Raw genomic sequence first — 72,089 nt, forward strand, 5'->3', positions numbered from 1 at the left:
CTCCATCCCCGGTTCAAACGGGGATGAGGCAGGGCGGGGCGGGATATTGCGGGGAAAAGTGGTCGAGGCGGGCAGGGAAAAGTGCACGTCCATCCCCGCCTCCACCCCCGGGGATGGATTTTAACCTTCGTCCCCGCCTCCATCCCCGTTTCATACCCTTCATCCCCGGTCCAAACGGGGCGAGGCGGGGCCCCGCTTTCCCCCGGTCCACTGCCATCCCTATTTGTCGCAATCCTCATTGGTACTTTGTTTGGCGTTGTTGAAAGAGAGAAACGGGCACACTTTCAATGAAGTTTTCACTGCCACAAATCTTTCAGGCACTCTCTTAGTAGACATCTTCCACCTTGTTAGGATACATAAGTATCCTAGGATGTGAACCGGTTATGACCTCTGTTTCTGCTTTTTTTCAAGCTTTATTGGTTGAGTTTTTCTCAGCCTAAGACTGCATTATCTATTTTACTATTAATAAAAAATTTCATTCCCTCAAAAAAAATATGTGCAGTAAATTGAAAATATCTGTTTTTTGGTCAGCTTTTGAGATGACCTGCTATTTTTTTAAAATACCACCGATATTTGTGACTATGATTTCAGTGATCTTCAACTACTCAACTATTGGACGAAACACAATCAACCTTGAAAGCATGTATAAAGTACCAACTACACGGGCTCGCTCTGTTCATTCGATAGGCCCGACTTATGAAAGTCACTAAGCTGAAGTAACATCAACAGTTTGAAACCCATGGGTGTATGTCCCTTGCTGCTGAACAGGGTGTACTGCCTAATGAGCAAGGGAGATTTTTACACCAATTGAGCTTGTGATCGAGTGAGGTGGTTTTTCCCAGTGTTAACCTGTTTTTTTTATGATGCATAAATCTAGAGAAATTTTTAATCATGAAAAACACTAGAGCAAAACAAAACACTAGAGCAAAACAAGTTGGTTCCCATGGATCATTAGTCATAAGCTCATAGTATCATGGCTAAATTCAAAACAAACAAACAAACTGCCTTTCATTTGGTGGGCTCAAAAAGGGCAGGTGTCGGTGTCCCCACCCATATATATATATATATATATATATATATATATATATATATATATATATATATATATATATATATGGTGCTACTGAAGTCACCAAATTATATGAAACTATTTAGCTGAAATTTGTAGGTTCAAGCTTTTTTCAACTCAAGCTCACCACATAGATGTGTTCGGAAAGGTTTGTTTGCTAAGAATCAAACCTTAGATTGTGTTATTTTGATTCAAAAGTATGATTTTTTGAGTCATGATTTTTTTTATAGGCAAGCTAGGATTAGTCCAATCCCCACCAGTTATATATACAACATACCATTTGGTTTTGAATTTACAAGAACCCAACCCATCTACCAAACATGCGGAGCCCCCATTTGTTTGTCATAAAAAATTGAAGCCCTTAAAAAACTTGCTTATGGGTCACAATCATATGATTCAAAACTCATTTCTCACTAAACAAACATGGTATCTCATATCCATAAGATTTAATTTATAAAAAAAATCTAAAACATATGATTTTCAACTCAATAGTTTCATGTAATTTGGTGCCTATAGCACCAAATATTAACCCATATATATATATATATATATATATATATATATATATATATATATATATATATATATATAAGGATCCCTTTGAATTTTGGACCATTTTAAAAACCTAATTATCGGTCATAATCACATGATTCAAAACAAGCTTTCTACTAAACAAACCTATGTAAATCACATCTGAAACATTTCATCTAAAAAAATTTTTTGAAGAAAAAAGTGATTTCTACTCATTAGTTTCTTCCCTTCATTAGTGGCCAATGTTTTACCCATACAAGAAAAATATTTGCAAATAATGAAGGTAAGGAACTAATGAGCGAAAAATCATGTGTGCAGCATGGTTTTGTTTGCTAAGGATCAAGCCTTGAATGGTGTTTTTTTTTATGTAAAAATGTGATCTTTTGAATTATGAAATTTTGGCACATTGTGGGTTGTTGATTTTTGGACCTCTTTAAAAGATAATTATTGGTCATAATCACATGATTCAAAATAAGTTTCCTTAAATCACATCTCTAACATTTGATTTACAAAAAACATAAAAAATTTGATTTTTTAATCATTAGTTTTTTACCTTCATTAGTAGCCAATATATATATATATATATATATATGTGGTAATGTTTGCTACCCTCGTGGTCAAGGAACCCTTAGTGAAAACATGTAATATCTTTTTTTTAGTGTTTTTACACATCTAACTATTCATATGTGATTTATAGGTTAAATTTAGTAGAAACTGACCTTTGGATAATGTTTTTCTTGACTTACGATGTTAGATTTTAAGAGGGTTGAAAGATCAACAGCCTACGATGTAGTAAATTTTAAACCTCAAAAATACATATGTTTATGTCCAAAAACTATAATCCAATATTGGACTCCTACAACCATGCTGAACCCATCCATGAGGTCAAATTTTGTCAAAATAATCTCCCGTCCTATAGGTTCCAAGTAGCAGGTTCCTTGCCCACGAGGGAATAGGTTCCAAGTAGCAGGTTCCTTGCCCACTAGTAGGGATGGCAGTGGACTGGGGGACATTGGGGCCCACCCCGCCTCACCCCGTTTGGACCGGGGATGAAGGGCATGAAACGGGGGATGGAGGCGGGGATGAAGGTTAAAATCTATCCCTGTGCGGGAATGGAGGCAGGGATATATGGACTTAGGCTTTCCCCTTCCCTGCCCCGTCCCCGTCTCAATCCTCGTCTTGCCCCGCCCCGCCCCGTCCCCAATCCTTCGAGGGATGACTATAGACCAAGGGAAAATGGCCCCCTGCCCCGCCTCACCCCCGTTTGGACCAGGGATGGAGGACATGAAACAGGGATGGAGGTTAAAATCCATCCCCATACGGGGATGGAGGTTCGAATTTTGAAACCGGGTGGGGCCGGAGACCTTGTCCCCCACCCCCGCCCCGGTCCACTGCCATCCCTACCCACCAGGGAAATCAGACACCAGTAAAGTTTATGCTTTTAGTACCACGGGGTGGTATCCCATGTGGTAAGCGGAGTCCTGTGTCAAGCTGAAGGCCCAGGATCGAAACCCTCTGGGGTGGCTGTTCTGGTAGGGGTCCGCCTAACCCAGCTTGCCTTTAAAAAAAAAAAGTTTCATGCTTTTAGAAGCAAGGTGGTACTAGCCTTGACATCATGTGAAACAAGACCATGTTTATGAATTGTCGAAAACATTTCCGGCTCTCAAAAGTTACAGATGTAAATCAACAGAGCAATTATCGACTTCACATTATTGAAGTGACAAAATTCATGAACTCTAATGTTTGTACTTCTTACAGAAGACAAGTATTGTACATTGGTGTAGTGTACCACAAATGGTTCAAGCGTTTTAATGTTTTTTATCACCTACAAATTAGAAAGCCTGCTGCTTTAACCTTTTTTCCATTTATAACCCAAAGAAACTATACCAGGCTTGAAGACCTGACCGTGTTGACTCAGCCTGCCATACTTACAGTCCTCGTGCCAGCGGCACAAAACTCTGAAACTAGGACCCTTGTCCCTAACACCTATGCTGGGTGTTGGCTTGCACAGAAGGGTGGCACCCATGTGAATCGAACCTTAACCACATGTCTAGCAACAAAGGCCCCAGCCCCTTGCAGCATCTGCCACTTCAACCTTGTAACGAAGGACATTCACATTAAGTACTTAACTCAAACTAGATAATTGGCTCACCCATATGGCTGGGCCCTACAAGATAAATGGTAAAAAAAAAGTTTTAAACCATACATATTTATCAATATTAAAAGGGAAAATAATGGAATCATAAACATATTGATAAAATTTAAAACATTATAAAAATATTTTCATTTTATGACCATTAAAAAGAGGCAGAAAGTCATTTTCGATATATATATATATATATATATATATATATATATATAGAGAGAGAGAGAGAGAGAGAGAGAGAGAGAGAGAGAGAGAGAGAGAGAGAGAGTCCTCAGTTTATATCTATTAAGAAGGGGGGGAGGGGATTTGGAGAGAGAGAAAGAGGCGGTAGAGCAGTTATAAATAGTAATTAATTTTTGAAAAATAATAATGTGCCATGTAAGTAACACCTTTTTTTTATCAAAGCTCTCTACAAATGCCCATACAAAATTTTCATTACATAATCCAAGAATGTCAATTGATAAAAAGTCATAAAGCATCCATTTTTCCTTGATGCCCTTGATTCTGCTTTTATAATATTTAAGATTTAAAAAAAGTTCCCCCCCTAAAAAAAACTTTTGATGCTCTTTAGCTTAAATAGGTTTAGAGTTCAAAATCTCACAGAGGTTGAACGAGGTAGACATGGTCACACTATCACAACCAAAGGGTTTCAGGTTCAAATCTATAGGGGTTTATCACCCAACTTGCACAAGGAGGCATTTGTTTCATGCCCTTTCTTGTGAAAGAAGGACTCTTTTTTAGAAAATCGGGCTTCTTTGGTGGAAATGATGAAATAAACATGTTCATGAGAAATTTGGTAAGACACATAATAAATGCAAAAAGTAACTTTTCTGTCAAAATTGGTTCATACCTCTCCCATGGGGAAGCACTTTCCCTCCAAAATAGCCCTTATAAAGTAAAGGGCTTCCCTTGAGAGAGAATGATCATGTCAAATCATGAAGAAACCAAATATAACATGAGAGTATTCCTCACACTAAAAAACAAATAACTGCACAACTTGACAAACTTGGTGTCAAAGAACAGGTCTAACAAACTCTTGAGACCAAGACAGAGAAAGTCATGATTGAAAGTTGAGGGTCTTGAGACTAGAAATCTTTTGGATCTAGGGCTCACACAAGGGCTCGGTTTAATACCAGCTTGCTAATAAAAAAAGGCTCGGTTTAATCCCAAACCATTTTGGTCGTTGACTGCTTCTAGTGTTCAACCAAGTCAAAGGATGAAATTAATAAAACTTTTCCGCAGCAAACACTACAAATTCACAAATATATTATGGAAACCCATATAATGTTTTGTAAATTGCAGTTCACACCAACCCCGTTGCATTAATAGAGTTTTTCTCAAAGACTTTTTTGGTTTTTGCCTTTTCTTCTCTCTAAGCGCTACACTGCAGCTCCCATCATTCTGTCTCCCAATTGTGATGAAAAAGCACACTTCCAGCAAGCATTTCTGAATTCGGCAGTTCGACTAACCCCCATCAAATTCCCGTCTTGAATCTATAGCAGCCTCTCTCTCTGTGGCTCCTACTACTTATAGTTGCCCTCTTTTTTAGCCCCTCTTTTCTTCGATTCTAGAGTCTCGGCCACCAAACAGTAGGAGGAAAGCGGGAAGATCGATCTGAGAGAGGAGGCAGAACCAGTCTATCCTTCTCGTCGTGAGAAATAGTCACAAGATGTAGGGAAAGATGAGACCTTTGTGGGTTCTGAAGTTGGTGGCGTGTAGATGACGACCCAGGTGGTGAAAGTCCGGAGGGTGACCCTTGCTGCTTGCATGACATGCCTTCTCTGCAAGAAACTGCTCAGGGAGGCCACCACCATATCGGAGTGCCTTCATACTTGTAAGATTCGGGGTCTCTCTGGCTTCTTGCATGAATATGTTGGTGGCACTCATTCTTTCGAAATCATGCATCTATTTCCATGCTTGTGATTTGGGGATTGCCTTACTCTTTTAATAAGAGGTAACAATATCTGAACGTATCCATGCTTTTAAGATGTGGATCTCTCTCTCTCTCTCTCTCTCTCTCTCTCTCCATGTACACACGCACACACACAGAAGGTAAGAGCTTTTATTAGTTGACTGCGTGTATGTTAAAGCTAGGCATATGCATATTTGGATAGGATTCATGGCATGCACTCGTGAGCCATAGGTATGCATTCTTTGCATGGCAATGGGGAAATGCCACTTTGATGTGTTCATGGGGCATGCACATTTGAAGGCTCTTAATAATAAGCACCAAGAAAATTGGTTTTTTCCCGCAGACGGAAGAAAACAGTGTAAAATTGTTGCAGATTACTTTTCTTTTTCCGATTTCTCAGGTTCCATAAGTGACCAAATTGATGGGGATCATTCCTAAAAAGGCTTGGTGAGTGAATATTATAAAATAAAAAGAAGGGTGTCAGTTTGAGGATTTAGCCATTATGTGGAAAGAAATTATATCTATAATTTGCTCAGTTTTAGGATGTATAAAAGCATTTTAGGCGCATTTATAGAAGGTTGGCATTCTACAGACGTTGCCATAAGCCTGCGCGTAATAAGAAAAAACATGAGGATGACTTGTTATCCTACAAAACGTACTTGGGCACAATGATTTTTGATATCCAGTTTCGTATTCTGTCCATCTTAGGATCTGACTGATGACTTGGAAAAGATACTTTTTTGAAAAGTCTAGGCTCTAAATTTCAATAACATAGTGTCCACCAAGATGTATTTTAACTTCTTCACTTGTTATCTCTTACTCATCTTGGATCTCAAAGATCATATACCATGGTGCCAATCTACTTTTTATTAAAACAATTGACGAACTTGCAGTTGAATGTGAAAATCATCAAATTGGATATGTGAGTGTGCATGTACTTTCTTACATTGGTCATTTATAGTCGTGGTTTTTTCATCATGCTTATTATTACTTTGTCTTGGATTGGATAATGAACCTTCTTTGTTCATTATGCTTATTAGTAGTATGGCTTGGATTAGATAATGAAGCTGTGTTGTTTCCATGAACCTTATGTTCTTTATTATGTAATTGCAACAATAGAGATGGTACCAATGCTGATTCTGACATGCTTTTGCTTTCAATTTGAACTAGTCTGTAGGAGGTGCATTTATGAAAAGCTTACCGATGAGGAGGTAGACTGTTGTCCTATTTGCAATATTGATCTGGGTTGTGTTCCTGTGGAGAAGCTCAGGTAGCTCTTCCTCATCTTGCTTCTTCTGTTTTACTTGTGTTTTTTATGCCTTTCTTTTTAACGGGTGTTACTGTTTCATTCCTAAGTATTTCTTGGCACTGTGGTATGTGATCCAAATTCTTCATGTAATATAAGTGAAATAATTATATATTGGTAACTCGCTTTTAAGGAACATCCTGCTTAGGGAGATCTATTACAAAGACAGGACCTTGCATGGCATTTTCTTAAAGGATTTCATGTTCAGCAGACATTTCCCCTCAAAATGTGACCTTTAGAAGCTACCATTCTCCATGCTATTAATTAGAAATTCAGGTATTTCATTTTTGAAGATAGTGTGACTCTAACTGGTCCAGCTATCTTATTCAACTTACCTTAGAAGTGCAGTTGATATGGAATATTTATCTTCATGAAGTCATAACATGTTAAAAGTATTTTGACTTGAATAACTTCTGATATTGGTATTGTATGTCCATTTTAGCTAACAATTGTTAGGAATAAAAAATTGTAGCTTGTTGATTTTGTATCTTAAAGAAGATGAACCATTGAATGATCTTTCTTTCTCTTCCAATCGCTTCAAAGATTGTTGTATAAGGTATTCACATTTTAGTCAATGGTGCATTTTGACCAACTTACTTTACATAGGTTTTCAGTTCAATGTTGTATATCTTTTGCTAATCATGTGCAATTACATGTTTAGAAGCCATAATAGATAGTGCTCTATGTCACATACGTGCGGGTGCGGCGATGCGGCACTTTAAAAAAAACTAGGGTGCGGGAGGGTATATATATAATTTTTAATTGTTAACAATAACACTAATGAAATAAAAAACAATCATCATAATATCATCAAATCAATTCATCATCATGCATGCAATAAATCAAATTAACAATCTACAATTCTATTCTTCATCATAAAAGTTAAAAACTAACACCACAATTAAATCAACCTAAATATATTATAGAAACAATTAAATAAGTAAAGCAGAAAAAGAAGTAAATTATACAACATACTAATAAAAGAAGCAAACAATACATAATTACATACCAAAAGTTTATCCTACACAATGTATATGACAATGAGTTAATGAATCCTAATAATTTTCTGCTTCATCATCAAATGTATCATAGGAAGGAAGACTGCTCAGATAAGTCCATGTTTGTAATGTTGAAATTATGCTCTCCCTCTAAGTCACACACTTTTGGATTTACATCCCAAAATTTGTATGATCCTTGTCTGCAAACCCAATTTAAAATGTTAAATATAAGTATATTTAAATAAAAAAACTAAAAAATATTCAAATAACTGAGAGAGCAATTAGTACCTGTATTCATCATTGGTTCGCGAAAGTAGTCGAAGATTAGAATGAACATATACTAAATCCTCTGCACGCTTGCTAGTAAGTTTGTTTCTCTTCGTGTTGTAGATTTGAGAATATGTGCTCCAATTTCTTTCACAACAGGATGAACTAGCAGGTTGAGATAACAATCTCAATGCAAGATGTTGGAGAAGAGGTGTTTCTGATCCAAATGTTGACCACCATGTGATAGGATCTATATTCTTCTCCTCTCTCGCTATTATTGTTTGTCCATATAATCTCGAAGATGAAAAATTTTCAAACTCTTGTGTGACTTGTTTTAGAATATGTGATTCTCGATAGTCTTGTCATACACATATTTCAATGCCTTAATAGCTCTGGGTCTAAATTTGGAGGGACACGACCAACACCACATTTCTGCCACTTCTTTGCATAATATTTTGGATTGAGAGAATGTGTCGTGCAATGCAAAAGAGTGTTGCTCTTATCCCATCTTCTGACTAAAATTGAATGAATATGATTAAAAAATCATGAATCATCCAATGCAGGATTTTTTCTCTCATGCTTTAAAACTACAACTTGTATTTTTTTAATCATATTATCCCACATTTCATAAACTTTGTGAAGCATGAGCTCATCCTTATCAACTTTTCTCAATATTTTCTAAATAGGTCGCGTAAACTGAATGAAGTATACAACTCTATCTCAAAACTCACCATCAACAATGATTTTTTTTTTTAATTTCTTGAGCCTTGACAACATCATCAACACGATAGAATGTCCAATTCTTATCAGTCACCATATTAACCAAAATATTATTCACTTTCTTAATCCTTTTCACCGTCACAATGATGGACACAAAACATGTTTTAGCAATCTTCAACAATTTCAGGTCAGAATGCCTATTAAACATAACATTAGCACGATGGTAGTTAATAACAATTTTTTTTTCTAATTTTTCAACCCACGAACATATAGCATATGCTGGTAATTTTTCTTCTTCTTTGGAGTTGCAGATGCTCTTGAGGGCTAGATTCAAGCCCAGTGCTATACAAGGAGTCCGAAAAATAAGAGGATACTCACTCTTCAAACTCATTACTGCACTTTTACAAACTGAAACTTTTTCTGTAATGATTTTCTCTACTTTCTGATCACCCACTTTTTTTATTACTTCTATAAACAATCCCTTCAAATACTCAATATTTTTATATTTTCCAGATGCATCAACTGCTTTCAAGAATACTAAACCACTAAGCGAAGAAGCAATGAAATTAATCAGTGGATGCCTTTGAATATCTATCCACCCATCAGAAACAATGGAAAGTCCATTTTGTTCCCATGAATATTTCTTAATCTCTAGCAATTTCTCAACATTTGCCCTCTCTTCTACAAAAATTATCGTTCGTAGTTTTTCTGAGCTTGGAGGTACATAGCTACTCAAATTACAATTTGTCAGTGAAGTAACTAAATCCTTCCAATAAGGATTTCTAGCTGCATTAAATTGAAGTAAACTAGAATAAAAATACCTCCTTACTATTCTATCTATCTCCTTCATTCCATATGTATTGAATTATGCTTGTATCATTCCTCTTCCTCTACCACCTATACTCACTTTTCTTTTCTTTTGAGCATTTTCTTAGTGACTTAAAAATGGTACACTAATTGTACAAGAATCACTCATTGTCTTCCTCTTCTAATATTCATCTTGTATTTTTTTGTATTGTCTTCGCATTGCCTCATCAACTCTTTTGTATCCTAAAATGTCATATCCTGATATCTTCAACCTATGTCACATGGGTGCGGGTGCGGGTGCGGGTGCGGGTGCGGGTGCGGGTGCAGGTGCGGGTGCGGGGTGTGACACTTTCAAAAAACTTGGGTGCAGGGGTGCGGCAAAAATAGTATATATATATATATATAATTTTTAAGTTTTAAGAGTTAACAATAGTAACACTAATGAAATAAAAAATAATTATCATAATATCATTCATCATGCATGCAATAAATCAAATTAACAATGTACAATTCTATTCTACATCATAAAAACTAACACCATAATTAAATCAACCTAAATATTTTATAGAAACAATCAAATAAGTAAAGCAGAAAAGAATTAAATTACATACCAAAAGTATATCCTACAATGTATATGACGATGAAGTAATTGATCTTAATAATTTTCTGCTTCATCATCAAATGCATCATAAGAAGGAAGACTGGGCTCAGATAAATACATGTTTGCAATGTTGAAATCATGCTCTCCCTCTAAGTCACACTCTTCTAGGTTTACATCCCAAAATTTAGATGTTTCTTGTCTGCATTACAAACCCAATTTGAAAATGTTAAATACAATACAAGTATATTTAAATGAAAAACTAAGAAATAGTCAAATAACTAAGAGAGCAAATTAGTACATGTATTTATCATTGGTTCGCAAAAGTAGTCGAAGATTTGAATGAACATATACTAAATCCTCTGCACGCTTGCTGGTGAGTTTGTTTCTCTTCATGTTGTGAATTTGAAAATATGTACTCCAATTTCTTTCATAACAAGATGAACTAGCAGACTGAGATAACAATCTCAATGCAAGACGTTGGAGAAGAGGTGTTTCTGATCCAAATGTTGACCACCATGTGATAGAATCTATATTATCTTCCTCTCTCGCGAGTAATGCTTGTCTATATAATCTCGAAGATGCAATTTTTTCAAACTCTTGTGTGACTTGATTTAGAATATGTGCATCTGGATAAAGTCTTGTCATACACATATTCTATGTCTTGATAGCTCCGAGTCTAAATTTGGAGGGACACGTCCAATACCACCTTTCTATCACTTTTTTGCATAATATTTTGGATTAAGAGAATGTGCCATGCAATGCAAAGGAGTGTTGCTCTTATCTCATCTTCTGACTAAAATTGAATGAATATGGTTAAAAAATTCTGAATCATCAAATGCGAGATTTTTTTCTTCATGATTGAAAGCTACAACTTGTATTTTTTCAATCATATTATCCTACATTTCCTAAACTTTGTAAAGCATTGACTCATCCTTATCAACTTCTCTCAACATTTCTCAAATAGGTTGTGTAAATTGAAGGAAGTATACGACTCTGTCCCAAAACTCATCATCAATAATGGATTTCTTAATTTCTTGAGCTTTGACATCATCATCAACACGATAGAATGTCCAATTTTCATAAGTTATCATGCTAACCAAAGCATTCATCACTTTCTTAATCCTCTTCACCATTACAATGATGGACAAAAAATGTGTTTCAGCGACCTTCTATAATTTCAGGTCAGAATGCCTATTAAATATAGCATTAGCATGATGGTGGTTAACAATAAAATTCCTAATGTTTTTGACATTTCTTTCTAAATCTTCAATCCATGAACATAAAACATATGCTGATCAATTTTCTTCTTCTTTGGGATTGCAGATGCTCTTGAGGGCCATATTCAAGCTGTGTGCTACACAGAGAGTCCAAAAAATATGAGGGTATTCACTCTCCAAACTCAATGTTGTACTTTACAAACTGGAGCGTTGTCTGTAATGATTTGTACTACTTTCTGATCATCCACTTCTTTTATGACTTCTATAAACAACCCCTTCAAATACTCCACATTTTTATATTCGCCAGATGCATCAACTGCTTTCAAGAATACTGAGTCACTAAGCGAAGAAACAATGAAATTGATTAGTAGACGCCTTTGAATATCTGTCCACCCATCAGAAATAATGGAAACTCAATTTTGCTCTCATGAATATTTTAATATCTAGCAACCTCTCCACATTTGCCTTCTCTTCTGCAAGAAGTGTGGTTCGTGGTTTTTCTGAGCTTAGAGCTACATAACCACTCAAATTACAATTTGCCAAAGAAGTGACTAAATCCTTCCAATAAGGATTTCTAGTTGCATTAAATGGGAGTGAACTAGAATAAAAATACCTCTCTACTTTTCTATTAATCTCGTCCATTCCATATGTATTGAACGATGCTGCTATTGTTCCTCTTCCTCCTACATCCACTTTTCTTTTTTTTTTAGCATCTTCTTGGTGGCTTCCAAATGACACACTAATTGCACAAGAATCACTCATTGTCTTTCTCTTCTCGTATTTTCTTGTATTGTCTTCGCATTGCCTCATCAACTTTTCTGCATCCTGAAATTCCATGTCCTGGTATCTTTAATAAATGAGCTTTAACTCTTGTATAAGACCCAACAAAATCTCTTTCACAGAGCTTGCATCGAAATATCTTGTTTTCACTACCTCTTTCAGTTTTTGCAAGCTTATCTATATGTACCCATAGTGGCCCCGCATCATCACTTTCGCTACAACTATCAGCAACACTAGCAACATAACTCACATGTGGGGATGAGGATGGCGCAAGTCATTTCTCTTTATCCATCATTTTTGTCCTAAAAACATAAAAAAAGTTATAACTTATATTAAAATCAATCAATTATGCACACAATCAAGATTTATAATATTGAATGCAAAGCAGGAAAGCCAAAGAAGTAATTCCATTCCTCCATCTCCTCCTGTAAAAATGTTTTCTATCAAAAGTGTACTTTTTAAAAAATCTCTCTAAAAAAAAGTCTCTCATTTGGAAAGGTCGAAAACAGTATGGTTATATATGTATGACTCAACTGAGTCATGGGCTGACTTGGCGAGTCATTCTAAAACTCAGCTGACTCGGCCGAGTGAGCCCATGATTCAGCAAAGTTTTGTTCATTTCTGGGTTGACCCAGTAAATGCCTGAGTGAAACCGAGTCACTAGGTTAACTCGGCCAGTTTTTAAACCATGCAATTAGGACCTGTCCCTAAGTGGTTAAAACCCCTTGGCCGCCAAATCAGTTCCACTCATACTCTATATCATCTCTATCTTCATATCCCTCATTGGGATTTCATTGTTGCAAGTTGTTTTTATCAAATCAGACTCCACAAATGTGATCTTACATCATTTGAGTGAAAATCAACATTTAAATCACCAAAATCTGACACTTGTGTTCAAGATTTTTTGATAACTCAAGAATCAACAATTGACAAAACACAAGATTTTGTGATTTAAAAAATCATATTTTGTCGCTCAAAATATATGATCCAAGGGTTGTTTCTCATTAAATCGACTATGTTGGATTCATCTGTGGGGTCGGATTTGATCAAAACAACTTGCATCATAAGATTTAAAAGGGGAATGAAGATGGGGGATGACATAAGTGATGACTGAAACTGAACTTGGCTCCCCTCCTTGTTCACCAGGGAGACTCCTGCTTTGGCTCTAGGCAAGGGATACACATCTCTGGTATCAAACTTATACTACAACAACAACAACAACTACGCCTTCATCCCAAAACAATTGGGGTCGGCGATATGAACCAAAAAAGAAAATCATTCTGGGTCTTCCACATGAATCCTTCTCCTCTAATCATTTCTATCCAATGCCATGTCCTCGGTGAGGTTCAAAGCATTCATATCCTTTCCTATCATCTCCATCCATGTCTTCCTAGGCCTACCCCGTCCTCTTTTAACTAATATATTTTCCCATTTCTCCATCCTTCTAACTGGAGCATCATTAGGCCTTCGCCGAATATGTCCAAACCATCGTAAACGATTCTCTCTCATCTTATTTTCAATGGGTGCAATGCCTACATTCTTACGTATCTCCTCGTTCTGAATCTTATCTTTTATTGTATTTCCGTATATCCATCTAAGCATACGCATCTCAGCTACACTCATTTTTTGAATATGGTGTCTCTTGGCAACCCAACATTCTGTACCATATAGTAAAGGGGGCCTAATAGTCGTCCTATAAAACTTTCCCTTCGATTGTAATGGCATTCTACGATCGCACAACACTCCAGTTGCACTTTTCCATTTTATCCACCCAACCTTTATCCTATGATTTACATCTCCATCAATTTCTCCATACTTTTGAATGATAGATCCCAAATATTTGAAACAATCATCCATCGGTATTTCTTGCTCACCAAGCTTCACTACACTCACATGACTACTTCGTTGCTTACTAAACCTACAATCCATATATTCTGTCTTACTCTTACTCAACTTAAGACCTCTTGCTTCCAATGTCTGTCTCCATAATTCTAACTTAGCATTAACCCCAGCTATATACTCATCAATCAAAACAATATCATCAGCAAACAACATACACCACGACACATTTTCTTGAATTGATCTCGTAAGCTCATCCATCACTATAACAAATAGGAAAGGGCTTAAAGCAGATCCTTGATGTAACCCAACCGTTATAGGAAAATTTGTTGTCATCCCTCCACAAGTGCGGACATTGGTTACTACTCCTTCATACATATCTTTAATTATACTAATGACATCTTTTAGTATAATTATGACATCTTTTAATTCGAATGCCTTAAAGGTCGCTTCCCAACAACATATTCATCATATCAACACTAACTCAATGCATATAAAGAAAATCTCAATTTCATTAGACAACGTATCATGGAGACAATAAAAAACAACCCACTGCGTCATGTAGAATGAATAAAAAAAACTACTGCGAGAATGAATCAGAAACTAAAAAAACTGCTGACGGCGGAGCTCATAGAGAGATAGAGAGAGAGGCCTCGAGAGAGCGAGAGAGCTCCGGAAAGAGGGAGAGGCACACCTGAGACGCAATGAAGGTTCGATGGAGGTCGACGATGCAGTGAAGGTCCGGCGACGGTGTCGACAGCGGTGGCCGACGACGCGACGAAGGTCCGGCGACGTGTCGACAACACGATGACGGTGGTTGCAGGTCGTCAGCCAGATTCAGGCCGACAGAAGGCCCTCGTAGAGAGACAGAGAGAGGAGTCAGCGTCGGCGAAGGCATCGACTTCAGGAGGAAAACTCGGGAGGATTAGGGCAAAAAAAATTTGCCCTAATCCTCCTCCCCCCAACCCTTTTCATCAGACATTTTTTTGTCCAAAAAATGAACATAAATGACCCTGGGTGCATTGACCACACCCAGGGTCCCATTGACCGTACCGGGTGCCACACCCGCACCCGCGTCGCATCTATGCCGGTGCGGCACCCAGTTTGTCGAGTCCTTGTGACTTAGTCTTCAACAAATAAGCCTTAACTTCTGTGGAAGACCCAATAAAATCTCTTTTACAAAGCTTGCATCGAAATCTCTTATTTCTACCACCTTCTTTAGTTTTTACAAGCTTATGTATATGTGCTCATAGTAGCCTCTCATCATCACACGTTGCAATAACACTCCAAGTACCACTACCAGCAACACTAACAGTAGAACTTGCATGTGGGGATGAGGATAACACAAGTCCTTTCCCTTTATCCATCATTTTTGTCCTGAAAACAAAAAATTTATTATATTAAAATCAATTAGGCACACAATCAAGATTGATAATATTGAGTGCAAGGTCAATAAGTTATACATTTGGATGCATTCACAAGACTTTTCTTCTAAAAAATATAGTACGTAAAATTGTGTTTTAGCAATAATAAAAATATAATAAATAAAAACTAAAAAAGGATCTTTCACTCGTGTTCACAAGAATAATTAAAAAATTTGACAAAATCAGTACCCAGAAAAAGCACAATCAATTGAAACCCCTCTATTGAGTGAACCAATTAATCATAAAGATTTATATTTTTCTTAGAGGGCATTTTTTTTTATGAAATCCCTCTATTTATCTTTATTGAAGAATTAACTTTGCAAATTCATTAATTAAAAAAAGATGTGTTTACAAGGGGATTTGAAACCCTAACCAAATTAAGACGCATATAGGGCGCTAACCAAGGTACCTTTGTTGCCATTGTTGTGAAAAAAAAAACACATCCACACAACCGTGCAACTTGTAGACACACGAACTAACTAAAATCTCTTGACATTCCTAACTTACAAAAAACATAGTTGCAGTGGATTTGGGCTATTCTGAAACTGGAGATGTGTTTATCATCACTTATTTACTGGAAACTAAGCTTCAGATTAAATTGATTTAAACGAAAAAACCTCGATCTTTTATCATCTTCTAGTGCGGTATGAGTGGCTGACTTTTTGTAAAAATAAAAATACCTCATTAAGTACATATTTTCCACTAGGTAAGTTATAGATAATACATTTGTAGATTCAGATTAAGCAAACACCTGCAACTGAAGTTTTTGGAGCTGTTGAGGACCGTTAGATAGAAGTAATACAAGCCTCTGATTTACGTTACATTTCAAAACAATTAGAAGCAACTGAGATCTGAAAGCACAGACTTATAAAACAAGGAAAGAAACAATCTACATGAACATCAAATTCCCATCAATGAAGTTAGCAAAAATGCTCAAACATAAAAAAGAAATGTTTGTTTCATTGACGAGGGAAAAAAGATTGAGAGAGGGAGAGGTACACAGAGATAGGGGGGCGGGGGTTTAGCTGAGAAGAGCGAGAGAGACGAGGGGAGAGAGAGGGAGGTACACAGAGAGAGGGGGCGTGTATTTAGCCGAGAAGGGAAAGAGATTGAGAGAAAGAGAGAGGTACACAGAGAGGGGGTGGGGGTTTAACCGACAAGAGCGAGATAGACGAGGGGAGAGAGATTGAGAGAGAGAGGTACACAGAGTGGGGGGGGGGGTTAGCCGAGAAGAGCGAGAGAGACGAGGGGAAAGAGATTGAGAGAGAGAGAATGGAGACATACCTCCTGGCTGTGCCGAAATCACCACGTTAGACTGGAGTTGCCTTGCCTTTGCTGGGTTGGAGATGGAGAAGAGGAGGATGCGTCGGGGTCGGAAGGGGGGGGGCAAATTTTTTTTGCCCTAATCCCCCCCCCCACATTTCATCGGGATTTTTTTAAGTCCAAAAATTGGACACTTAAGACCCAGGGTGCGTTGACCGCACCCAGGGTCGGTTTGACCTCACCGGGTGCCGCACCAGCACCTGCGTCGCATCGCGTTGACGCGGGTGCGGCACCCGGTTGGCCGAATCCTTGTGACATAGATAGTGCTACTTTCTCGGGTTTCAGACGATTTGTCTCGTCTTGCTGCGTAGCATTAATTTGACCAACATTCTTATGTCCTCTTTTACATGGAACTCCTATGATATCATCCATAACTATAACAAAACCCAACAGCTTCACTGCCATCAAAAGATTTTGCCAGTATTCAGTATGTATGTCACTGTTTGCGAGCCTGTTTCAGTTAAGTCAGTTCATTGATTTGTAAAATGCCATTATGGGATTTACATTTTCATTACCATGACCAGAAGTCAATCACATGATTCCCAGGTTTTTAGCACACATGATTAGCCAAAAAATGAATCTGGTTGGGCTTTTGCATCATTTTCTTCTCTTCCCGCTGGATATGGTTTTCCTGTTGGAGTCTCTGGGTTTATTCATGAATTGCTTCTGGGATATGATCATCCTGTTTCTTATCTTTGAGCACTAGTGTTTCCGTGTTTCAGGCCAGATCATAATTTAGAAGATGTGAGAAACAAAATATTTCCTCTCAAAATGAGCAAGGCTAATGCAGCAGATACTATGCCTTCCATTACATTACCTATTAGGAGAAAAGAGAGGTCTCTTTCTTCATTGGTTATTAGCACCCCTCGTGTAACAACACAAACTGGCTTAACTGGGAGAAGAACTAAATCTGTTGCTAGAAGAGCTGCTTCTTTGCGTGGATCCAACTTTGTTAAGGATGAATCCATGAAACCCAAAGCAGAGAATGCAGAAGACCATCACGATAGCTCATGTTCTCATGAGACCCCTGATGAGATCACGCGAAAGCAGGTACGTAATGAACTATGGCATATTTTAGTTGGTAAGCAAGTTGTATAGACTTCATATGCACTATTTTTTTGCTTAGTTACATTTGAACTATGTTGAATGACACATTGGTTCCATCCTTTCTCACATTTCTGTGCTCCAAGATTCACCATTTCTGTAGTACAATGGTTCCTCAAATGCGACATCTTTGTGCAATATAAAATGAAGTGGATAAGGTTTCCTCTAGTTATGTTTCTCCAAGAAAGCTTTCTGTAGGTTGAACGAAAAAACCTTCATTAAAAAATGTGGCTTACATAGCAAAGAATTGGATCTATTGGAAGCTGAGACTTTACGCTTTTTGCTTACTGTGTATTCATTAAATTGTCAAAAACTATACATAACTGTTCACTTATGAAATTTTGGCAGAATCCATCTTATGGAGAGCCATCAAATTACAATTGTAATAGCAATACAGAGAATGAAACAGAACAACATCTTGGAAAAGCTGGCCTTTGGAAACCTTTGAATTGTCTATTTGAAGCTGCAACTAGGCCAAAGTCTTTTAAGTCAAACTTTCAGGCTTCTGCTGTCAAGACAGAGCGACCTGATGATCCTGATACTGCTCTGAGTATTCATAAGGCAAAGTTTAAGGAGCATGCACGTAAATCAAAACTCCAGGATGATAAGAAAGGCACTACTGCCCGTTCAGGGTTGGGTAAAGCTAGAAGACTTCATGTAATTAGCCGGAAGCGGCCAGCTATGTCAAGGGAGATGGGCATTTCATCTCAAACCATGCTTAGTGCTGCCCGCATAAAACGCGAAAGAAGAATCAGTCCTGTTTGGTTCTCCCTTGTGGCATCTGATAACCAGTGAGGAAGTTCTCTAATCACTCAAATAGTGATGACTCTATTAGGAAATAATATTGAGAAAATTGTGTTGGCATTATGGTTTTAGCATTTTTCTATTGAGTCTGTTTTTTTCCCTCTAATGCTTGGTAAATTTAATGCAGGGAAGGTGATGAAGCTTTGCCACAGATCTCTGCATGTTACTTGAGGATAAAGTAAGTTGGTTAGATTCATCATCTCTGAGCTCTAAAATGCCTCATCAAAATTGTTTTGTTCCATATATATATATAGGGTTAGTATTTGCTGCCCTCATGGGTAAGGAACCCTCTCGTAAAAAACTGTAATATTTTTAACTTTTTAATGTTTTTTGCACATCTTACCCTCCAGATGTGATCTACATGTTTGGGTTAGTAGAAATGAGTGCTTGGATCATGTTATTCCAATACGTATGTAAGATTTTGCAGGGATTGAAAAATCTATGACCTATAATGTACCAATATTTCAACCCTCATAAATGTTAAAAAATGTAAATGTATATATAATGTAACTAGGAATTTTGTTAAGTTTTTTCTTTCTTTTTGTTGCATTTGAACTAGTCAACACATGATGACTAGTCAACATAAGGAACCCTTGGGGTCCCAAAGACTCCCTATGGCCCTCTTCTCTTTATATATATATATATATATATATATATATATATATATATATATATATATATATATATATATACATTGGGCCAAGCCCCACATCAAATGTATGCTACTTGCATGTGTTGAGATCAATAAAAACATTTATTTTTTAACTTTTGTTTTTGTCCTCCTTTGTGGGTGTTCATTTTGATATTTTGGTGAAACTCTTTTGAGTGTCCACTTTTGGTGATTTAGTGAACATCTCCGTGAAATGAAATGGGGATCTTCGAAACACGAGCTTTGATTAACAAGAGCAAGTGTCAAGAATGACACTAAAGCATAACCCTTAAAAAGGGTATAACTGGAAACAAAATAAAAATAAAAATGTATTCTTTATTGATATGAAAAACCAATTGCTTAAGAAGCATTGGAGTTAAATACAAGAGGGGCTGCACCCCTTTATATACACAGCTGAAAGAGGACTCAATAGAGCTGTTGGGCACAGTCCAACAGCTCTATTTAGAGCTGTTGGAATGTGTCAGTCCAACAGCTCTATTAAGAGCTGTTGGACTGTGTCAGTCCAACAGCTCTATTGCTAGTCAAGTTTGGACAGGACTTGACTAGCAACAGTCATTCTAGTTCAAACTGAACTAGATGACATAAAGACAAAAAATAAAAATAAAGGAAAAAAAAACAGAAAAGAAAGAAATTAAAAATGTATTTATATATATAATAATATAATATTATTATATATACATATATGTACAGTTTTACATTTTAACACTCCCCCTCAAACTTACGGTACAATGAGCGAAAGTTTGTCTAAGAGAAAGTGAAATCGGGGAGCAGCGAGAGGCTTTGTAAAGAGGTCTGCTAACTGATATTCTGAAGTGACATATGGCAGATCAATTATCCCGTGTAGATATTCCTCTCTGACGTAGTGACAATCCATTTCGATGTGTTTGGTGCGTTCGTGGAATGTTCTGTTACTGGCAATGTAGATCGCACTTTTGTTGTCACAACACATTTGTGAAGCCTTTGTTGCTTCAACTCCCATGTCAGCAAGCAGTCGTCGGAGCCAAACTACTTCCATGGTCGTGGTTGCCATGGCTCTGTATTCAGCTTCGGTGGATGAGAGAGATACCTTCTGCTGCTTTTTACACCTCCACGAGATTAATGATTCCCCTAAAAAGACACAAAAGCCAGTGGTTGAGTGTCTGTTATTGGGATCACCTCCCCAATCAGCATCAGTATATGCAATTAAATCAAGAGAAGAGGAGGAAGATAAGAAAAGTCCTCGTGAAAGAGAGGACTTGATGTATCTGATAATACGCATGACTGCTCCCATATGAACAGAAGTAGGAGCATGTTGAAATTGACTTGCTGTATGAACAGCATGTGCTATATCTGGTCTGGTAATGGATAGATAGGAAAGTGCCCCGACAAGCTGTCTGTAAGGAGTAGGGTCTGCAAGAAGTTCTCCATCATCAATCTTCATTTTAACATTAACAACTTCTGGAGTGTCAACTTTCTTATCATCAGTAATACCAGACCTGAAAACAATATCAAAAGCAAATTTAGTCTGAGATAATAAATATCCTCTAGGAGAATAAGCAACTTCAATGCCTAAAAAATATCTCAACAAGCCCAAATCAGTCATTTCAAAATGAGATTTAAGAAGTGTTTTGATTGTTTCAACTCCCTGTTTATCGCTTCCGGTGATGATCATATCATCCACATAAAGAAGAAGCACAATGATTCCTGCATCAGAATTCTTAATAAACAAAGCAGTGTCAGTTAAACAGAATTGAAAACCAATATCAATCATAACACGACTAAACCTATCATACCAAGCTTTTGGTGCTTGTTTAAGTCCATAAAGAGCTTTTTCTAAGCGAAGGACTTTACCCTTAGGAATACTTAGACCAGGAGGGGGTTCCATATATACTGCTTCAACTAGCTTTCCATTTAAAAAAGCATTTTTGACATCCATTTGAAAAATAGACCATTTTTTGATAGAAGCTAAGGCAATTAAGGTTCGGACAGTAGTCATACGAGCCACCGGAGCAAAGGTTTCTTCATAATCAATCCCATATTCTTGGGCATAACCTTTGGCTACTAAACGGGCTTTATATCTTTCAAGAGTACCATCACTCTTGGTTTTAATTTTATAAACCCATCGACATCCTATAGTTTTCTTCCCTGGAGGAAGATCCTGAATATTCCATGTAGAAGCCTTTTCAAGTGCATCTAATTCAACTTTCATGGCTTCTATCCATTTGATATCATTTTTTGCTTGAAAATATGTGGATGGTTCTTCATATGAGTGAATTAATGCAATAACTGCCCTATATGTGGGTGAGAAAGACTCGTATGATACAAACTTTTCTGGAGGCCTCGAGATTCGGGATGATTGTCTAGTTGGAATGTTAGAATATTTCTCAAGTGCACATGGAGTATTAGACTCTTGTCGCCTGGAATATTGAATACTAGTATCTCTATGAACTTCTTCATTTTCAACATTAAGATCAATAATTCTTGGATCATCATCAAAGTTACAATCAAGGTCATATTCATCAGATCTTGATGTTAGATCTAGCAAAAAGGAGTACTCAGTGACGTCTTTTAATTTTCTAAAATCAAAGAAGCTCTCCTTTTCAAGAAAGGAAACATTTCTAGACACATATAGTTTATTATTTTTGAAGTCAAAACATCTATAACTTTTCTGGTTTTCAGCATATCCTAAAAAGGCACAGGGAATCGCACGAGGGGAAAGTTTATCATTTTTGTCAGTAAATATGAAACATTTGCACCCAAATATTCTTAATCTAGAGTAGTCTGGAGAAATGTTCATAAGTTTTTCAATGGGAGTGATATTTTGTAACGAAGAAGATGGCATCCTATTAATGAGATAGGTGGCAGTTAAGGCAGCTTCTGCCCAAAAGTCTTTAGGGACTTGATTTGCTATTAATAAAGTTCTAGTGGTTTCTATAATATGACGATGTTTTCGTTCTGCCAGTCCATTTTGTTGAGGTGTATAAGGACAAGATCTTTGATGTGTGATGCCATGCAATTTAAGATAATTTTGAAAATCTGTGGATAAAAACTCTCCCCCTGAATCTGTGCGAAAAATAATAATATCATTTTGAAATTTGTTTTTAACCATATTATGAAAAGTTTGAAAGTATGAAAATACTTCAGACTTATGTTTGAGAAAGTACATCCACGTATGTCGGGAGAAATCATCGACACAAATAACATAGTAAACAAATCCTCCTTTAGAAATTACTGGTGCAGGACCCCAAACATCCGAGTGTATTAATTCAAGTGGTCTTGAAGAGAAAAAGGTTCTGTTCTGAAATGGTAATCTTTTCATTTTGCCGAGAATACAATCTTTACAATCAAATGATTCAGAGTTACAAAATTTCCCTAGATTTGGAAAATGTTGGATTTTGGCTATATGTGGGTGACCAAGTCTCTTATGCCACAGTTCCAACTCTATTTTTTGAATATTATAACAAAAAGCTTTCTTCGGCATTTCCAAAAAATCCATGTAATAGAGTCCTCCTTCTCTATGGCCTTCCCCAATCAGCTTGCCTGACTGGCGATCCTGTACCCAACAACCATGAGAAGAAAAAGAAATATTACACCCATAATCAGAAATTTGAGATACAGATAAAAGATTTAAATTTAATTTGGGAACATGTCTAATTTCTGGAATAAAAAAATTTTTTGTTTTATAAATTTTTTCAAAATCTCCTATTCCTTCTATTTCAAGAGAAGTCCCATCAGCAGTAAAGACCTTTGACACACTTGTTTTATTTTTAACACATTTGGATAGACTTTGATTATTTGGGGTCATATGAAAAGATGCACCAGAGTCAAGAAGCCAAGAAATTTTACCTAAATCAGAAAAAGATGAGGCTGCTGCGCCGGTTGAAGCTTCAGATGAGGAAGAGGCACCTTTGATGAGAGGCTGAAGGATCTCCATTAGTTGGGTCAGGGAAACTGGTGCATCCTGATCTTTAGGCTCCGATCCAGCAATTGCAGCTCTTTTTTCTCTCAGCTCCTTAAGTTTGGGACATTGTGGCCTGTAGTGTCCCGGTTCATGACAGTGATGACAAATAACTTTCTTCTTATCATAGTCACCATTTTGTCGGTTAAAGTGAGGAGGCCTATATGATCGAACATGATTCCCTGGTCTAGACACGGCTAAAACGGAATCATCTTCAATTTTTAAAGAACCTTTCCGGAGACGATTTTCTTCCATTGTTAACTCTTCAATAGTTTCCACAATAGAAGGAATTTTTCCCCGGTGAAGTAGGGCCGATTTAGTGGTTTCAAATTCCGGCCTTAATCCAGTGATAAACTGGTAAAAATGTTCAACATCGAGTTGTTTCTGACGAAGCTCGATGTCTTCGGCACAATGCCACTTTGGTTCTAAAAGGGAAAGTTCTTCTCAAAGTTCGGACAACCCATTGTAATATTCACGAATAGTTTTGTCTCCTTGTGTCATCATTCAAACTTTTTCTTGGAGGTTGCACACGTGTGCAATATCTTTAAGGGAATACATATTCTTAAGGTATTCCCATGCCTTATCGGCATGATCAAATTTGGCAAGACTTGAGCATTTTTTAATGTCAACGCTATTGATAAGCCATGACATTATCTTCGCATGAGATATTCTCCATTCTTTCCATTTCTTCTCGTATGAGGCAATAGCCTTGATTTTCTCTTCTTCCGATAGAGGGACGTTTTTATCTCCCTCCTTTTTAGTAAGAGATAGCTTAGGTTCCGAATCGGAACCATCCACAATCCCCCATAAGCCTTTTCCCCATATATGGTGCTTCATGATTGAAGCCCATGTTACATAGTTCGTATCGCTTAGTTTCATAGGCATGATGGTGACTTTATCATTGTCATCCATCGATTACAAGGAGAGAAAGAATAGGGATAGAAGAGAAACAAGAAGGAAAATGAGAAAGAAAGAAAAAAAAAAAACAATACAACAAGATGTGAAATCTTCTCCAATGAAGTGATAAAACACTTCTCTTCAAGTGGCGAACACTTTTGCAAACGGGCACGGAAACCGAGGCAGCTTTTCCTCAAGATTTAGTACTTCCGCGGCTCTGATACCATGAAATGAAATGGGGATCTTCGAAACACGAGCTTTGATTAACAAGAGCAAGTGTCAAGAATGACACTAAAGCATAACCCTTAAAAAGGGTATAACTGGAAACAAAATAAAAATAAAAATGTATTCTTTATTGATATGAAAAACCAATTGCTTAAGAAGCATTGGAGTTAAATACAAGAGGGGCTGCACCCCTTTATATACACAGCTGAAAGAGGACTCAATAGAGCTGTTGGGCACAGTCCAACAGCTCTATTTAGAGCTGTTGGAATGTGTCAGTCCAACAGCTCTATTAAGAGCTGTTGGACTGTGTCAGTCCAACAACTCTATTGCTAGTCAAGTCTGGACAGGACTTGACTAGCAACAGTCATTCTAGTTCAAACTGAACTAGATGACATAAAGACAAAAAATAAAAATAAAGGAAAAAAAAAACAGAAAAGAAAGAAATTAAAAATGTATTTATATATATAATAATATAGTATTATTATATATACATATATGTACAGTTTTACATTTTAACACTCCGGAGGAACTCATTTCCTTATATGGTATCAGAGCATGGTGATCAAGCTGAAATTGTTTTCGAAACATTGGGAAGCGTGCCACTCCAAATTTGAAAGTGTTGAAGAGCTCTTGCAATTTCTATTCGAAGTGCTCGTGATTGATGGCATTTGCTTGGTGGTAGAGTACTCGTGGCTTCCACCGTTACTCCCGTTCTTTTCTCTCCTCTTTCTCTATTCTTTTTTTTTTACCTTTGTAAAACTGGATGACAATGAAAATGTCACCGTAAAACCCATTAAGCTCAATGATTCAAACTATGTAATATGGGCTTCAATTATGAAGCACCTTATATGGAGAAAAGGGTTGTGGAGATTAGTGGATGGGACCGATCCGAAATCCAAACTAATCCTTACCAAAGTAGAAGGTGAGAAAGATGTACATCTTACGGAGATTGAAAAAAATAAGGCAATGACCACTTATGAGAAAAAGTTGATGGAATAAAGAATGAGATATGCCAAGATTATGCCTTGGCTCATTAGTAGTGTCGACATCAAGAAATGTTCAAGTCTTGCTAAATTCGAACATGTAAACAATGCATGAGATTATCTTAAGAGAATGTATTCTCTTAAAGATATTGCACATGTGTGCAACTTACAAGATAAGATACAAAATATGGTTAAGGGGACAAAAGCATTAGAGAATAATATAATAGTTTGTTTGAATTATGGGAAGAGTTGGCTTTTCTTGAATCAAAGTGGCATTGTTCGGAAGACATAGAACTCCGTCAAAATCAAATAGATGTGAAACACTTTTATCAATTTATTAATGGATTGAGATCGGAGTTTGAATCCATCAAATTCGCTCTTCTCCATCGAAGAAAAGTCTTTTCGATAGAAGACACGATATAAGAATTAAGTATGGAGAAAAATAGGCTTAAAAAAATAATCTATAAGAGTGATGATGACTCAGTTCTAGCCGTGTCTAGACCGGAAAACTATATTCATACCTACAAACCCCACACTATGGAAGGCCAAATGATGAGAAACAAGGCAATGAGCATGAAAGAAAGAAAGTTATTTATTACTATTGTCGTGAACCGAGACATGTAAAAACATATTGTCCTAAATTGAAGAAACCTTATGAGAAGAAGGTTGTCTTTGTTGAACCTCCACAAGAGTCGAGTGAACCATCTATTGGAAACATGTCCTTAATATAATTAGTGGAGGCTCTTCAACCTCTACTCAAAGGAGCATCTTCATCCACCAAAGCCGTGGTCTCTTCTTTCGGCTTCTCCGATCTCGTTAAATCTCTTTGGCTTCTTGACTCAGGTGATTCTTTTCATATGACACCAAATAATGATATGTTATCCGAATGTCATAACTCAAGTGGGTCAAATGTTTTCACCGCCGATGGAACATCTCTTGAGATAAAAGAAAAAAAAATTGAAAACATTTCTCAAAAAAATTTTGTATTCCAAAAATTAGATATATTCATAATCTAAACTTAAATATTTTATCTATTTCTCAATTATCTGACCATGGATGTAATGTTTCCTTCTTCTTTCGTGGTTGTCGAGTGCAGGATCGCCAATTAGGGAAGGCCATAGCGAAGGTGACTTGTAATACATGATTTTTTTGAAAATACCCAATAATACATTTTGTTGCAATGTTTAGAAATTAGATTTGGATCTATGGCATAAGAGACTTGGTCATCCTGGTGTATCCAAGATTCAGTTTTTTTCAAAGATTTTTTTTTGTAATTTTGAAAAATTTATATTGTGAAAATTGTATTCTTGGTAAAAATGAAGAGATTATCATTTAAAGAAAGAACCTTTTGTTTCTTCTCGATCACTTGAGTTGATACATTCAGATGTGTGGGGACATGCACCTATTATATCAAATGATGGTTTTATGTATTATGTAATTTTTGTAGATGATTTTATGAGACACACTTGGATTTATTTCCTTAAACATAAGTATGAAGTTTTTTTACATTTTCAAATATTTCACAATTTAGTCAAAAATCAATTTAAGAATGATATTTTCATCTTTAGCACGGATTGATGGAGAGAGTTTTTATGAAAAGAATTTAAAGATTACCTAGACTTATACAATATCACACATAAAAAATCATGTCTTTATATCCCTCAACAAAATGCTTTAGCTGAAAGGAAGCATAGGCATATTATAGAAACAACAAGGACTTTACTTGTTACAAACCAAGTACCTAAAGATTTTTGGGCTGAAGCTACATTAGCTGCAGTTTATCTTATTAACAGAATGCAATCCTCTTCTTTAAAAAATGCATCCCTTATTGAAAAACTTAAAAAAAAATCTCAGATTACTTTTGGTTAAGGGTTTTTGGGTACAAGTATTTTGTTTTTACTGACAAAAATGATAAACTCTCTCATAAGGCTATGTTTTGACTTTAAAACTAAAAGGCTATATGTCTAAAGGAATGTATCATTTTTAGAAAAAGAAAGTTTTTTTAAAACTGAGAAAACTAAGAAAATAAATGAGTATTTTTTTCTGTTGGATTTAATTCAAAAGATTGATGATTGTGATATTGATGAAGACCAAGAAGTTAAAAATGATGTGATAAGTGAAGAACAATCTCATAAAGATCAAGATTGTATCCAATATTCCAGCCATGGTAATTTAGAACATCCATGTGCCCTTGAAAAGTATACCAATAATGAAAAACAGGGAGAGATACAAAAATCCTTAAAAATTTTGTGTCCTATGAATCATTTTCACCTAAGTATTAAGCCTACATTGCATTAATACATTCCTATATAGAACCTTCCAACTATGCTGATACAAATGAACATCCTGAGTGGGTAGAAGCTATGAGAGTAGAATTAGATGCCTTAGAAAAAATGAATACTTGGACTATTCAAGACATTTCCCCAGGAAAGAAGCTTATAGGTTGTCGATGGGTGTATAAAGTTAAAACCAAGAGTGATAAATTTTTTGAAATATACAAAGCCAGATTAGTTGCCAAGAGATATTCCCAAGAGTATGGAATAGATTATGATGAAACCTTTGCTCCAGTTGCTAGAATGACCACACTTAGGACTTTAGTAGCTCTTGCCTCTGTGAAAAAAATGATGCAGCGTGGGGATCAACTTCTTGACGCACGTGGGTGCCGGAAATGAAACACGATTCCCACGATCATACGATGAGCAAAATGACGAAATACACAAGTGCAATAATGAACAAAACTTGAATTTATTTCATAGGCATAATTAAAGAACACATAAAAGTTTTATAATTGAAGGAAAAAGAAAGCAATAGGAAACAAGAGAATAACAGAATAAAAAAAACTGCAGGCAAAAGAATGTCCGAGAAAGGCTTGGTTGGAAATTTAATCACGTCTCTCCACGCAACCCTAAAACAGGGTATTTATAGATTACAAGTGGATCTGGGTCTTGGGTCTGTGGCCCCTGTACCCGAGACAACTTCAATCTGCTGATGGATCTGGGACACCTCAGACCTTCGCTCGCCTAGAGTAGGTGCGTAGGGCCACGTCCCTGCATCGAGGTACCTTGCTTGCGATCGAATCCAACTCCTGGGTTCAATTGTCCATCCCATTTGGGTCGGGTTTCCTGGTCGTGCCTGAGTCACGCTGTACAGGTCGGATCCTGCTCTGCATCATTCTCCTCTGGTTGGGAAGAAGTCGGCTCTGACGACTTGTTGTCACCACAGTAAGCATATAGATCAGACACATTGAAGATAGGTGAAATATGCCAATCTTCGGACAGTTCAAGGAGGTAGGCATTTAGACCCAATCGCTGGAGGATCTTGAAAGGGCCATATTTCTTAGGACTTAACTTGCCATAAGTATCCACTGGGAAACACTCAGGACGCAGGTAAACCCATACTAACTGACCAACGTGAAACTGGACATCTCGACGACCTTGGTCTACGAAAGCTTCGTAACTTTCAACAAGTTTGGCTCAGACTTGTCTGTGAATATCATTCTTGTATTCAACAACATCAAATGCGTCTGGGGCTAGGTTTGGGAGACTAGACACAAGTGCTAGATCTACTACATGGGTTGATGAGCGCCCATAATCCACTTGAAAAGGAGACTTGCCTGTGGACCGGTTGATGAAACTGTTATGTGCGAACTCGGCTTGCGGCAAGACTAGGTCCCATGTTTTGACATTCTCCCCAACTAGACTCCTTAGTAGGTTCCCTAAGGTGCGGTTCACGACTTCGGTTTGGCCATCAGTTTGTGGGTGGTATGCACTGTTGAACTGGAGCTTGGTTTTCAATAAGGTCCATAATGATTTCCAAAAATGGCTCATAAAGCGAGTGTCACGATCTGAGGTGATCGTGTGAGGCAATCCATGAAAGCGGGCCACGCCCTTGAAGTAGTACGAGGCTACTAACGAGGCGTTAGTGGTTCGCTTACACAGGACAAAGATGGCCATTTTGGAAAATCGGTCAACTACAACTAAGATGGAATCAAAACGACGCGAGGTTTTGGGAAGACCCACAATAAAATCCATGGAGACGTGTTCCCAAGGCCGCTCAGGGATGGGCAAAGGAGTATACAAACCACTATTCTGACGTCGACCCTTGGACACTTGACATACTCGACAGCTTTGGACAAACTTGACAATATTTTTGCGCATTTTGGGCCAAAAGTATCGTTTATGTAACAGTGCAAACATCTTATCATATCCAAAATGCCCAGCTAGTCCCCCTTCATGTAACTCGAAAATCAATTGTAGCCTAAGAGAGAATGCTGGCACACATAACTTATTACCTCGAAAGAGGTAACCGTTATGTATAACGAACCGTGGGTCTATCATGCTAGAAGAGGAGAGGCACCCTTCCCAGACCTGCTGAAAATCAGGGTTTGTCGGGTATAATTCCTTGCATTGCTCTAACCCAATGACCCGCACGGACATAGTCATCAAAAGACTATTCTTCCTGCTAAGTGTGTCAGCTACCTTGTTTAGAGTACCAGATTGATGACGAATCATGAAAGTGTATTCTTGCAAGAAACTGACCCACTTGGCATGTCTAGCACTCAACTTCTTTTGGCTATTTAAATACTTCAACGCCTCATGATCCGTGTATAAGACAAACTTCTTATAAATGAGATAATGCCTTCAATAACGAAGGGCTTGCACAACGGCATAGAACTCAACATCATAAGTGGAGTACTGACACCTCGCCTGAGTAAGCTTTTCACTAAAGAAAGCAATGTGCTTGCGGTTCTGACTTAAGACGGCACCAATTCCCACTTTAGAGGCGTCACAATCAACCTCAAAGACTGCGTTAAAATCAGGAAGGGATAGGACGGGGGCACTAGTAATTTTCTCTTTGATGAGCATGAAAGCTTTGCCCGCGGCTGAAGTCCAATGGAAACTAGTACCCTTTAGGCATTCCGTGATAGGGGTCATGAGGGTGCTAAAGTTTCTCACAAAACGATGGTAGAAAGTGGCTAGCTCGTAGAAACTACGGATCTCTCCTATAGTCCTTGGGGTAGGCCATTCTATAATCGCACAGGCTTTGGCGGGATCCGCCTTAACTTCATCAGACGATACAATAAAACTCAAAAATACTACACTTGACGTCATAAACTCACACGTTTTGACATTGTCATACAACTTCTCCTTAAAATCTCTAGGACTTGACGCAAATGACTCAAATGATCAGACAACGAAGAACTATAAACCAAAATATCATCAAAAGATACAACAACAAACTTCTCTATACAAGGACGCAACACTTGGGTCATCATGTTCATGAAAGTACTCGGGGCATTTGATAACCCAAATAGCATGACTAACCACTCATACAATCCATCACGTGTCTTGAATACCGTTTTTCACTTGTCCCCCTCTTGGATACGGATTTGGTGGTACCCACTTTTTAAATCGATTTTGGAGAAAATAGAGGCACCGGCCAACATATCAAACATGTCATCCAACCGAGGAATGGGAAAATGGTATTTGACAGTGATGCAATTGATCGCTTTACTGTCGACACACATGTGCATGGACCCATCTTTCTTAGGAGTGAGCAGGGCGGGTACTGCGCAAGGGCTCACACTCTCACGAATAAAACCCTTTTGCAATAACTCTTGAACCTGTCTCAACAACTCGGCATGCTCAGGTGAATTCATGCGATATGCGGGGAGGTTAGGTAGACTCAACCCCGAGACAAAATCAATGGCATGCTGCACCACCCTCATCGAAGGCAAATCATCAGGAAGGTCGTCTGGTATAATGTCGCGAAACTCCTCAACAAGGGGCGCGATGTCCGCGGGAACAAGCAACGATGTAATCATAGACAACTTAACCACCAGGGCCGTCCTTCCTACAATGGCTCAAGAAAGTCCGGTATGATAGGCCCGCGAGCCGGGGAACTCGCTCAGGCTTATCCACAGTGGGAAAACTGGTCTCCTTGATGAGAGAAGGATTATTTTATGACCCTTAAAAATAAAATAGTACGTGTTCCTACGGCCATCGTGAATGGTCTTGCGATCAAACTGCCAAGGACGTCTCAAAAGAATATAACACACTCATAGGGGCTACATCACACCACAGCTCATCGTGGTAATGCTTCCCCATAGAGAACCGAATTAGACAACGCTGGGTAATGGGAACCTCGTTTCCTCTTTTGAACCACGCCATCTTGTATGGTTGGGACAATTTTTTCGTTTTCAGATTCAGGGTGGACACAACACTCTCGGAAACCATGTTCTCATAAGCCCTAATGTCAATGATAACATCACGCACATGACCCTCACAGTTGCACCGGGTCCTAAAAATGTTGTTCCGCAAGTATCCTGCAGGGGTTGACTCTCGGGGTGCTATCAAAACATGACGGATGGACAACAAATTTTCGATGTTATCGTCGAACTCTACGACTTCCCTCTCATTCACTCCCTCAACCGACGACTCACCCTCACTCTCACTACCGGATGTTGACTCAACAATACCCTCGATGAAATGGGCGTTCTTGTTCACGATGGGGCACTTGGACGTTACGTGTCCTAACTCCTGACACCTAAAACAACGGATGATAGACTCACTATGCTTGGCCTTGGATCTGGTATGGCATGTTGGTTCAGACTAGTCAGGCTTGCTAGGGTCTACTCTTGGGGTGGACCTTGAGTCTTCCTTCATAAGGGAGCTCGCTCCCCTGGTTGGGAAACTCGACTTGGGTCGATTGGACTGGTCACTCCGGGAGACTCTATACTCCTGCCTCCTTTTCAATTTTTCCTCCACATTTATTGCATAACTGTTGGCCTGATCCAATAACTCGACTGTGACACAACTGAAATCATAAAAAATAGCACGACAAAGACCAGAAATGTACCTCGTGACCTGCTGGCAGGCGGTCTCCTCGATCTGCACTTGCAGGGATAGACGATGGAACTTAGCAGTGTATTCCGCCACAGTACGGGTGCCTTGACCCTGCGTAGCTGAAGGGCGTGGCCTCTGCTCTTCCTCATTCCCTCACGCTCCTGTAGGTGTCAACCTGGAGCTGGACTCACCCCGTGAGTAGCTGAAGGGCGTGGCTCTCTCTTCAGTCGGCCGACTGTCGCGTGGTTCTCGACATCGGATTTCTGGGACTCGCTCAGCGAGTAGCCAAGGGGACGTGGTTCTTCCCCCTGGCTGGCCGAGGTCGCGTAGGACGCAACCCCGGATCTGCCTTCCTCATTGGCGGCAGCAGCAGGTCAGGGCGTGGGACGCCTGCCTGCCTCATCAACTCCCTTCCACCTTCGCCAGTGGCGCGCCAGCCTCCGCAGCGTGGCACTCCACCCCTCCATCCGCAAGGCCCTCGCGCGCGCCCAAAGCAACACACCGCGTGGAGGGTATCCCTTGCCCGCAGGCCTTCACCGCGTCTGGCCTCCCGCCCGCGGCTCTCTTCGCGCGCCTCTCACAAGGAGCTTCCGCCCGGCGCACGGCCCCCTCCCGCGCACACGCGCCCTCAGCGCGTGACGCGCCCGGCGCACAGGGGTTCCGAGCGGAGAACCTCCCCAGAAACGCACATAGCGCGTCGTGCGCGCGGCGGCCTTCCCTGCCGAGAAACCTCCCTTCGCTCGCGCGCCCTCGCCATCGCTGAGCCGCACTCCGCGCATCTCCCTGTCACCACAGGGTGCCTTACCGGGTACTTCTTGTAGGCTCTCTCGGCGTGGTCTGAAGGCACGAACTTGGACTGCATCAACCTTTGCATCTCCTCTCATGTCTGCACACTCTCTTGTCCCTGTCGTTCCCTCGACCTTTGCAGCTCAACCCACCATGTCTGTGCCAACCTCCTCAACCGAGTGGACGCTAGAGAGACACGACGGTGCTCAGATACAGTGTGGTAGTCGAAGAAAAACTGTACTGCATAGGCCCAATCGAAGAACTGCTCTGCATAGAATCATCCTGCGAACTCCGAAAGGTCGTGCTTCACCACGTAGGTAGATGGGTGCTCTGGTGCTCTCTACTGACGAGTTTCCACCATTCCTATAGGATACTCGTTCCAGAACGCGTCATCATCCAACACTGCATCATCACCCTCATCACGATACTGCTCGCCTGGAGGCTGGTGTTGACGGACTCCAATGACGTGTGGTCGACGCTCAGGTCACGTCGATCCCTGTTGAATCTGCCTAAATCTGGCCCGCCCATGGGTGGGAGCCATCTGCGGCCGGCGTTGAGGCATCGGTATAACAGGAGGTACTACTAAAGGTGGAAGGGCTGATCGGTTTACGAGTTCTAGGTTGGTGGGAATGGAATAATATGGGTTTGGATTATGGGTTGGACTAGGGTAGAGGTAGTGTATCGAGTAGGGTACTGGGTTCTGGATCAGGGACGGGTTAACGGATTGGGTCTGATATGGGTATTGGGTCTGGTTGGTGTAGTACTGGGATGATTCACCCGATTGGATCTGGATTGGGTCAAGACCTAAGCTATTCGTCGGACCTAGAATGGGATAGGTAGGATCATGGATCGAGTTGTGGTGGAGACAGGTCTGGCTAGAACTTGATCCTTGATCTGTAACAAGATGGGTCTGGTTTTGACTCGGCTCAAATTCAAACAGGAGCTCCGTTTGGGTCCGATGTAAGTTTGGGTTAGTAATGGATCTGAATTGGGATTCAAAATTAATTGGTTGGATCTGGTTTGGGGCGAACCACACCCAACTGGGTAGGTCAGGTAATGGGGTTCGAGGCTCGGACCCGCTCCCTGGGACCGAAAGGATGGTCCCCGAGATCCGGGTTTGGGCCCCTCTACCAAAGGTTCTGGTCCGGACCCTCTCGGGTTCGGCCTGATCCACAGGGGTCCACCTACACCTGCTCGTTGGTGTGCTGCATCAGGGCCTCCCTCCATGAGCAGGTTCAAGAGGGAAGGGGAGGTCCTTCTCAGGTCGGGCTGACGAGCCCACGCATGCAGCAGGGCCCAGCGTGATGTTGGGGTCTTGCAGGCCAGGCCCGGCCTGCGACACAACCACCGTGGCTCGAGGCCAATCTGTAGCGCACCCGAGTTGACGTGGGGGGGGGGGGTCCAATCGTGACCCCTTGGTTCGGCTAGAAGGTATCGGTTGTTTGATTCATAGCTGCTACCGAATCTGGGTGGAGAGAAGGTACCATGTGCGAGAAGTTGACCCGTCCCGCATCCCTGTGCAAGGCCATCTCAACGCCCTCATGTCGCACGACAGGCTGATAATTCAGTTGGGCTGGGTCGATCGCTGCAGCATCAACGAGATTGACATCACCGTCGCCCACTCCCATACCCATTTTTTGTGTTGACATCGTGCGCGGCTCCACTGGCGACTCAAGAACAAAGATCCGACCTTCGTCACCATCCAAGCGCTTTGACATGTTGGCTACGTCCTTGCTTACGCGTAGCAGATTTTTTTGGATCTTCGTCATCATGTCGATCATCCGCATCATGGGGTCTTCGTTGACGGTACTCGATCCCTCATGCTCCTCCCCGTTCGTAGGATCGTCCCTCGCTTCTTTGGCCATGTCGTCGACCAAGGAGGAGGGGTTGCGCTCTGATACCACTTTGATGCAACGTGGGGATCAACTTCTTGACGCACATGGGTGCCGGAAATGGAACACGACTCTCACGATCGTGCGATGAGCAGAAGGACGAAATACACAAGTGCAGAACAAAACTTGAATTTATTTCATAGGCATAATCAAAGAACACGTAAAAGTTTTATAACTGAAGGAAAAAGAAAGCAATAGGAAACAAGAGAATAGCAAAATAAAAAAAAACTGCAGGCAAAAGAATGTCAGAGAAAGGCTTGGCTGAAAATTCAATCACGTCTCTCCACGCAACCCTAAAATAGGGTATTTATAGATTGCAAGTGGATCTGGGTCTCGGGTCCTACCCCTGGACCCTAGACGACTTCAATCTGCTGATGGATTTGGGACACCTCAGGCCTTCGCTTGCCTCGAGTAGGTGCGCAGGGCCACGTCCCTGTATTGAGGTACCTTGCTTGCGATCAGATCCAACTCCTGGGTCCGATCGTCCATCCCATTTGGGTCAGGTTCCTGGCCGTGCCTGGGTCACGTTGTACAGGCCCGAGCCAGTCCTGTTCTGTATCAAAAAATGACCTATATGTCAAATGGATGTTAAAAATGTTTTTCTCAATGGAAGTTTGGTTGAAGAAGTTTACATGAAAACACTATCTAGCATAGTTATCCTTAAAGGAAAAACTTTTCGCTTAAACAAGGCCTTGTATGGTCTTAAACAAGCACCAAAGGCTTGGTATGACAGGTTTAGTCAAGTTATGCTTGATATTGGATTTCAATCTTGTTTGACTGACACAACTTTGTTTGTTAAGATTTCTGATGCAGGTATTATTATTCCTTTCCTCTATGTGGACGATATGATTATCACTGACAGTGATAAACAGGGAGTTGAACACATTAAAAGGCTTCTTAAAACACATTTTGAAATGACTGATTTTGGTTTTAAAAAAAAAATCTTGGTATAGAAGTTGTTTATTGTTCTAGAGCTTATCTGTTGACTCAATCTAAGTTTGCTTTCAATATTGTTGACAGGTCTGGTATCTCAAATGATAAGAAGGTTGACATTCCCGAAGTTGTCAATGTTAAAATGAAGATTGATGATGGAGAACTACTTGAAAATCCAACACCATATAGACAACTTGTCGAGGCATTGTCATATCTCTCAATTACGAGACCTGACATTACGCATGCAGTTTACGCAACAAGCCAATTTCAGCATGCTCTTACCATTCTTCATATGAGAACAATTTTGCGTATTATTAGACATATTAAAACTTCTATTTTTTGAGGATTTTTCTTGTCTGTTTCTTTATCCTTAGATTTAATTGCTGATATCGATGCTGATTGGGGAGGTGATCCAAATAATCGACACCCAATTACTGGTTTTTGTGTATTTTTAGGTGAATCATTAATTTCTTGGAGGTACAAAAAACAGCAGAAAGTCTCTCTCATCAACTGAAGCAGAATACAAAGCTATGATTACAACTACTATGGAAGTGGTCTTTCTAAGGAGATTGTTGGCTGCCATGGGTGTTCAGAATAAAGGAGCATCACGATTATGCTATGACAACAAAAGTTTTATGTACATTGCCAACAACCGGATCTTCCACGAATGAACCAAACACATTGAGATGGATTGTCACCGTGTACGAGAGAAATTCTTACACGACACTATTGATCTTCTTTATGTTACTTCAGAATATCAATTGACGGATTTCTTTACCAAATCTCTCGTTGCTCCTAGATTTCACTTTCTTTTAGACAAACTTTCGGTTATCCAACCGTAAGTTTGAGGGGAGGTGTTAAAAAATGTAAATGTATGTATATATATATATTATGTAATTATAAATTTTCTTTTTAGGTTTTTTTTTTTATTGCATTTGAACTAGAACACATGTTGACTAGTCAACATAGGGACCCATTGGGGTCCCAATGACTCCCTATGGTCCTCTTCTCTTGTATATATATATATATATATGGGGTCAAGCCCCACTTTAAATGTATGCTTCTTGCATGTGTGGAGAACAATAAAAACATTTAGTTTTTATCTTTTGTTCTTGCCTCCCTTTGTGGGTGTTTGTAAGTGAACCTATTTGTGGTTCTTTGTGTGTTCATTTTGATATTTTGGTGGAACTCTTTTGAGTGTCCACTTTTGGTGATTTATTGAACATCTTCGGAGGAACTCATTTCCTTGCAATAAAATCGTATTTTTACTTTGAAAAAATATGATCCAAGACTCCATTCCTACTATTTTGACCATACCGAACACATTCATGGGGTTAGATTTGGCTAAAATAACCCCCACTATGAGTTCCAACTAGGGGGTTTCTTACCCATTAGGGTATGAAATACTCTCATATATATATATATATATATATGTGTGTGTGTGTGTGTGTGTGTGTGTGTGTGTGTGTGTGTGAACAAGTGTTAGTACAAACCCCTTAACAACCAAACAGGAGATGACGGACCATCACCTGTTATATATAAACATAAATAATCATGCACTACTTTAGATAACATGCTTAATTCATTTATTTGTCAAAATAGTTATACTTCTTTTTCCAGAGGGCTTCCAAATTTCTAAAGTTTTCTAGTAAAAAATCTTTGTTGCAGAGTGATCATGCTTATGATTCCTTGCAGCAACTTTGTGAGTTTTTGCCTGCAAATTTCTTCTTCTTGGGTTAGTTATTTTTTTGCTTATTTTGTTTTCTTTGATATATTTGTGGACCTATTACAATGGTAAGCTAACAGAAATAAAGACAATTAAGACAGTTTTGTCATATATAGTTTACTAGCTTTGTCACATGGATACTCCATTTTGACTCTTGTTTTTGTATCTCCTTATATATTACTTACATTGAAAACCTCGTAAAATGGCAGTATCCCCATATCTTCAGCCGTATCCATGTGACATAGTTTACTAGTGAACAAGAAGTTGCTTGATAGCTATGCACTTAAAGGACAATGCCAACTGCTTATTTATATCCTTGCTACTGTCACTTGCAAATTGAGTTTCTCCAATGTAGACTATGAAAAATTATTTTTTTGCTTTGGCTTGTAAAATGCTTATAATGTGTTGATCTTCCTATGACAGAGATGGAAATATTCCAGTTTCATTTATAAAGAAATACCTGGTCAAGAAACTTGATCTTAAGAGTGAAGCTGAGGTGAGGTTTCTACTCTTTTCACCTAAGTGAAGCTTTAGCAAAAAAATTTACTTATTGTAATGGCTTTACTGTTACATTATTGTTTCCTAAAGCAAGAGCTCTAGATTTTCTTTTTGGTGGTGAACGTAGCTAATGTTGGTTTAATCATTTTTTGCTTCAAAATTTACAAGGACTTCATGTGTTTCTTCTTTTATTCAATACCCTCTCAACCCTATAAAGTGGTGGATGCCAGACCAGGCCAGACTGTGGTTGGACTGTTAGAGGCCTATCGGACCTAGGGAGAAGCAGGCATGAGCTTGGCCTGGCTGGCCTGGTCTGCTAGCTTGTCCTGATTAGCATTGGCTTGCCCCTGTCAGACATGAGACCTAAGTTGAGTCAAGCCTATATGAGATCAAGTAGGGCAATTTGCACCTAAGCATAGCCTGATCTCATGGTAGACAAGGACTGGATTCAATAGCTATTAGGCTTTGGCTGTAGTTCACTGAGGGCTGTGAACCTTAACATCTGGACAAGAAACAATGCAAGGACTATTCTGTCCATGTACAAATGGAGTGATACAAAAGGTGAAATGTCTATCTATCCTACTCCTATACCTGTACATACAACAAGAGTGCAGATATAGTGTGTATCATGTACATTCTTAACATATTGGTGGTGTTAGTTGCAATTTGAGTAGCTTCAAACATCTTTTCAAACAGTAAAACTTTTATTTGCACCACATTTTCAAACTTCTTTTAGATATGGTATCCCAATTCTGATTGTTAAGAATAGTTTTTTTAACTTGTTTTAGTTCCAAAGTATCATCTTCTTTCAAATACATAACTGTTCACTGCATATGTTGATTGATACTCAAGATCTCTGGTGGATTTAAAGATGTTAATAGGTTCTCTGGCTGATCATGTTTTGATGTTTGCTTGGTTTTGTTTTCTCTTATTTTAAGACTGAGAATTACAAGATTGTTTTTGTGCCAGATCAATACTGTCGGGTGATATTTTTTGCCTCCTATTTCTGACACCTAAGAGTTGTTTTTCCTATATTTGACTAGATAAAACAATCTTGATGCTGTTTCTGATACGTCTTCTGATGTTTATGATTATGACTACTTTCAGTTACCTGCATTACAATTCCCCTTTGATATACACGATGAATCCTTCACCTTTCTCTGCTGTCAGAATGGGTGGTGTTCTGATGTATGGTTCGGTCCTCATTGCCTTCTCTTTCTAAACGGCTTATCGCATGCTTGAATTTATCTTGGTGCAGCTTTAATGTCTCAGCCTACTCATATCCTTATTTTACTTGGTTCCTGCTGTTTGCAGCAGGCGCAAACTAACTATTCAAAGGACTGCCCAATTTAGGTATATGTACCACATCAGAGTAAATATAATAACTAGAACCGCACATAAAAATCCCTACCTTGGTATGCATAAACTTATTGCAACTTGTAGATAAACATTATGGTTTCTTGCTTGCTGGAAAAGCAATAAAAATGAAAGGCTACTGTATTCAAAAGTGCAAATGAATTATGACAAAAGAGGAACTGTGACGCTGAATATTTTTGTATTTCATGCATGCAGTATGTGTTTAATTTCTTAATAGTTATCACCTAAGATTGTCAAACAATGACCTTGTTATACTTTACATAGTGGATCCAACAAGTTTTATTTGATTGTCTATCTCCACGAGGCAAATGTCTTATGCATAATATAATTGTTCTGGCAACAAAACTAATCCAAACAAGCTGGGGAAAATTTTCTCTTTGTTCCCATTGCTGAGATAGTTCTCTTGAACACTCTGTTCCGGCCACCTCTGCTTGTCATTATTATTTAGCTTAGGTTAGACACAATGTCAATGGTTGATCAAGATGCATGAATTTTGTTTCCTGACAGGTGGAAATCACATGTTGTGGGCAGCCTGTCCTCCCAAGCTTGACTATGCATAACCTTGTAGATTTGTGGCTGCGAAAAGCATCCACTTCGAAAAAAGTAGCAGCTGCTTCAGGTTCCTCAGCCAAGGATTTGGTCATGGTGCTTGCTTATGCTAGGAAGTCTTCAGTCTCTTAAAAAATTGTCCCTTGGTATAAATAAGATGATTTCCCCCCCATTATATGGATTCTCTAAGTGAAGCGTATCCTGTTGCTCTGATTGGTTCTCTCAGGCAGAGATATTCCTGCTGGTGGTTATTGTTCATGGAGTTGTGTGTATTAAATGTTAACTGTTTTCATGTTAATTTATATTGTGGTGTCAAGGAATAGCTCCGGCACTGGATATCAGCCTCTCTCTCTCTCTAAATTAAATTTGATAACAATCAAAGTATTGAATTTAAAAACAATGTAGTCATAAGCCTCTTTTTTTTTAATGATGTATGAACCTCTTTTTTCAATTAAACTTCTATTCAATGTTATTTGGTGACATAAGGTATGGCATTTTATGCATGATAACCATATTAACAAAGAAGTGAACAATTTATTTGGTGGAAAATATGTTGTATCTTTGGATTATTAGTTACTGGAAGCTTATGCGTTGCAGCTGGGAAGCTTGCTCTGTAATCTGAAAGCTTCTTCACTCGAGATTTATGTCTAGAATGTTATAAAATTGTGCTTTGTATCGTAGTTATCATGCGTCCGCTAATGGCGTTTTTGCAATGCGAGTCTTGAGCCATATATGGTCTGGAAGTACAGGTAGCAGCTTGGTTCTCTGGTTGGGGTCCGGTCCAACCCTTTCTTTAGGGATAAAAATGGGTCAGATATAGATGGGATCATGCTTGATTTGGAACAGGCCTATCCTAACAAAGGGGACCTCATCCATAACAAACCTCTAGATTCAGTCCAAACTTTTGGGTAAATGAATTAGACATTATTTATATTTTTGTAAAAGGACCATACTGTCCTTGTAAAATATCATGTAATTGGAAATACCTCAGAATTTGCTGAAATTCTTCCTATGTCCAAATTTTTTATTCTTGATTTTTTAGGATGTTTTTGCCCTTATGCAGATATGACATGATGTTTGCAAATCATTTTTGCGAATGTTCCCAAAATATGAGAATCTCCTTTTACTAAAATTGCATAAGGGCAGAGACAGGAGGATGTTTACATGTTAAGGTTAGAATATTCGCGAATGTGAGAGTATTTAGTTAAATGGGGTTTGTAAATATAGTACAACTTTTACTAAGAATTACTAAAATAGTATACGGGGAACAAGCAAGAGGACATTCACAAATGTATGAGGACATTCATATATAAAGGTGAGGGCATTTAAAAATGTGAGAGTATTTAGTTAAAGGAGGTTCACAAATATATTACAACATTTGCCAATCATGTTGCAAACCTCCTTTTACTAAACACTCACATTTGTGAATGTCTTGACTTTCACATGCAAATGTCTTCATGCATTTGGCTTGTGCCCCTTATGCGATTTTTAGTAAAAGAAGGTTTGCACTTTTTGGAGACACAATGGTCATGCTATATTTGTAAAAGGGCAAAAATGTTCCTAAAAAGTCAGAAATCAAAAATTTGGATCGGGCAGCTACCACGTTTCCAAATGCATAAACTCTCTTGGACTACCAGTTTTCAAACAAAGCCTCCCACTACGACATCACATGTAATAGGACAGGATCCTTTATCTTTCCAATTCAGACTCACATAAGGTCTACCATATCGCATAAAGTGGATCAGGCCAGATCCAGCTTCACATCTGCTTCAAAGTGTGCTTGGGCTGCCGATGGCTAAGGTATGTCCCAATGCAACCTGGATTGGATCTTGTAAGATCCGCTTCAGACTTAGTGATATGTGTTTGATTAGCTAATCGTGTCAAACTTATATATGGATCCAGGTCTAGCTTAAAAAGTTTCATACCAGACCCGACTCTGAAATAGTATCTACTAGTTTATGTACAAATACAAGAATTGGAGACCAAATTTGACGGGGTCTGCTGTACTATATGTAATAGGACCGGTCTGTTGTGCTTATAAGCCAGGTCAGATAGGACTTGGATCCGAACACATTACTAGCACGTTGAAGTCGGACTGTACAGGTCTGACCCATCTGAGTTTGGTACAGGTCCGACCCCAAACCCAATAAGTGAGAGCATAGACCTAGGACTGTCAACGGATTGGGTCAGGGTTGACCCCGAACCACCTATATAACTAATAACTGGGTTCGGATTTTTTGGGGTCACGAAAATAGAGTCCTAGACCTGGACCCACATAATTTTAGAAATATATTTCTATAAAAAATCATATAAAATATATAAAAATACTTAGGTCGGGTCGGGTACCGGCAAAAAAGACGGGGCAAAAACATGACCAAACCTGGCTAACATATTTCTCGGTTCGGGTAACCAATACAAACTGGACCTATTGACAGCCCTACGTTACTACGTAGACCATGTCAAAGACGATCTCCGGGTCTGGTTGATTTGGGTCCATTACTTCAGATCCAAAATGGCAATGTATCATCTTTCAAATTGGGAGAACCCAAACAAGAGAGACGAAGGGAGGTCCCCCAAAGATCGAAGTTTCTTTGCAATCTTGTTGGTCGCCGAATATGCAACAGGTGAATGTTATCTTTGAATGTTCATGAACTACAAATTCAAGATTGCGAGCACCCACATAAAAAAATTCCTGATTTTGGTTCTATTTTGTTGCGGAAAATCTTGACTTTTGTTGGGATTTTTAGGGTGGTGGAGTGGAGGCCGAGGTGACATGGGAAGATCAGCAGAATATCAACCGATTCGGTAGACTTAACAACAGACTTCATGAGCTTGAAGATGAGATTAAAGCCTCCAAGGTACCACCTTTTTCTTTAGGCTTCTCCTTTTTCCATTTCTTTTTCGTAGTCCCAATTTGGTATTTGATTTTGAAGTTCGTCTTTTTTATGAAGATTTTGGGAACCTATTAGTTTCATTTTGCTATCTGCTTTTGAAACTCGTGCTTTTTAGGCAAAGTTGAGAATACCCATGTTAGTTTTTGTCCCAGTTTTCTTCTTTGATCGAAACGGAGAATACCTCTCTCTCTTTCGTTCGTCTTTTTGCTTCAAGATTAAGATTACCAATTTTTAGTTCTTCATCTGTATCACGTATTTCCTTCTCAGTTCATGCTTCGTCTTTTTGCTTCGAGATTAAGATTACCAATTCTTAATTGTTCATCTAAATCACGTCTTTCCTTCTCAGTTCATGCTTTGACGTACATAAACTGCTTTGTAGCGATAACTCTCCATGTAAGTAATTCGTTAAGAGTTAATCAGTAGGTAAGAAGAGATCTCTTATAGGTTGGTAGCATCCTTAATCTAGTGTTGAAATCTGAGTTTCACCTGAGTGTAGGTACACTGAGTTAATTTCACCATTCATCTTAGAAGTAGCAATCTGAACATAGTGGATATTAGTGATGATAATACCGCAAAAGTACCTACAATATGTGCTATGAAAGCTGTGTCGGCCTGTGGACTGACCATTGAAGAATGGATCATGTGGGGTGAATCTTATAACAGTGTGAAGAACTTGATCGCCATTAGTATGTCGCAAGATATAACCAATTGTTGGGTTCACACCTGTGTAACTTACTGAAGTACTTCCCATGCAATTGGTTCTTTTTCCCTAAATTTTAACCTTGTCTAGCGCTTTGTTGGAAGCAAGATGATGTTTAATTAGACCACAGATTACAAATGTCTGAAAAAGCTCTCTTGCTATTTCTTGAGATAACCCACATCGATGCAATATCCGCAATATTTTAATAGAGAGATTTTGAGTTGTACAATTAGATATTATCCCTTAGATTGCATGTGACAAGCAAGAAAGAGGGAAAAGGTTGAAGAACTTGGTGTACTGATTGAATCAGGAAGACAAATTTAAGTTTCTTTGCAAAACTAATGATCTACTTGGATTAATATGAACTGTAATGGATGTACCTACTAAACTGAAGTAACAGGCACACTCACTTGATATGAAAAAGGTTGTTGACATTATTGAGTTTGTCAAGAGTGAACATGGGTAACTGGTAGGAGCATTTTCCTCATTCTTGATTATTGCTTCCTTTATGACCTTATGCTTTCAGAAAACCATGGTTGGTGTTGATATTTAACATTGCATATTTGTTTCTTACCATGAGGACCAGGACATACATTATTTATGTTAGCACACCTTAGTTTCTGATGATTTTTGTTTGTCTTCTGTATAACATGCTTAAATGTGTGAGTTTCATATCATACTATATGATTAGTTAGGCAGTTTTTTATTGTCATTCTTCTTTACTATTCCCTCACGGCATTTGTAAATTATATATTCATGCAGATAACCTTGTGCTACACATGCTATACATGTAAACGAAGTTGAAACGTGTGTTCAAGGTTTAATGCACTCATATCATTTAAGGCATGAATTTGCGACTTCTTTTTATTGAGGGGCAAGAAACTAAAGGAAGAAGTGTACAGACAACAACTATATAACAAAAATATTGTTGTTACACTAAAGAAGCACTTATTTGTTATAAATAATAATGTAGATAACTGCTCTATATGGTTTCTGTGCTATGGAAATTCTTTGTTCTGTCATGCTGCCAGAGTTCAACTGCACCATTTTGCTAGGCTATTCAAAAGAGGAGAGGATTGCCTTTAAATTTCAAGGCATCCAATATCTTTGTTTGAAAGCCTCCTTCATGCCATTTCTAGGCCTAGTTTCAAGTCTCAACTTAGTCTAATCTCCCACATTAGTCCTTGGTAAACTGGTATTAGAGCAACTCTTCTAGCTTGTATAAATGTGCTCCAGCTGTAATCACCAGGATCATAGGTTGCAGATCCCCATCTCATTGAGATATGTGTCATGGACCTTGGACCACAAGTAGAGAGCTCAATAACAATCAGTCAGAGTTATTCACCGTGAAAGTAAGATAGTTCTTTTTTCATCCAATTCTCACCTTTTTCTTTTTTTAAATTCTGTTTGTTTGTATATGGTACTATACTCTCTACGGCTACACAACCAGAATAGTGAGCATTGTAAATACGGTTTGAATTTCCAATGGACTTCTTGATGGCAGGTGCAACCATGTCATGAGAATTTTATTCAACCTTCTCTTATACCGCACGTCCTTGTGTTGAATAGCATTGCCACTATGAACCACCTTTAACTAAAATTTTCATAGCAGGAAAGGAAAAAGTACTTAGTTCTGGGTGTGTTTTGTACAATTTAGGGTACACTAAGACAAAAATTGGTTTGTCATGGCAGAAAATTAACGTATGACAAGCTGTGTGACATGTCGTAGTTGTTGCATGACTGCAGCACAGTTAGTTTTAAATTATTTGATAGTGTCTGCTAATTTGCTGTTATTTTTATCTAATAGATGAATGCTTGAGATCTTAGTCAAAGACATACTTCAATGTTCTCTTTTGTACTTCAATCAATCTAATCTCTGCTCAAATGTCCAGCACTGTCAACTTGGCAGGTACATATATTAAAATTTATGTTCGTCCAATATGTCTTAAAAGGTACCATGGATGTCTGGGTGCCAAAACACTCATTTTTCCTGTTAGACACTAGAAGCATCCATTAGAACTTTTAGAACTTTGTCCTTGTTCAGGGTAACAAACACCAAAGTGATAGTTTAACATGCTGTTCAATGTGGCAGGATGAATACCAGCCTTTTTCCCTGAAAGATAAACTAGTGAGGTCAAATTTAACCTGGTTTACTTTTAAGGACGTGAAGTTTTGCTGTCATGTGAGTATGATGTTATTTGACCTTATGTATCAGCTATACTGATAGATCTTGGAGATAGATGATTGAGTTTATACCAGAATTACCGGAAGCTTCTTAGGTAGGTGGGAAGCTCGCTTCCCGGAAACTTGCTTTGGAAGCGCGATACTCCTCGCTTCCGAAACTTCATGGGAAGCTCGATTCCCCACGCTTCTTCTATGCTTCTCATACACATGGTCTATGCATACTATATACTTTTCTCACATTTCTTTTCATCTTTTTCATGTATTTTCTCTCACGCTTTCACTCACTTTCCATGTACTTTCTTTAAATTGGTAACCATCATTGTTAGATTTTAACAAAAAATTAACTCTTTTACAGAAAAATCATGAAATATAAGAATGATCAATTTTATTTTAGTTTTTATTTGTTTCTTGTCTGATTCCATATTGCTTCATTTTTTATTCATATTTTTCTTTTAAATTGAAACTTCGCTCTTCCCGCTTCGTATAAATTTTAAAATGCCTCGCTTCTCGCTTCCGCTTCTTGTATCATTTCCCGCTTCTGCTTCCTAGTTTGGCAACCTTGGTTTATACTCTCTAACTGGTTGGATTCGTCAGGTCCATTGAATTGAAGGTTTGTGTGTTGGTACATCAATGTATTGAACAAGTTTTCTAAGTTCTGAAGGCCTAATATCATTGTTTTAGGTTTTCCTTCCTGTATTTCATTTAGGCAATCTGTAAGGCAAATTCAAAAAGTGGAAAATGCTATCAATGTTAAATGAGAACAAATACATAGCGAGTGGCAAGCTGACCTTAAAAAATTCTTGCTAACCTGTGCTACTGCTTACTGCTTTGAACTGCATAATGGATCAATTCCCAATTTCCATGTGATTCTACCATCTGAATATTTCATGTATTCTCAAAGAGTAGCTAAAGGATTACTGCCAAAAGGGCCTGCTGTGCCAGAATAACAGATGCTAAGAAGAACAAATGGGTTTGGATATGCAATGAATCTTGATTTGCATCACCTTGACCAAAACTACCTACGTTGGGTTACTTGTTAATAGCTGATCTAGATTGATATATTTACCTTTGCAAACCAAAAGTTCTGGTTCTGGAAGGTATAATATCAATTGTTTGGTGTCCATTTGATTCAGTTATGGTCATTTCCTATCTGCCTTTTTTCTTTATGTAGTATTCTACTTATTAACTTACTGCTGAAGTAATATCCTATCCGCCAAAAAGGAATCCTTACAGTAGTATCGGACATTTACCACACTTCCTCCCATTTTATCGAGTTGTCATGCTAGATCCATAAACAGTCATGGATAGTTATGGGTATGATTTCCTTCTGAACGACATAAGAGAAATTCCTTTCTGAATGAGATAAGAGAATTTCCTTTCTTTCTCCAGCATTTTGCACTGTCATTCTTACATAGACTTATTTTGCGAATTAACTGAACAAAGAAAAGGAGAAATAAAGGAAAATTTGCCATACCTTTCCACATGGTGGCCATCATAGGGGCTTGTTTTTCACACAAGGCAGGAGGCCACACCTTGTCATTTTCAAGGAGTTCTCTTAAGTGCTAGGCATCATTGATGCTCATTTCTTAGAACTCGTAGGTTTTCAGATTATAGTCTCGCTTTGTCCTAATATTTATGGCAGACTCTTATCATAGTCCAGCGTCTGGAATACCAACACGTTACTTTATACTAAATTAGAGTAACTGCATTTGAACCTTCAATAATTGGCTCTAGATTTTCATGCATTTTAAATGTCATGCATGTGCATTTCATGCGAGGCAGTTGGGATGAGGACGCATCATCTTCTGCTTCTGCCTACAATACCCCAAAGTTCACTCCTTCAATCCATCATGTTGTCTCACACTATTGCTGTCCATTTTTGTATGTATCAATTTGTCTGCTGATTGGCAGATTGCTTTATTATGTCTACAGGAAATGAATGACAACCTTGAGGATGCCAGTAATGAGCTGATTCTGTCTGATGAGGACATGGTGAGATTCCAGATAGGGGAAGTTTTCACTCACATGCCAAGGGAAGAAGTAGAGACTAGACTGGAAAATTTGAAAGAGGAGGTTAGCAAAAATTTGGAGAAGCTGGAGGAAGAGAAGGACTCGGTATTATCACAAATGGCTGAGTTAAAGAAGATATTATATGGAAAGTTCAAGGACTCCATCAATTTAGAAGAGGATTAGCAATCACGTGGTCACATTTGAGCTCTAATGGTTGGTTACCTGACACTACGCTCTCAGTTTTCATGTTGATCACATGTATGGTGCCTTTGTCTTCCTTGGACTGTGTCAAGTCTGAGAACTGTTTGATGCATATTTTTTACTAGGATATGCACCAAATTTTTATGTTGGTTTGCTTCTAATGATGGGATATTTTGATGGGACTGAGCCACTTTAATTTTAGCAACTCAAGCTCTATTCAAGTTTCAATATCTAAGGTCAGATTGCCTGCTGAAATGAATCTTGTTTTTTTGAAGTAAATTTTCCCTGCTGAAATAAATTGAGCTTTGATTTCCGATCTCAATAGATATATGTCAGACATCATACATTAGTATGCATGTCATCATATGGATTAATCTTTGATCAAAATGCTCAAATTTCCAAAAAAAAAGGGACCTTTCATGTAACTTTTTTCCTCATCAGTTTTAGACTTATATGCAACATTTTTATTAGTCAATCTACAATTAATTATTAACTATTTGGTTTAGCTTCAATGCCAATAAGTGTTTTGGTTAAGAAATCCATATAAGATCTGAGAAAAGCACCATATGGGAGAATTATTTCATACCAAATTTGATACGAGCTGAATCATGTACCGAAGTTCCAAACTTCCAATAGCTAATCATGGTGAAGGTGCCAAGTTGGTTTAATTTAATCACCAAATGGGGAGTTGCGAGAAAGAACTGTGGCCTCACACACACACACACACACACGCACAGGCACACACACAAAATGCTTGCATTCATGAAGCTTAAAACACAATATTTTGGTTGCCGTTTTAAATGGACCAAATATCACGATATGATCATGCTAAAAATTAAGTGTCTTTCGCTATAACTTGGAAAAAAATGGTTAATTTAGTTTCTATACATTGTAATTTTTTGTTTCTACATTTTTCAATTTTAACTGATTTGTTTTTGCCAATATTTTGATGATTAAAACATAATAAAAACCAAAAAAATCATTTTTTTCATGAGAATTTAACTGACACTATTCTGCTGTTTTAAACTTTGCTCAATCAAAAGATGTGTCCTGCTGCCACATTTATGGGCACAAACAAATTTTAGTTAATCTTTGTGTTTGAAACATGGATTCCTTGAGTTTTCCAAATACAAGGAAGCTTTTTAGTACCTTGTGCTTGTGTCACATGGAAAAAGGGCACCTTCCACCGAAAGTGCTAGAAAGAGTCCTCTTTCCATGCTTTAACAAACATTATCCCATTTATTTACGCATTTATGTCTGTGATTTAACTTAGCTTAGGAATTGGTTTTTCCTCTTTAAATATTTACAAGTTACATTGAGTGCATGTAATGTCTAGAGGATCTTTGGTCGATGGTTTTATGACAAAACTCCTCTATTGAATATAACAATTAGTTTATAGATAATATGGCTTAGTAGTTTTTATATTTTTTACATCTATGGGTTTGCTTTTTGAAAGACTGCCCCCACATGCCATGTTTCACTGGGATTTGCTTTTATACTTATTTAAATTCTAATTAATTTTAATTGTTATACAACTAAACTGCCAACCCTAATGGAATGGTCCAATTCACAGAAGGCAATCAAGTTTCCTAAAATTCAAGAGAAATTATGTACTTAAGTAAATCAAATAGATTTTTTTAGGTTTTCTAAGAGAGTAATTTTGGTCTTCATGGTTACTCCTAAAAAGGTCTACACAAAAAGACTATGAAGAAATACACGAGCAACATAGAGAGATGGAGTAAAAATGACATGGGATGACCACAGTTCGAAATCCAGCAGGCGTCCCTTGGCACAAGGTCGAAGTTGGGTGTACTTTCTGATGGATAGGGAGGGCCTCGAGGGTTTTGCTAGCCAGAGGGCTACAATATGCGGTCGGTGATAGGGGTTTTCCCCTTGGCTTAGCCCAAAAAAGAGAAAAAGTCCAACCCTTTCCATCCTTTAAAATTAGGAGACTCAATGCTATATGTGCTTTATGTTTTAAAAAATCAATTGATATTACAGCCAAAAGGATTTTATATGTTTTAATTCTTATAAAGCAATCAAACTTGTACGCAGCTACCATTGCTTCACCTTTAATTAATGTTCTCATTATAACCATAATCATATTCTACATCAATTGACAATGAAACTGTCATTCAAATAGGTTTGCTTCGTCAACATGACATAGAAAAATTAGGTTTAAAGCATCTTTTCTACCGTAAACAGTTGAAAACTTTGGAAACCAAAGTAATGGAGGCTCTTCTATTTCTTTTTGAAAAACCACTGGCTTCTATAATAATATTATTATTATTTCATGGCTCGTTGGGTCTTTCAAAGACTTGGTTTGAGTCCCAAGGGATCCAATTATCTGAATAACTTTAAGTAGATAACTATGCATTTATCAGTCAATGTGTATATTTTTGGAATCAAGGGCTTGAACCAGTATGGTGAATCGATCATGTCTCAGGGTTAGTTCGCTGACTTTCTTAAACTTAACTATGTTTACTAAGCGCATATTGTGACAAGATATAAGCACAATTCCCTATTCAGATTTACGTGGCTGGATTGCAAGATCATAGTCTATATATATATATATATATAGAGAGAGAGAGTCAGTAACAGTGGACGAGCAAATCGTTCACTATTAACGGACTCATATCTGCCGCTGTTCGCCCAAAGATCAGCGGTAGAATTTTTTTTTTTCAAGTTAAAAGAGGCCGCTAATGGCCATTTTTTTGCCCTCATTAGTGGCGATCGTGTAATGACCTTAAATCTCATAAAATCGATGTTTACAGGCTTTCCTCTCTCTCTAGATTGTGGCTGTCTTACTCCTATGTTCTTCTCTCATCCAATATTCTGTTGGATGTCTTATTCCTATGCTCTCTCTCTAGATTGTGGCTGTCTTTCTCCTATGTTCTTCTCTCATCCAATATTCTGTTGGATGTCTTACTCCTATGCTCTCTCTATATATATATATATACATATACATATATATATATATATATATATATATATATATATATATATATTAAAATCTCAGATTTTTAATATCACGCTATTTTCAAAATGTTAGCAATATTTGTGGTATGGAATTTGGGGTGTCAATGAATTGAACTTTATCTTATATCTGACTGAATTCGAGTCAGTTTAGTTACATTTTTTTTTTTTGAAAGGCAAGCTGGGTTTAGGCAGACCCCTACCAGTTATACAAGTATACCATTAGGTTTTGAACCTGCAACGTCCCAACAGAAGGTGGCGTGCACTAGCTGCTCCTACCAGCCAACCTGAGCCGCTGTTGGTATTTTGGCAATACAAAGTGGGTTCCGACGCCCATGTCTCTAAACCCTTCCCCAACTCCCTCTGTCGCCTGTTCCATCTACCCCCTTTTAACATCTTCATTTCCCACCAACCCCTCTTCTACTTCCATCCTTCTACCTCCGGCCCTATATGGGAAACTCTGGATTTTCAAGTGTTAAAAATTATTTTATATATTGGAATGGTGGATCTATTCAAATCATCATTACCCAAGTTGTTTTCTTGGTGCAAATGGTGGCACGAAGTTTGCAATTTTTTTTTTCTTTGATGGGGTGTGGGGGGGGGGGGGCGTTGAAATTCAGAGTACTAAAAAAAATTATCAGCTTTGTTAAGAGTATTGTGGATGGTGTTCTCCTTTGTATCTTTGTGTGGTTCTCTTGTTGATCTAGCCTTGAGATCCTCCGTTCTTTTTTTTTTTGATAATTATACGACAGTACCATTGGGATTTGACAAGCTCCTACCATTGAGATCCTACGTTCTTGATCACTATGTTCTGGTGGATTTCTTATCAGTTTTTGTTGGATTTTTCCTTTGTTATACTTGTCTATTTGGTGATACTGGCATCAAGAATGCAAATGAAGAAACCCATATTGTGGAACCTTTGTTGAAAGATTATGCAAAAAAGAAAACTTACAGGGACAATGTCACTCCATATGCAAATGCATGTTTTCTTAGTAGACTTACTTTTTCTAGGTTGAGTTTTGTTTCAATTGAGAGCAAGAAAACATTGGAGATAGGATATATTCCTGAACTAGCAAATGATGATAGTGCCATCAACCGGGCTCCGGTTCTCTGGTAGGAGCAGTTAGTGCACGTCACCTTGTGTTGGGACATTGCAGGTTCAAAATCCAATGGTATAGTTGTATAACTGGTAAGGGTCTGTGTAACCCCAGCTTGCCTTTAAAAAAAAAATGTTAGTGTTGGATTCATTAACTTTCTTTTCAAAGAAATATTAGATGATGCGGAAGAGAAGAGAAACCATACCCAGATCATGTAAGGATTACATGAATGAGACCAGGACCATACCTGGTAAAATAATATATATATATATTTTTTACATTGAAAATTTACAGATCTTAGTCAGAATTCGGGTGGTATGAAATTTCACTGATCATACCCGGCTACATATATTAATTGGACCCTTTAGGTCCAACCCAAATTCTAATCAGACCTTATTTATTACCAAACCTTAACCCTATAGAGTTTGGTACGGACCAGGTTCGGCCCGACCTATTTTTATGTTCGTTGTAGCAAATGTTGGTTATACATGCATGCAGCTGAACAAGTGCAGCCCTGGACTTTGTAACTTCACCTGTTATAAAGCTGTTTGGGTGACTGGTAGTTGGCAAGGAGATACCAACTCCAACCAAAATCCTAAAATGGATTCAAATTTGCCTTGGGATTAGGCAAATCTAGGGGCTCTCAAATCCTGTATTGATTTGACATCTCACCACGAAATACGGGATTCCAAACAGAGTCTTAGCCAACATAAGGTTAGTCAAATATGGTATCGACCGCATCCAACTCAAATCAGAATCATTTACGTCTCTACATAGATTGGAAGATCACCATCCAAATGAGTCATACAAGTATTATAAGACATATTATGAATACAGAATACCCTCCCCAGGTTGTCAATGCTTCGTGAAGGCTTGTATTAAACATCATGTGAAATCACCACCACTGATTCACTGCTCAGTCAAAAGTAAAGATAGCATTCAATGGGTATGATGTGATCTTTCTTTATGACTGCTGCAAAGTTGTAAAAGTTAAAGTAGTGAACCACGCATAAATGGTATTGAAGAAAACTGTGGGCTATGGTAAGCGGTTTTCTATTGTCAATAAATGTGAGACGTGTGGGTGGGTAGGTGAGTCGTTTTCCAAGTAGAAGGTTAGAGGTGGATTGAGAGAGTAGCTGTAAAATCCTTGCTTGAGTTTTCTACATTGTTCTTCCCTTTTCCTATCCTCTCCTACCCACCAACCTCGTCTTATATTGTATAGGCAAACGGCAGAGGGAAAGAGCGGCCGGAAAATTTGTGTTGGTTGGATTGGGAAAGATACAAACATTTTTATCTTTCCCAATCCTCCCATCCCACAGCTTTCCTGCTATTCTTTCCTCCTGCTTTTTGCCATGATTCTATTTGCTTCATGTGTTATGATATCACCAGATTGTAGATTCTTGAATCTTGATTATGTATATCCAAATGGTTTATGTGCTCTATTATATGCCGTTAGGCAATCATCAAGGAAGAGGCATGTGGTATAGGGAAAGAGTCATTGGAAAATTCAGGGTGTGGCACTGGTAAGATGCTTGTTGAACCCACAGAGTGGGTCATGGCTAGGAATGCAAACGGGTCAGATTTTGAATCCCAAATTACATTAGGATGTTGGATCGGTTTGGATCTAAATTTTGCAAATTTGGCTTCCTGAATCCGACCCATTTGCAACCCTAGTCTTATCAGGGTGGCCTCCCAATGACACCCATTCCTAATTTTTCCCATAATTCTTTCCTTCTACTCATTGCCAGCTTGTTCAGTGGTTCATGACAAGGCAAATGCAAAATTGGCAAGGAGTTGATCTCTATATGAGATGGGTGAGATATCTCTCAACTTAAATCAGGTTTCATAAGCTTTGTATGTTATTTGATGCAGGGATTTAGGCCATGATAAGGTTACTTAACAAAGAACCAACTAAGTGGTATCCCATGTGGTGTCAAGCTGAAGGCCCAGGATCGAATACCTCTGCCATTTGGGGCGGCTGTTGTTCTGGTAGGGGTCCGCCTAACCCTAGCTTGTTTATAAAAAAAAAGGTTACTTAACAAAGTGTGAAGTTAGGTGCCACATGGGTAATGGGTGATCTGGCTGCATCATTTTTGTTATATGGCTCATAATGCCGATGGGTGTAGAAAGATTTTTGTTACATGGCTCATAATGCCGATGGGTGTAGAAAGAAATAACAATTTTTTTTTTCTATTAGTAGATAAACTAATTGTTTATACCACTATGGAATAAACATATTGTTTTTGAGAGAGAAACCAAACATTTTCATTTCAGATCATCAAATACAAGGCCGTTGGTTGGTCAATTTGGCGCTAGCGAAATTTGAGAAAGAAAACATGTTTGGGCATGCACATGGTTTAAGCAATCTAATTGATTCCTAAGTAAGAAGGGAGACTGAATGATGAATTATGTAGGAAAGTGAACTATGGGCAGCAAACATCAAATACATCATTACACTAAATATATTAGTAAGAAGGGAGACTGAATGATGAATTATATAGGAAAGTGAACTATGGGCATGCACATGGTTTAAGCAATCTAATTGATTCCTAAGTAAGAAGGGAGACTGAATGATGAATTATATAGGAAAGTGAACTATGGGCAGCAAACATCAAATACATCATTACACTAAATATATTAGTAAGAAGGGAGACAGAATGATGAATTATACAGGAAAGTGAACGGGCATGCACATGGTTTAAGCAATCTAATTGATTCCTAAGATTAAATCTGGTTAACCTTGCAGTTGGGTTAAGAGAACCCCAGACAGAACCATATCTGATTAGCCCCCCACCCACTTTGTTGGAGTTAAACTTGGATCGTTGAAACAGTGCAATTAGATTCACAACTTTATACATTCGGGATTTCAGTTCACATATAGAACCTGCACGCTCTGCTCATACAGACTCGTTTTATATATTATATTCTTAAAATGTATATCATACATATTTTATACATGCATTATATATTCTATGTATTATACATATATTTTTATATATTATCAAATTTTGAAAAACACTTTAAAAATGATTCTTTTAGAAAATGAGCAAGTTCGTTATCCATCACAAAGCTCCGCTTCTAACATGCTCAGGCTTGAGCTCACGAGCCAAGCCCGAGCAGGGGTGTACCCTTAACGAACTGAGCCAGAACAAGTAAAACTGGATTCATTCGGCATTCAATCAATTATTTAAAGAACAAGGTTTAAATTGTAATGTTTGTAATTCATTGGAAAAAGGCTATCATGAACAATTTATTGAACACTAGACGCTTATATTAAAATTCTGAAAGCTAAAAGCTCACTCTGTGAAACTTAATTTTGCCTCACCTACAGTAAATTACCCACAAAGGCTTTGCTCATCTGGTAGGGTTATTTGTGAATATCACTGAGTTGACGTTCGAAACCCATGAGTGGCATCCTTTGTCCCAAAGTTGAAGCTGTGTACTCCCTTACTCCTCTGTAGGCAAGGGAGACCTCAAGGGTTTTACCAACTGGAGGTCAGCCAATGTGCTGTTGGGAGGCTGTTCCAAAAAGTTTAGACAACTTTATTTAAAAAAAAAAATGTCATTTTATATATCTAAAATTATAAACCATATTTTAGAAAAAAAAATTCAGGCACCCCATTTACTTTTCCTAATCTTATAGCAGAAGAATTTTTCCAATAAGTGCTTTAACATAGGCATACATCGTCATTTAGACAATTTTATTCAACAATTACAACAGTGTCAGTATTCTTAGATTCAACGGCATTTTGAAAGAACACTGCCATATAAACAATTTTGCTCAACGGTTACACGTACAACAGTGTCGGCATTCTTAGATTCAACGATATTTTGAAAGCATTTGACATTTTATCATGATATTCTCAATCCGTGATATTACACTAAAAACCTGTATTTTCATTTTTTCAAAACAACGTCTGTTTTGAAGACATAGTTATTACGTTATTTAATTTGTTTTTCATGTTTATTTTATGTATTTTACTCGTTTTCTCAAAATATAGGAAGTTTTTTTCTCGCCGATGTTTTCCCCAGAATTAGATTTGTTACCATCTTTAAATACCATTACCCCACCAAAGAACAAGCCTTGATCCTTGCCATAGGAAGGAAAAGAATACATCATGAAGCACGGATTGTGTTACTAATATCAACAATTTTCAATTTGAAAGCCTAAAGTTCTCAACCCTAACCCTAATCCAGATTCTAAATAAATTTATGCATCCCATGTTTTTTAAACATAACAGAACAGTAAAAAAGGGGAAGTTTACTACGGGTAAGCGTTGAGGGGGAAAAAGAATCTTGTGAAAGATTACCCTACAGCAAGTAGCAGCATTCTAGGCTGTAATTTATGAAAAAGAAGATCTTCAATGAAACCTGTCATAAAGTACTTCATGAGTCATCACCCTCATTAAATTTAGTACTTCTTGCAGGAATTGTCCTAATAAAAAACAATGAATAGTTACCCAAGGAAACTACCAAGAAGCTTCCTTACGAATGGTATTGAATAAAACCATGGGCTACGAAAGCGGTTTCACAAGACCACTTTCCAGCTGTTACCTGACAACAATAATCCCTCCCTGCCCAAGATAAAAAAGCAGTTTGGTTTTGATCATGTTGGTGGAAAGCATGAAGAGGCAAAAGGCAGGGGGAGGGAGTGGTTGGAAAAACCCTAGTTGGGTGGTGTTGGGAAAGTAATTTGATTTGATCCATAACCAAGTTTCTGGCTTTCCAATGCCACCCATGCCATAGTTTTTTCACTACTCTTTCCTTGTGCTTCTTTTGCTTGTATCATTTGTGGAGTCTTACTGTCATCATCAACAGCAATGGGAGAGGCAACAGGGAGAAGGAAGGAGTCATGGGAAAATTCAGGTAGGGTGTGAGTAGGGAAGGCTTTCTGGTTGTATCCAATCTGAGTTAAGCCTTTCCTATTCCACCCATACCATTGTTTTCTCATTACCTTTTCCTTCTACCTCTTGCCTATATGTGTCCAACAGGTTCACGTGTTTCCATATCATCAGCAATGAAGAGCAGGTAAGTTGGGGAGGGAAGGTTCATGAAAGTTTTCTTGTTATTCTTTCTCCTTCTTGCTCATGTTATTTGGTTGTTCATGAGAAGGTGAAGGGGATTGGATGGTGTTGAATCAGTAGTAGAGCTAAATATCCATATACAATTGTCGATCTGTTTTTGCTTTGATAAAATAAATGGATTAAGGGGTTCATGCCACTTTGGTATCTTGAGCTGATTCATATGGCTCCACTGATGTTTTGGCTGGCATCTAAATGCATGAGATGGTAACTTTGAAGATTTTTTTGTTGGGGTAACGTGCTATGAATCTAATGGGGGTTGATGGGCCACATGTTAATTTACTTGAATTAGTATAATGTGGCTCCGTGTGAGTATATTATGATTTTGTTGGGAGAAAATAGTATTTATTCAGTTAAGAAAGTTGGTATAACAAGTTGTTTAGAAGAGATGGACTTTTCATGTGGAACATGAGTAGAAATTCCCATCACATGGCAGGCATGGTTTGAAGATCCTTCTACTTGAGGATTACATAGCGAGGTTTCTAGGGTTTATATCTCAACCTTATGTTATGCGTTTCCACCCCAGTTGGAGTATGGTTGAGTAGGATCTTTTCCTTAAATCCTTACATACGATATTTCTTGCTTGTTTGAGGGTCAAACCTGGTATGAGTTTAATGTCAGTTTTCACTTTGAGCTACTAAATCCAAAGATCTCCAAGGTAATCAAATGTGCTCTAAAGGTTTAGCTTTAGATCTCAACTCTAAGGATCTGCTTGGGTATCCCATGGATCACCAATCCGAAGCATCAGATGCATGCTTGAAGGAAAATACACTGTTCATGTTATTAGATTGTCCGTGAGGAGGGTATGGTGATTAGTTAGTGTTGAATCAGGGAAGCTAAATATCCATTTACAACGGTAGATCTGTTTTTTGATAAAATAAATATAATTATAAGGTTTTCCTTCGGTATCTTATGTTGATTCATATAATTTCACTGGTTTCTTGGCTAAGCCATCTAAATGCATGTAAGTGCAACTTTGAAGGCTATTTGGTTGGTGGTATGCCATGTTTGCTTTGGCCACGGGTGGGGGATGAACAATCACATATTCTATTCTTCTCATGTTTCACTAACCTTGAGAAAGTCTGCAAATGTGATTTACAATCATAGGATCTTGTGAAAATCTAAGATTTGGTGTGCTATGAGTCTTGTGAGGGGGTTGGTGCTTCCTTCTTAAAGTGCTTATTCAGATTCCTCTTTTCTTTCAAAGAAACCAGTGTATTATCTGATGAGAAAGTTGATATCCCAAATTATTTAGAAAATATGGATATTATAAGGATTCTGTATCATGAGGAACGTGAGTAGAAATTCTCCCCCACATGCTCGGCAGTGTGAAGATCATTCTTCTTGAGGATTATATACTGAGGTTTAGAAGGTTGAGTAGAATTGCTTCTTATGGAAGGGCTTGTGCCATTCCATGCTCGATGGAGTATTTTTGGTTAAGTGGGGTCTTTAATTAGAAGACGTGAATATTATTTCCTTTCTAAAGCTATTGGACTTTTTGAGATCCTACCGCTGTGTGGACATTTAAAAATACATGCTTTCATGCTTTATTTACTTAAATGGTTATGCATGTTTTTTTATTAATTTTAAGGTCAGCATTTAAGCATAACATCCACGGATGCTTGAGAGAGAGAGCTTTTAGAAAAGACAATCTTTACTTAAATGCTAACTATTTTAAGTGAAAGAAACATGCATGCTTATGTATTATCACAGTTGGATTTCAAACAACTTAAGGTGTGTTGGAATCTCATTATGCAATTTGCTTTGACTCAATCTAACCTCAAAGATGTGCTTAGCATGGCTTATTTAACGGGACTTTAACATCGGATCATGCTTTGTTGATGAAAAAATATTTTTTTGAGTAAAAAAAAATGGTGAAGTCATAGTTTGCAGATTTTAGGATCACTGAAAAAAACTATATAAAGGTCAGATTTGGGCAATGCAAAAGTGCCCTGCATTAAAAGAAACTTGTAGATCGCATTTATAGTGTTAGATGTGGCAAGAAAAAAGGTTTTGTCAAGTCAATTGCATTTACAAATGACTCCAGCAAACATTAACCCATATATATATATATATATATATAGGGGTGGCAATCCGGTTGGCGTGTCAGCGTTCCTCAACCCGAACCCGACCCGTCAGCTGTGGCAAACACGAATCCGACCCGTTTAATAAACGGGTAACCCGACACGACCCGCCAACCCATTTAATAAATGGGTTGGGTCGGGTAAATGGGTTTTCAGGTTCGTGGGTCAGGTTGGTGGGTTGACGGATCGGGTTGGCAGGTAGTCAGGTTAGCGGGTCGGGTTGGCGGGTCGGTAGATGGGTTGGCGGGTTGACCCACCTGCCTAACCCGTTTATTAAACGGGTCAGCCGGGTTGGCATACCCCCAACCCGAACCCGACCTGTTTAATAAACGGGTTACGTCGACCCGTTTATTAAATAACATTAACCTGATTGTGTTTAATGTTGATGCATTCAATTTATTAAAATAGTCAAAATATTTTTAAAGTAATGGTATTTTTTTAGAGTTCATTAACATTTTTTTAGGTCAAAATTAATTTTGATTTTTTATGATTTAGTTCATAAAGTAATACTATTTATTTTTTACTTTTTATTTGCTATCAAATATAAAATGTTCATAATACTAAAAAAAAGTAACCATGCATTTTCAATGCTTTCGAGGGTAGTTCAATCATTTTAATAAGTTGGATGATTTTAATGTGAAACATTAGACATATATTCAACTTATTAAAATAACTTAAACTTTGATCTACTCTTAAAAAGAATGAAAATTTTAAAATGCATGTTTATTTTTTAGGTATTGTGAGTTTTTGGGGATTTGGATAAAATACAAATTGAAAATACTTTTCTTCAAAGTAAGAAGTGTACTTCACAGATTTAAATATAAAAAGTCAAAGTTACTTTTTTTACTACAAAAATCTCATACTTTTAATGAGTGCACATATAATGTCTCCAAAAAATACTATTACTTTTAATCAGTGCACATATAATGTCGAATACATCTAATTGAATGTTAAATAAACCCATATTTACATATCTGGAGTACCGTCTGCTACACTCGTGGCCCAGGTAAGGTTACCTCATTTGGAACATAGTACATAAGTTTAAAACTGCAATTTCTCAATTGTGAGTTTCTTGAGAGATTTTCAACTTTCTGAATATTTTTAGAGTTTCTTTGGGCAAATTCTCGGGAAAATTATTAAAAAGTCAAATAAATTCTCAAAAAAGTTTAAAATTTCAAATAAATAAACTAATTACACAATTAATTTTATATGAAAAAAATATAAAATCTATTTTCAATCCCACTAGTCATATCTAATAAATTTCAACCTATCCCACGAAACTCTATTTCTAATCAATTTTCAATAATAAACCACAAGATGATCAAAATGATCAGTAAACGAATTTAACAGAAGATAACAATAATCAAATTAAACCAAGGCCAGATTTGATTTCTAGTGGTTCAAATGTCAAAACACATTGAACTTAAACTTCCAAAACCCTAATTCTCGTTAATCACACGCATGATTTGCCATCACGATCTGAACCACCAACAAAAAAAAAAAAGAGGGCCTTAATCTTCTCGCTTAGTACAAAAAAAAGAGTCTGGAAATTGCCTCAGGCTAGGCGATAACGCTCTCTCATTGTGAGAAAAATAAAAAAAAAAAATTGCCAAACCTCCACCGTTGATCGATCCCCCAACATCTAAATCCTTCTGCATTGGTGTCATCGGTGACTTCGAAGGGCCTCCTGAAGGGAAACATCTGGGTCCGAGCAGAATCTGCATTCTCGGGAGTTAAACCGGAGATTTTATTGTCACAACAACGCCATCATCATCTTGAGCATGGCCATCGCTGTCGTTGCCTCGATCTCCGTCATCCTTACCATGATCATTTGCAACAGCATCGTCGATGATGTCGTCGTCCACATGATCCATGTTCTCATCATTGTACATGGAGAGGAGGGTGATGCCCATAACCTCCTCCTCTGTGTAAAATCCCTTTTGCAAACTGGTTAAACCAAAAAGCAAACAAAAAATGGGTGAAAATTTGAGGTAAAAAAAATGAAAACCCTAAGACAAAAGATACTGTGATATATCGCGAGATTTATAGAATCTTTCTGTATTTTTGTCACAAACATTAATTTTGCAATATTTTATAAATCTCCCAAAAAATTGCTGTTTTTAACTTCTAGAGTATTATTCGTGAAAAATATGTGAGATTATTGTAAGTCTTGTAATATTTGTCACTATGATTTAGAACTCATAGAAAGCGATCGTTTTGGTCAAATTGGACCTCATGGATAGTCAACATGGTTAAAATATTAAAAATCAACCCTTGGATGTGTCTTTTTGAGGTTTGAAAACTTACATGGTAGGCCCTACCATTAGCTTGGGAAACCCTTGATCACCAAATCCCAATCATTGAAATAAATATTTCAGTTTTTTTACTTTTAAGAATTTGTGATATAATTTTTTTTTATTTCAATTAACAACCAGAAGAAACTGCACCCGACACAAACACCTGGTCACACTGGCTCAACCTGGCCTAAAACTCTTAGGCTAGGACTCTCACCCGGGGTATATGTTGAGCGTAAATGCAAATGAGTGAGGCTCATGAGAATCTTGACCAGATCATATGATTTGAGAAAACATAAATTTATGTATTTTATTCTCACTGCCATCATTTCAATCACCACCTTTCATTGTGAATATATTAGCACTTTTGTAGGTGTCATTGCTTGCACGGGTGATTTCAAAACACAAAATTTACACAAAATTTGTGTTTTGTTAAATCACTGTATCTGTCTTCTCCAATTACACCAAACCCCCTTTGGGGCAAGAATTTGAGGTACATGTGTGGAAGAAAATACACAGTTCTTTAGTCCAAAGAAGGGTTGGATCAAAAGTCCTTAATTCACAAATCCGACCTCTTAGATTTGAGAGTTGAGTCCTTCAAACCTGTGTTTAAAACCTCACCGAGTTAGGTTGACTTGGTTCGGATCACCCATTTATTGGGTCAACACAGCGGGCAGGCTCGTCTAGAGCAAAATTATTGATCTTGAAATTTAGTTCAGTTTCTTGTTAGTAAATGACTAGTTGTAATATAATATAATATTTTTTTATTTATTTAGTGATTTTAAATGTAATCATTGTAAAACCTAAGATTTTTTTTTATAATTAAAATGAATAAATGATGAATTTTCAGTGCATTCATAACTATAATCATGAATTTTTTATTTTCTTGATTTTCTTGATATTCATGATTTTCTTGAAATTCTTGATTTTTTTAGTATTTTTGATTTTCTTGATTTCGATTAAGTATGAACCTTTGTCTTAAGTTATGAAGATTATTTCACGAATAATTGAAAAAGCTAAAATATATGGACTAAACAAGAAAGTAAATGATTTGTATATTTTTAGATTATGGATTTTGGAATTGAATTTGAATTTAATAAATATGTCTAAAATGTTATAATTAGATTTGAGTTTGATTCAAATCTAAATTAAGACTTAATTAAGTGTTAAATTAAGGTTAAAAAAATATAATAAATTATAATTTTGGTTGAAATGAAATCTATGATTTTAAATTTAGTTCAAAAGTCATACATGTGATTCTTTAAGGCATTTTTAATAAATAAATAATATTTTTTATAAGAAAGAAGCTTAAAAATATAAATTAGCTAGTGGATTTAACTAATGATATTTAAATCAAACCCAATTAAGTTAAATATAATTCATAACATTTAGATCAATTAAAGGATAGATTATATGAGATATAACTCAGGATATTTTGAACCATATATCATTGGATTTGACCCATAGAGTTGTACGTTCTAAAAAAATATTATTATTATTTTGACAAGACATTTTGGTTAATCAGTGGTTTATCTATTAAATCAGAGTTGGCCTTAACGTTTCTCATTTTGAGGGCATCGAAATCGACTATTTACAAGCTCAAATTGGTATTGATTTGGGCATTTTATCAGTGACAGAAGTTCATGCCTAATTATAAGTTAAAAAATAATATTTTTTTGATATCGACTAAATTTTTTTGCCAATCCATATGCGTACGATTAAATCAAAGACCACCACGATGATTTATATTTTGAGGGCTATCAAATCAACTATTTAAACGTCCAATTCTGATGAGTCTTTGGGTTTGTAGGCCTCTCGAAAGGTTTCGTTGTCACTAAAGCCCAAGACAAGGTAAAAACTCCTTACTTTTTTTTATATCTTAAGTAATTTCAAAATTTATTGAATTAGGTCTTACAATTTATTGTCTTATTTTATTAATAAATTTTTTTAATAAATCTTAACTTTTTATATTAGAGATGAAACTTTTGTCTAAGCCCATATATAAATAGAGGCCCTCATGAGGAGGATTAACAAGGTTAGTTCTCTTTTTCTTTCCTCTCTTTCTCACGCCCCTTAGGGCTTTTCTTCTTCCTTCTTGGGTTCAAGATCAACCTCCACGTGATTTCAGGGGGTATATTAGATCTTTTTCAAGCTAGTAGAAGGTGCAGATCATCCAGATCGTGCAAAAAGACCCGTTAGAATCTTTGAAAAATATTTTTGTGATAAGAGGTAAGTGATTTATGCTTTTCTTGCAAGAACGGAATTCTTGGCATAGACTCCAATGATTTTTCATGAGTTTAGACCATGGTCAAACCCTCCTAACCATGCCTTTGAACCAGATCTAAAGATTTATGACAAAGAACGTTTTTCCCAAAGGAAAGCCTTTCATTGAAATCAGGTTTTTCATAAAAAATCGGTTTTTCAGAAAAGAAATCTGTAAAATTTATAAATACTTAAATTATACTATGATTTTCTTGCAAGTATCAATTTGTATTGGTAGGATATATTGTTGTAGACCTTCTGTAAAATTTTTGTGAATTTCTATAATCGAAATTTTGAGATATTGCGATTTTGGCAATATCGTTTTTTTTTTAAAGAAATCAGTAAATTTAGAAATAATCTGGATTTTGTGGTTAGATTCATGCAATATTTGATGGTTTTGGATATATTATGATTATGTAAATATTCTGTGATTTTTTTTAGATTTTTGTAAATTTTTATTTTATGTATATTACATGTTTTAGTTAATTTATTATGTATTTTGCCGAAATTATTTTCAAGAAAATAAAGTATATGCGAGATGGACATATTTTTTCGGCCAAAAGGATGAGGAAAAATATAATTTATGTCAGATAGAATATGTCAGATCTACTTGTATATTTTATTGTGGTTTTTATTTTAAAATATGCAAGAAATTCATGGGTGTACGGATTCGGGTGGCCCGGTTTAGTTTGATCCGAATGCATAGACCCAAAATTTCAGTTTTTTGGCCAGACCTACGACCAATAAAACGTTTGTATCTCTCTCTCTCTTTCGAAGGAGTTTTGACGAACAATTTATTGCGTTGGAAAGATAACAAAAATTTGTATCTACTGTGAAAGTTTGAGCTATGTTCATGGACTGAGCACGACCCTGTGACAGTCGGAACAGAATATGGTATGTATGTAGTAAAACGTTCATAACTCTCTTATATTGAAGAATTTTTATAAACGGTTTATGGCTACGGAAAGCTAACAAAATTTTCTACATACTGTAAAAATATCAGCTCTGTTCATTGAAAATAAAATTTTTTATAAGATCTATAACTGTTTGGTAGAGTTATTGGTTTCATAAATAAAGACCGGTCTTTAGGCCGAGGGTCAACCTATGCATGGTTCGCATATTTTTTGTGTAAGTTTTTTTGTTTTGAATAGCATGCAATATGTGAATATGTATGCAGGTTTGATCCTATGCAAAAACTTATATGAATATGCCGATGACCTGAATATTTAATAAAGCCTACACATTAAGATCAAGGATCAAAGGGTCCACTGAATGTAAGTTTATGTTTTAAGTTCTGAGATGGATGCTCATATTCATATTCTTTATTGCATTGACCATATACATGCATATGTGTTAGCTGATGTATGAAAATAAACTAGATTTTCATTTACTTATATGCTCAACTTTATGTTACAAGTATGATTAAGTGAATTTTTTAATATTTTATAAGAATGCATACATAGCCATGCATGAAAAAAATAAGTATCTAATCAAGTAATCATGTGACATTAAAACTCAAGATACTTGATGGGAGAGTGACAGGTGGTACAAAACTTCGTGAAGCAAGTATGATTCGAGCACGGAAGGTTGCTCCTCTCCTCCCATGATTTTATGGGAAAACATCTGCATTAGATTGCAGCACACATGACAAAGTACTCATGAGAAAAGCTGATGCATCGGGTTGAAAGGTATTGGGAATCTCTCTTGTATTAACGTCCCTCACCCCATCCTGGTGAATGGATCTGGTCAGGCTAAAGCCAACCCTTTATGTAAAACACGTCATGAGCCATGGTTCTAATCTGAGAATATAAGTCTTTGTTGTATCAGCAGAGCTAAGAAGTGATAACTTAAGATGTATGAACATTAATTAGGCATTGCATGCATCATTTAAGAAAGAAAATATAATTAAAAATAAGAATATGTGTACACATTGAAGGGCTTCTGTATATGGTAAGTCATGCATATTAATTGCTCGTGCATTTTATTTCTTGAACGTATGAATTGATGCGCTCTTGTTAAATTTGTAAATTTTTAACATGCAAGATTAGTTGTGTAATTATTTCAGTTAATTCCAAATGCTAAATTTTTTGCTTGAAATTTCTGCTTTAAATTTTTGTCTTACAAGCTTAGCATATTTCACTCTACCGAGACATGTTTTGTCTGACCCTATATGGTTTAATATTTTTCAGGTAATGAAGAATAACTTACATGTGAAGGCGAGAGGTTGCAATGAGAATCAAGTCTACTTTTCTTTTGTATTTACAAGATTTTTTAGATATTGATTTATTATTTGTTTTTTATGGCAATGGATAATTTAATTAATATTTTGCATGATTGTGGACATTGATTTATTTTATACAAGATAAAATTTATTTATTTTAAGTTTCCACAATCGTATGGTTATGCATGAAATCAAAAAGTAGCATGTCAACTTTTAGACCCTTTAAGTTTTTTCGTTGCTATTTGTTAAAGATTTTTAAAAGCATTTAAAAAAAATCTATCATTTTTCGAGTTATAAAAATTGAGGTGTTACAATCATAGCCTTTTAGATTTTTTTTATATTTATTTTATTGATATACATTATTTTTATATAAAATCAAAAGTTAACAAAACTTGGTTGAGTCACTATTGGACGAACCGATCCCCAAGTCACTGGGTTTTCAAACCATTCTTCGGCTATAGACAAAACTTGGCAATGCAATTTAAACAAATTACAACAAAAGTCAAGCATGTTTAGGTCATGCTAAAAATCACGATAACGAAACTTAAAAAAAACTAAATATTTTTAGAGCTTGGAGAAGTGTCATTTGCTATCATGCATGACCTTTGTGAGTTTAAATTCTTCATTTCAGCTACCCACCTGGGTGAGGTGGTAATTACCAAATGCTATACTAGTGACTAGGGGTGGGCATAGGCTCGGCCCGGTTAGAGCTTGGGAGCTTGGCCCATCGGACTTTAAGTGTGGCCAACGGACTGAGTTTTGGCCTGGTTCTTAATGGGCAGAATTTGAAGAGCAGCCCACAGACCGACCCATTGACCCAATGGACCAATGAAAAGCAAGCCAGATCCGTAGTCACAGGTGACCTTCTCAATTCATTTACGAGGGTAAAACCCTCATCCCAAACCATAAAAGTGGGAAATCCTCAATGGATTTGTTAAAGAGTGCTTCCAAACAACTCTAAGGATTTGTTAAAATCCATGACTTTTTTTTTAATCCACCTTTTTATTCTATTCTCAAGAGGCAGTTTCCAAAGATAAAACCTAACCAAGTCACGTAAAATTTAGTTGATTGCTATTAAAATATGTCTAATTTTAACTTACCCACCAACATGATGCATGCTTCCAGCCGTTTCTTATATTTTTTATGTGTTTATAACAGCATTCTAAAAGTTTATTTGAAAAAAAAAAACGTGGTTGCAGTTGCACAGCTTTCAAAGAATCTATTGGAGGCCCATAATATTTAAGGACATTGATTGTTCATCCAAGTTGGGCTAGAAGTAGTTCAAGTTGGTCAGAAGTATACATCCACAGCTTTGGAAGAGTTTGTCCTTTGCATTTGTTGCAGTTACAGCTGCCAACCTGGTGTAATAATTTCCAAGATCATTTTCTTTATAGGCAAGCTGGGATTAGGCATACCCAACCATGTTAACACAAGAAAGACCAACACAAGCCTTGAGTAATAAAATATTTGTTCATAATTAGAGTTATAATCTCAATTAAATATTCTATAATGATTTTTTTTTTATGTATTGCGTCACACATTTTGTAGGCAAATTCGTAACTTCAAATTACTCTTTTTTTTTTGTATTTCTTTTCTTTTCAGTCAAAATCGCTACGATGAGCAACCGACGAAATCTTATCATGAATATTTGAAAAGAAATTAATTTGATTTAAAAACTTAATACTGTATTCTATAACAAAAATAGACAAAATGGTTTTGAACGCTATGGACACCATGTGAGTTCCATAACACAAACAGACAAAAAAAAACTTAATATTTTACAGAGTTCGAGCTTGAGCCGAGCAAAAACTCGCTTGTTTTGCTGTTCGAACTGCTCATGAGACTAGTATGAAAAAGTACTGTTCATGACATATCTTAGCCGAGCTAGGCTCCTGTTGAATCTCTATTATATCCATGCATTCAGCGTATGGGCCCCACCACCAGCCATTAATTGGAGTGGCCGTGGATTTTTTGGCTATAAGAGGACAAAGCCCCCCCCTTTCCACTCACGCGCACATAAAATAGCACAAAACTCAACAACTGAAAAATAATACTCTAAAAATATTGCTATTCACGTCTTTTCTTTCCTCTCTCTCTCTACACACTTTAACATGAAGAAGTACATTTATTTAAAGAAGGCAAAACCTTTACATAAAAATAGAAAACCTAAGCTAAAAGTTAAGAAAGAAACCACACGTACACAACTTTTGAGACTCTACTAACAAAAAGTAAATCCCTATAAACTAGAAAACTGAAAATACGTGGGCTTTGAGTGCTCTTCAAGTCAAACGGGGGCATTGGATGCCCTACCCACTTCCTTCTACCTTGAGCACCAAGTCATACGTGGGCTTTGGATTCTCTTGCCCACGACCTTGAGCATTAACCAATAATTTTTTCCCTTAATGTGAAAGGCCTTGCACACCTATGGATTCTCTGAACATCAAAAAAAATTTAGATGACAAGGCTTTTGTGAAACCATCAGCAACTTGATCATTTGTAGAGCAATGCTTCAGCACTACTTCACCGTTTTCCACTGTATCTCTTATAAAATGATATCTAAGCTCAATATGCTTTGTCCTACCATGAAAAGTAGGATTTTTAGCAATAGAAATTGTAGACTCATTATCACAGTAGAGCTTAGTTGGAAGATTTTTTTCTACATGCAGGTCCTTCATAACACGCCTCATCCAGATTGTTTGACAGGTAACAGATGTAGCCGCAATATATTCCGCTTCTGAAGATGATAGCGCTATGAAATTTTGTTTCTTTGAACACCACGACACAATGCCTGAACCAAAACCGAAAGCAAACCCGCTTGTGCTTTTTCGATCATCCATTGAACCTGCTCAATCACTGTCAGTAAATCCAATCAAATTAAAGCCAGAAACATGATTATAAAAAATTCCATAATTGATTGTTGCTCGTATATAGCGAAGAATCCTTTTTGCTGCGCCTAGATGTTGCACAGATGGATTGTGCATAAACCTTCAAATCATACTGACTGAGAATACAATGTCTAGCCGAATGTGAGTTAAATACATTAATCCACCAACCAAGCTTCTAAAACATCTTTCATTTGCTCTTGACATTCCATCTTCCAAACTCAATTTTTCATTTGCATTCATCGGAGTTTCACAAACTTTGCAATTCAACATCTTTGATTTTTTGAGCAGTTCCAAAGCATACTTTTCTTGAGACACAAAAATCCCTTCTTCAGATTGCACGACGTGAAAACCAAGAAAAAATATAGCATCCCCAAATCTGACATTTCAAATTCCTTCATCATACTATGCTTAAATTCTGCAATAAGCTTAAATGAAGAACCAATGTAGATAATATCATCTACATAGACACTTACAGTGAGCAATTCATTCCCATTTACTTTGACATAGAGTGTAGGTTCACTATCACTTCTTTGAAAACCATTTTGGTGGAAGAATTTATCAAGGCAACTATACCATGCATGCGGGGCTTGTTTTAGCCCGTATAAGGCCTTTTTTAAATTATAAACTTTTTCTTCCTTTCCTTTAACAACAAATCCAGATGGTTGGTCAACATACACAACTTCATTTAGAAAACCATTTAAAAATGCAGCTTTAACGTCAAATTGATAAACTTTCCATTTGAATTGAGCTGCAATCGCAAGGATCATTCTCACTGTTTCAAATCTTGCAACAGGTGAAAACATTTCAGTAAAATCAATTACATATTTTTGCATGAACCCTTTAGCAACTAACCTTGCCGTATATTTTTTTATATTTCCACCAGCATCATACTTGACTTTATAAACCCACTTTACTCCAATTGATTCTTTTCCCGATGGCAAGTTGGAAAGCTCCCATGTGTCATTCCTCTTGATGACCTCCATTTCTTCTTTCATTGCATCTATCCATTTCTTATCTGCGCATGCTTCATCATATGATGATGGTTCTAGAACAACAAAAGCAAAATCACATTTATAAATATCCTCTAGAGGGGTAAAAGCCAAAAAGATGCAGCACATAAAATAGCACAAAACTCAACTGAAAAGTAATACTCTAAAAATATTGCTATTCACGTATTTCCTTTCCTCTGTCTCTATACACACTTTAACATGAAGAAGTACATCTATTTAAAGAAGACAAAGCCTTTACATAAAAATAGAAAACCTAAGCTAAAAGTTAGGAAAGAAACCACACGTATACAACTTTTGAGACTCTACTAACAAAAAGTAAATTCCTATAAACTAGGAAACTGAAAATACGTGGGCTTTGAGTGCTCTTCAAGTCAAACGTGGGCATTGGATGCCCTACCCACTTCCTTCTACCTTGAGCACCAAGTCATACGTGGGATTTGGATTCTCTTGCCCACGACCTTGAGCATTAACCAACAGATCCTCCCGCTCGTTTCTCTTCGTTTCAGTCAAGCATAAGAAACGTTTTTTAAAAGGGAAGAAATGGAGGGTAAGACCGCTTTTTTTTTCTTCGCCGTCTCTCTCTCTCTCTAGCCACTTTCATGGTCCAATCTGTCATTGTTTCTTCTTTCTTTCTTTGGAGCCATTCACTCGCTTCTTATCCTCTTTTTTTTAAGTTGGTTATTTTTATCTCCTCAGATGGCAGCAGCAGCAGCAGAGGGATCGTGTAACGCCCTAAATAGTTAACTTGAAAATTTTGGAATAAATTTTTTTTTCTAAACAACAGCGGAAAAGCTTTATTAAATCCTTCTTCAAATTATTTGGGCGGGTTACAAGTAATAGCACAGACTCAAGGCATTTAAGTAAAATAAATTCTTGCATTGAAATACTACAAGTTATTATTTATAACTTAATGATTTATTACAAGTCATATTCCTCAGGACATCCGAAGAAGATATGGTCACATGGCACTGTCGTAGCGACGATCGCAATTGTTCGTCATTCAGTTTCCTGAAAAACATTAATTCAGAAAAGGTCAGACTACCACGTCTGAGTAAGAAGCAAAATATCCATATGAATGTGCACAATGTCACGTGTACAAGTATATGTGCATCATGTTTAGATAGAACTAATAACCATTTAACAAGTGATAAATGTACAGGTCACCAAAGTCAAGTATTTCATGATATATTCCATCAACGTCAAAGCACGATACATCATATGCATGAACCATATTTATATAAGCAATAACAACTTTGGAACTAATGAGGATGTACACCTGACTTAACTAAAGCAATTAATGTAAAGTGTGTATAAAGCACAAACATCAACGTTCAACACATCATTCATAAGTTATCACAATTTCCATGTAACGGAAAACTAATTTGAATCATGCTCTACAGGAGTCACAACTTACTCCAACAATTTCAACATCGAGCAGTATGCAACTACTTAAAGATCTTTCTTAATGCACTAACTTTATGTTTCATCTTGTCAATTACCCTGTGGGTACGCACAGACATTCGACATCATAGCGGACCGAGACCACACGGGGGTTTATTATTTTATAACCCATATGACTAGCCGTACAGATATCCAAAGGGGACGGTTCACGACCGAGAGAGTACTCCCCAATGTCTAGAATTAGAATTAGGATGCACCATGTACTTCTGCAGAAGACTTGGATCTACCACCTAGGACGAATTGGTAGTCCTGGCCCCCTAACTCCGAGGACTGGGAACCGGGTGAGACGCCTCGCTCTCACCAAAAAAAAATTATCCCACGGAGCTTGTACCATCTACCCTCTCCCAGGTAGACCATGAGTCCAGTAACATACATCATCTTTCAGGTGTACCTAAAGCCTTGGGAAACCAGTAACATATACCGTTGTCAGGTATACCCAGTATCCTGAGAAACCAGTAACATATACCGTCTTTCAGGTATACTCAGAATCCCTTAATTATTTTATATATGTGCATAATTTTCATTCTTGCTTTGTTTGGATCCATTAAGACCCAATTGGATTC

General features: G+C 37.4%; 2 protein-coding genes across 4 annotated transcripts; both read left to right on the forward strand.

Moving 5' to 3' along the window:
- Positions 1-5,093: 5,093 nt before the first annotated feature.
- Positions 5,094-40,634, forward strand: LOC149830511 (E3 ubiquitin protein ligase DRIP2-like). 2 transcript variants are annotated; one of them, XM_090016558.1, is made up of 8 exons: positions 5,094-5,580; positions 6,829-6,928; positions 17,663-17,990; positions 18,393-18,835; positions 18,976-19,026; positions 38,166-38,238; positions 39,348-39,428; positions 40,125-40,634. In XM_090016558.1, the coding sequence occupies exons 1-8, from the start codon at positions 5,466-5,468 to the stop codon at positions 40,296-40,298; spliced, it is 1,365 nt and encodes a 454-aa protein (XP_089872684.1). In that variant the 5' UTR covers positions 5,094-5,465; the 3' UTR covers positions 40,299-40,634. The 2 variants fall into 2 exon arrangements, with proteins under 2 accessions (XP_089872684.1, XP_089872685.1); XM_090016559.1 differs by lacking the exon at positions 39,348-39,428 and having other exon boundaries at positions 5,097-5,580.
- A 2,055-nt stretch (positions 40,635-42,689) lies between these two features.
- On the forward strand, positions 42,690-48,360 carry LOC149830512 (putative prefoldin subunit 4). Of its 2 annotated transcripts, XM_090016560.1 has the most exons (4): positions 42,690-42,790; positions 42,914-43,024; positions 45,853-45,942; positions 47,877-48,360. In XM_090016560.1, the coding sequence occupies exons 1-4, from the start codon at positions 42,782-42,784 to the stop codon at positions 48,135-48,137; spliced, it is 471 nt and encodes a 156-aa protein (XP_089872686.1). In that variant the 5' UTR covers positions 42,690-42,781; the 3' UTR covers positions 48,138-48,360. The 2 variants fall into 2 exon arrangements, with proteins under 2 accessions (XP_089872686.1, XP_089872687.1); XM_090016561.1 differs by lacking the exon at positions 45,853-45,942.
- The last annotated feature ends 23,729 nt before the right edge of the window (positions 48,361-72,089 follow it).

This window comes from Nuphar pumila, chromosome 8, assembly GCF_984573655.1.
Source record: "Nuphar pumila chromosome 8, dmNupPumi1.hap1.1, whole genome shotgun sequence".
Classification (NCBI taxonomy): Eukaryota; Viridiplantae; Streptophyta; class Magnoliopsida; order Nymphaeales; family Nymphaeaceae; genus Nuphar; species Nuphar pumila.

Excerpts from the sequence above, each read along its gene's own strand:
- LOC149830511 (XM_090016558.1), top strand. The coding sequence starts at position 5,466 with ATGACGACCCAGGTGGTGAAAGTCCGGAGGGTGACCCTTGCTGCTTGC. Across the intron at positions 5,581-6,828 it reads ATCGGAGTGCCTTCATACTT|TCTGTAGGAGGTGCATTTAT; the intron begins GTAAGATTCGGG and ends AATTTGAACTAG. Across the intron at positions 17,991-18,392 it reads ATGAGATCACGCGAAAGCAG|AATCCATCTTATGGAGAGCC; the intron begins GTACGTAATGAA and ends AAATTTTGGCAG.
- LOC149830512 (XM_090016560.1), top strand. Across the intron at positions 43,025-45,852 it reads ATGAGATTAAAGCCTCCAAG|GATGAATACCAGCCTTTTTC; the intron begins GTACCACCTTTT and ends TCAATGTGGCAG. Across the intron at positions 45,943-47,876 it reads ACGTGAAGTTTTGCTGTCAT|GAAATGAATGACAACCTTGA; the intron begins GTGAGTATGATG and ends TTATGTCTACAG.